Source organism: Carassius carassius, chromosome 40, assembly GCF_963082965.1.
Source record: "Carassius carassius chromosome 40, fCarCar2.1, whole genome shotgun sequence".
NCBI lineage: Eukaryota > Metazoa > Chordata > Actinopteri > Cypriniformes > Cyprinidae > Carassius > Carassius carassius.
The window spans coordinates 18,886,528-18,958,616 of record NC_081794.1 but is presented as its reverse complement, the minus strand read 5'-3'; the positions used below and the strand labels follow the sequence as shown (position 1 = coordinate 18,958,616).

The window sequence follows — 72,089 nt, the reverse complement described above, 5'->3', positions numbered from 1 at the left end:
CTAAAAATATTTTTCTTCCCATTCTACATTTTTCTAGCACCCCTTGTGGCCCTCTGGGGATCCCGGGAGTCTAGTCTAGAATACTGTTGGACTGTTCATTCTTTCCTATATCTCACCCAATACTTCACAGTGGTATCATTGAAATGACGTAATTGCTTTATATTATGGCCGTGGAAGCAGTCTGAGACATGAGCTCTAAATTGGTTGCCATGATGTTCTTTTCACAGCTAGACGTTTTCCACCAGAATCCTAGAACATGGCTTGAGAGATTGATAAAGAGAATAGTTGTGAAGAAAATATTAAGATCATACATAGACAGGTTTAAAAGCTGCAGTAAGGCAAATCATGCATTTTTTATTTACTACTAACTCCCTGTTGTTCAAATATTATTTATACTTACCATTTCTGGTTCATTACTCAGCAATGTTTAGCAATTCTTTACTTTATTTATTTATTTATTTTTACTGGAGGCTTCATGATTAACACAGATGTGCAGGTTTACCTTTAATTTAACTGATCTAAGTGGTCTCTAAAACAAGCCTTCAGATTGAACAAAAGTGGTGTTGTCTGAGAGGGTTCAGTTGTTTATGTGGTAATTAGTCCATCCATTTCCACCAGATTGACCCATTTAGGCTGGTTTGTAATGATGAGAGGTGAACATTATTACATTAAGAGGGTAATCAGCTAATTATAGTGATGATGCGAACATGATAGGTGGGCATTATCATATTGATCGTAACAAACCATTCATATACTACATTCACTTACTTACACTTATTGCTGACATACTTTGTTGCAGTACATCTGCTTTGATTTTGTATAGTGTCATCCTAATTTTTTTTTTTAAATAGACATTGACTTTTTGGCTTCTCATAGAAAATTTCCAGAATCACCACATAAATGTGTTTATTGTGTTTTTGGCCTGTTTACAAAAAATGATGCCTCATTAAATTTATTCATTTATTTCATTTCATTGATTTATTGTTTATCATATCTTTTCTATTTGCACAGCTTCCAGTACATGTCCTCCATAGGGTTGAGTGGTCTCTAGCTTCCCTAGAACTGATCCTTGGACTTTGAGGTTGCCCAAAACCTTAAACTGGAATGCTACAAGCACAATGATGGTTGTTGGGAGCAGCTGGTTAGCATGTGTGAGAAACACTTGGTTCCTATGAAAGTGTGTAGAGGTTGATAAAAGCCTTTTGAGAAAAATATCTAAAGTATCAATGTGAAACCTTGGTTCTGTGAGATTAAGGTAAATGTGTCCTCCTTAAAAATGAGCATTCTTCCACCTGCTGTCTGCTGAAGCATAGCAACATCTGGAACTGCCTGTGGAAGACCACGAATTCAATCGTAAATTAATGAAAAGGGGTTGGTTTGGAAAAAAAGGAGCCCATAAAAAAAGTGGAAAAGAATTGAAATTTGAGAAGCTTGAATTAAAGAGAAGCTTGAATTGAAATAAAAACATGACACCAAATGTGGAAAGAAGTTTTTTTACAGAGAGTGCAAACATATTTTGTTAGTTCACTAATGTACGAGAGTGAGAAAATGAAAGAGAACTTAATTTGCAAAAAAAAAAAATGCTTCTGTTGTTATTTTCCCTTCATTTTACAGCCCCGTTTTACAACCAGCAGCAACGAGAACCCTTAGAAATTGATTTGAGGACATTGTAGCTCAGCTCAGCACAGCTCACATTGGAGATCTCTTACAGAGAACACAAAAATTACTTAAAGGGATAGTCCACTCTGGCTTAGTCTGCGCAAGCGCGGAAAGCATCGGAAGTGATCTCTCGCACGTGTACTTCACTCATTGTTTACTGTTTACCACACGATACGCCACCAATCTGCACTGTCTGAAATATAATGCAGTAATTGTAATTAATTAATTTGTTTATAATTTACCCTATAATCATTGCGATTATAATAAACACAACACATTACTAACTCTATTGACAGCGTGCCTTTGGGTCCCTCTGGCAATGGATGTCGCCTCTAGTTTATACGTGGCAAACAAAACACAACGTGCAAAACGCTGTGACTCAACAGCGGAGAAAACTCAGGATCTTCAGTCAGGCAGGTGTGTGATGCGATACTGTCAATGTCCTCGTCGTCGTCTTGTAGTTGTGGCATTGCTGTGTTCCATTCGTGACAACATATGCTCTCCACTTCTGTTGGCATCTCACAACACTTGCTACTAAAACACCACCAATTTGGAAGAGGTCTCTCTGAGGCTTGAAGACATGCTGCTGCAGCAGATGCTTCCTCCATCGCTCCTGAGTACTTGATCTGTGTATTCTGGTTCAAATAAATATGGTTGTGAAAAAAATTCAACGTTGTCTGTTGATATATTGAAATAGTCTTAATCCATTGTGATTTCCGTACGTCTAAATATGTTTAGATCTTCACAGTGAAAGGTAACACTTCCGAGATCTCTGTATAAACCATAGACAGTAAGTGTAAACAATGAGTGATATACATGCACGAGAGCTAACTTCCGGGGCTTTCTGCGCTTGCGCAGACTAAGCCAGAGCACGCGCAAACGTCACATGACAACAGGAAGCGCACGCGCCCTCAGTTCAGTTGGACGTGGTTTGTACAAGAGGTAAAAACTATATAAATACTGTTCGTTTTCTTACAGAAACCCCTCGTTTCGTGTCTTAGGTCATCAATGTGTACTTACGATGGGGAATTGTTTAATTTAGACTCCTCTGTGCATGCTCTTTGAGGTGGTGACCATAGACCTCCATTATATGAGTCACAAACAAGAACAGTTTGACCTAAAAATATCAAAATGGAAACTACTGCAGAAACAAAGACACCTACATCTTGGATGCCCTTGAGGTAAGCTAAAACATATCAAAATTTATTTTGAAAGTGAGCCATCCCTTTAATATCTTAATTAAAATGTTGACAAACTATAAAAGGCCTTTTCAGAGCCTGTCAATCATCCTGCCATTATTGTTATGTACTAAAACACAGACAATTTTTATTTTATCACAGCTGTGTAATAGGGTGACTAGACTCAAGTTAGTGTTTACTATCTTGGGTCTGGTTTTTCAGAACAACTTAACAGATGGATTTGAAATGAGAGTGGAGAGGATAGGATTTCCCATTGTTAACCTGATTAAACATTATATCTCAGAGGCTTGAGGACTTGTTGCAGATATGGAGACATTTGGCCATCTGACATAATGATGTGCCAGTTAGTTCATTTCATCATGCATTTAAGTGTGTTTTTTTTTTCTGTTGAGCCACACATCTTAGCTCCAGAGGTACATTATGATTTTCCTACATAATAACATACTAACCATCACTGAATAAAAATATAAAAAGGACCTTTCATTTTAATGTGCCATAGGCTTGAATAAAACATGGCTTGTATTATACAGACTGTTTTCACAAGGAACAGACCAAAGCTTATATACTATATTTTTATTGACAGATAATCTTCACCTCCAACAGCATGACTTAAGTTTATACAAATGATATATACTACAGTACATGTCCACACTGCTTGGCCAATTAGAATAGAGGACCAGGAGTAACTGTTTTATAATGTTAATTTTTTTCACCATATTCGCATTCAGTTGCAATATGCCAGTATGACTACCACAGTTCAAAGGATGTTGCTAAAACTCTTTAACTTGCAATTGTTTATGTTCTTTCTAAGTTACACAGATCATGGATAGCCAGAACAGGTCACTTATTCAGTGGTGACAAATAACCTGTAAATGTCTAATAATTTTTTGAATGTCAGTTTTTTGGTGTGAATCAGGCTATTGACAGAATTGTTCAGTGTTTACTGGAGCAAAACTCAAAGCATCAATGAACCCATAAGCTTGACAGTCAGAAGCGAATTAACAGGGAAAGGCTGCAATAGTCTTAAAATGTGCCATTAGATAGGTTAGTGAGATTCTATTATCAACACATCGACAGTTATTTTCCACTGTCATTTAGATACTTTATATCAATCTTGTCAATTTTAACACTATTAATCCCGCTTTGCACAAGAGGTCATACTGTCACCATGGAAACTGAACTACTGTACATATTCAATGTTAGACTTTCTACTTACCTACTATTATATTGGGTTGAATCAAGGTAGCTTGAAACTATTTTTGTACTTTCAACATCAGCAGTTTGTTGTGGTCACACTTTAGGGGTTTCACATCACAATTTAACTCTAATTTAGAGTACGTACTCAAATACGTCTAATTTGTGTGTATGAAAATGGAAACTAAGGAATCCAAAAGGAACAGTTCATGTTTATATTATTGTGTAATTGTATGAGGGTGTGGGGTTTCCTTATCTGGGAATTTTTATTTTTAGATGTCAGGGCATGGTCTAAATGTCAACGGTCTGGTTCCAGCATCTGGGGATCTGGGTATATTATAGCTTTAAACTTACTGACATCTGAGTGAATTTCCCTACATACTACAAAGTAACAGGACAATATTACACACAAATTGGTTGGTGTTTTCTTAGATGTGGGAGGTCAGATGGCAGCTCATAAATTCAAAAAGTATTGCTCAAGTATGTCATATTTGTATTTCAAAATACTTTCTCTTATTGCAGCTTAATATGCAGTGACTGTATTAATTATAAATAAGTGTAAACACTTTCATATGTGTAAATGCTGTCATAACATTTCTTTGTTTATTTAAGAATTCCAACCAGTCTGGCACAGCAACAGTGGCTCAACCAATAGTGTGAATTGGAGGCGTAGTTTTCCGTTTTTGCAACCAGTAAAAGACTGGAGGTATTAGAAACTTGTCTGAAAACAGTAGGGGTGTAATGATTCACTCGTTTTCTCTATGCATCGATTAGAAACCCTGACGATTCATATGCATCGATCTTGAAACATGATTTTTTAATCATGAATCACCGATCTCGGACAGTAATCGATTTAAAATGCTAAGAATCGAATGAATCGCAATTTCTATACCGATTCAATGCTTTAAAAAATATATATACATTAAATTAATACAAACACAAATTAATGGAGTCCTTGCAGTTGAAAAGCTGCGTATTTATTGCATGGACGGAGCAGAAATGTAAGTGTTTAAATCATATGCACAGTTTCATTGAATGATAAATGTGTTTTAACAATGCTAATGAACCGAATGTACGAAGGAAACTGTTAAAATAGCCACAGCATTAACAACGACCTTGAAATAAGAGTGCAAGTTTTATCTGATAATCAGATGCATGAAAGTAGCGTGTGACATCTGGCGCGTTTTCTCTCAGAATCATCATTTGCTGATGGAGAGGAAAAGTTAAATAGCTACTATAGCATTTTATTCTGTGGAAATGAGATAAAGAAGTTTTCACACTGAAAGAGAAGTAATCACGCTCTCATAGACGTACCAGGCTATATCTGCAGCTGAACTTAATAAAAGCAGAATGAACTGATGAAACGTAAAAAAAAAACCCCACAATAAATACAATTTATTGTGCTAATTGACATATCATTTATTACAGTACAGAAACTATAAATTATTTTTTCTACCTTATTTTCTGCAGAAAATTGAAATAATTGCTAATTAAATGTAGCCTATAAAACTATCATAAAATTGCCATTAGGAAAAAATATTGATTACAAATAATTGATTATTGTCCAGCAGTGCATTTGATTTCTTACAACTAATTAAAAGTAATAAAAAAGAAGGGAATTCCTTGTAAAATAATAATAATAATTATGATAATATATACGCTACATAAAATTGTTATATTTTACATTTTTGTCACTCCTGAAATGATGGCTATGCCCTTGGTGTGAAAAATATTAACCTATACATAATACTCTTAAAGCTTTTTAATCTTGGCTTACATACATTTTTACATGTGCCATGTCATTCCATAGCATCATTAATCTAGCATATAACAATGGACAAAAGTTTTTTTTTTTCTTTAACCATAAAAGCTGGTGTAATTTGTCCCCTGAATTTAGGGGAATGATATTATATCATATATAATAGCATATTATATCGAATCGAATTTAATTGTGAATCGAATCGAATTTAATCGTTCTAAATTTGCAAAAATCATTCTTGAATCGAATCGAAAACCTATGAATCGTGAATCGAATCGAATCACTGCATAGTGCCTACCCAAAGATTCACAGCCCTACAAAACAGTCTTTTTTTTGAAGTTCCTTTGGTAATGCTAGTGGTGTGTCAACTACACACTTCATTATCAAATTATTTCCTTTTTCTTTACAAACTGATAAATATGAATTGCATTTTAGTATTTGTTTGGTGCGTAGCATGATAGAGTTGGGTAGTAATTGATTATATGTAGTATGTATTAATCAAATTAAGTACTTGTGATTACATTTTAAAATACTCTGAATCAGACTACAGTTACTTTTTTATTGATAACATGATTTCATACAATTTACACAATAGAAATAATATTCAGAATTTATTGATCTCCCTAATTCTTCTTTTTCATCTTTTAAACCTTCCATTCTAAAATAGCCTACCACTTATACAGCTACATCTCAATAAATTAGAATGTCGTGGAAAGTGCATTGATTTCAGTATGTATTAAAGGGGTTATATGATGCTATTTCAAACTTACCTTTCTTTTTGGAGTATTACAAGCTCTTGGTGAATAAAGAAGATCTTTGATGTTGCAAAGACTAAAGTTTCAAATCCAAAGAGATATTCTATATCAAAGTTAACACTCATCCACGCCCCCCAAAAAACTTCTCGTTCTAACATGCCCCCACATATCTATGTCAGTATGTGTGAAGATTTGCATAATACACACAGATGTTCACGCAAAGAAAGAAGGCGTACCTTTTATTCTCGTTGTAGTATTGTTGTTGCCGCTGCTGCCATGTCGTGTAGACACTGTGTGTTTCACTGTGAAAGCAAAACTACTTTGTTTGGCCTTTCAAAAGAGGACAATATCCACTTCATCATGCCTGGAGCTGATCCGTGCTGGTTGCTGAGGAAATACATCAACTTTGCACTGTGGATTGCCAAATTGGCTTTCACCGTGGATGAAGCAGTGTCCAGCCAGGGGTCGTCACATGTGGTTGCAGCAAGACCAAGGTACGATCCTTCGTAGAATCCGCCTGCCGCACCATTCTCAAGTCGCCCAGCTCTGCTCATTCAAGCCGGCTGCTGCTCAATCTAGGCCTCCGGCCTCTGCTCCTTTTCTGTTCCTTTGAGAAAGCAAAACTACTATGTTTTTGCTTTCCAAAAGAAAAAACGACTGGAAATCAGGTCGGTCGGGTCGTTTGAAATAAAGATGCCGATTAAACCTTTGTAATTTATATAGTACTAGATACAATTTTGAAATACATAGGCCTACACTTTATTGGCTGAATAACTGGCGCTATTATAGAGTGACCACCTGTCCCGCTTTACATTGTACTGTACAGCAATTTTACCCTTTGTCCCACCTCATGCAAATTGAGCATCTGTCCCGCTTTTTCATTCGACCCTGTCTAATAAATACACGGATACGTCCATAGGCGTACTGTTAACTTATGTCCAATAGTTCAGAGGAGTGCAATAAAAGCGTTAGTCGATAGGCTGAGTCGTACGTCAATCAAACTGTTGACTGGTGCATGAATGCCTCCTCAACATTGTTCACAATCTCAAATTGGAGAGCACGCACGCTGTTCAAGCAGCCATGGCCAGTATGGTTGCGGTCAGTGTTGATGTGTTTATTAGCATGGATACGGGTTTCATCATGTCGCTTTTTGCTTTTATCTCTTTCTTAGTTTGGATACATTGGTACCATTATTAGGCTTATTGCTGTATGGTGCATGAACTCTTGAGCTAGCCATCCCACTGCCAGTACAAAAGGAAATAGGAAATACCTGTCTTCTAAGATGTCACAATGAACACTCACAGGCCTTCAATTACTGTAAGAAAACCAACCACTAAGCTCCAAATTTCAAGCTCAGAGATCTATTTTTTTCCAGTCACTATATCTTTCACTTCAAGTTGTTTTATAGAGCTCTGCCAGAGTTCAGATGTGCTGGCCACTGATAGACTGTTTGTACCCAAGCAATACTTCAGGATGTCTGCGGTGGCACTCTATCATGAAACCCATACCAATTAAAAGTTCCACAGAGAATTTGGTCTAAGAGCAAAAGTGCAGGAAATTCGAATCTTCTTTCCAAGTCATGTCTCTTGGGATGCTTCCCCCTGAGACTCTGAGGTAAAAATACAAGTTTCTATTGACATTTGAAAGCTGACAGTAACATAATCTGAATTTTGAATGAAATCGGGCATCTGTACAGGAACATTTAGATTATGTTTTCTCATGAAGATGCACTCATTTGATATTTATTAATCTTTAAGATGAAAAATGTACACCGAGGAAACAATGACTATGACTCTTTTTTCACCTTACATTAATGTGTGTGATCATATTAGCAGTTGACCACATTAAATGTCAGCTGTACATACTGTACAACATCCACATGCATCCTGTTTGTGAGCAGATCCCTGAAATCACATTCAGAGGTGGTCATGGATTTAGACTGCATTTGAAGGTAATGGCAAATGCCAATGTATTAACTGCATATATCTACATAAGTAGGTCTATAATAAGACAGACCAAGTTGCAGATATTCTGTCATGCTCTACTTTTTTATCCCAGTAAAATGGTGTATTGCTTAACGTTGTAACTCTGATAATCACAAGAACTTGTGCAAAAGCTCTTTTAGTCTAATAAAAGTTGCACAGCATCCTTTAATGTGAGAATCCAAAGAAGGATGAACGCAATAGACCATATGCAGTGTTTTATTTTTAACTCAAATGTCAAAATGATGGAAAATATCTCAAATTTTCCTCCAGTGTTTTTCAAATTCACAATTATTATGGAAAATGTCTCTGATGTAACATGTAAGGGCCATTTTCAATAGTGAAGTGCAAGACCTGGAGACACATTTAATGCAATGTGTAAATGCAATTCATCTAAAGAATATACTGTTTGGATGTAAAACACATTTTAATGACAAGTGTAAAGGGTCTTCTCGTTAATAGTCACAAGTACTTAGCACATAAATGCCATATACAAGGGACTATTTAATTTTCTGTTTGCTTTCTCTCTCTCTCCCTCTCTCTCGAAAATGCTATTTCTTTTGGAGTTAATCCCATTTCTTTGTAGGCACAGAGGCCATATATGCGACCCTGCCTTTTCATACCATTCGGTGCAGCAGCCAAGGTTAACCCCACATTGTGAACCCTGTAAGTCCCAAAAGTGATCTATGTGCTTTCCCATGTAAGTACTTGAGGATCGATTACTGTGGGTTTATTCTGACTCATAGAGCACTGTTACACATTGCATCAAAGTGTATGGCCTCAACATGCAATAGAGCCATTTGTCAACACGAGAGAATGAGAGAATTTTCAGGAACGAAGGCTTTATTTTTTAAGTCTGGGCAAAACTATAGCATTAAGTTGTTCTTCTATGTTCCTGATTGCCTTGAAAGCACTGCCCTCCACTTTTAGCTTTTTAGCAAGAAGGTCATTTTGTTGGATTTAAGAATAATTTTTCAGTTTTTCCAGCATTATTTTGGCCTAAAAGCATCAGCTTTTGTTGTGAGGTGCATAAACACACATTAATTCACTATTTCTGTGTGCAATTATGTGGTGAGAGAAAGAAAATAAATACAGAAAAGTCTGTGCCTAGCTCTATTAAACTTTAAAATGCAGTTATGATCTACCATGGGTCTTGATTGTGAGCATAGCCTTATCCGTTTAAGGGTGTTCAAAAGAAAGCACAAAGTGGAAATATATCCAGTGGACTGAAGTGATCCGAGGTGAACTTCTTTGAATACAAAGTAAACTTCACACTTTCATGTGATTACTTCAGAGAAAACGTTTGATCCCATAAGATGAACTCTGTGCATTCCATGCCACGCTCACACATGTATCAGCATGAAGATGCATCAGCATTTACACCAAATTCATTAATACGGAATGTGTTAGGAGCTGTGTTACCTTCTGTGCTGCCCAGTTCTCATTTTAATCTTTAGGCCAGAGAAAATGTGTAAAATCCTTTCATATGAGATTGTTTGTTTCATATTACTGATTTGCTCTGCTGCCTGTCTCATTATTCATTATGCTAATAAAACAACATGAGACACATCCAGGCAGTCCACCAGTCATCTGAAAATAATACATCTCTTTGCTCTTTTAATATAAACTCCCTTAGGCTTTATATGGCTCTGTCATGTATTTTTAAAGAGTAAATTACCAGACAAGACTTTCGCTCTCTCTTTCTTTAAGCCTACTGAGCTGGCAAACAGGTAAAATACTCAAGTAAAGCAGGCAGCCATCAAAAATGGAAATAAAAATAAAAAATAAGCTGGCTGTGATTTTCTTTTCACTATCGCTTGCAGGTTCTTTCAAATGTTCTGAATTTTCCATGAATTATAAGGCGGCTCTAGCTGATCAGATACAGATGTGCCTATCATCAAGTAAATCTATTATACAATACCTGTTCTTCACTATTGCAGCTCTCAAAAATGACCACCCACCCACATGTGCTTTGGTCTCCCGTCATACATTTAGTCTCACTTTTAGGGCAAAGTGTGTGAGAAATATATTTTTTTTATAGTGAATTAATCTGAGTCCTGGCAGGAGTTTCTCACATAGAGAACCAGCATGAGCTGACTTGAATATGTCTGTCTTGTTCTTGGCTGTTTTTGTAGCCTGGCAGGGACCTACCTTTGTCCTCTTCACAGTCCAGCTTCAATGAAACAGAGAACATTATCTGTCACTGTCCTTTATTCATCGTTTGAGTTGCATATTAGGATAGTAATATAAGACAAATAGTGCTTGTGAATTTTACTGTAGATTTTTTTTGTTCTTATTTTTTAGGTCAAAAACTGAAAAATTTTATTCATAAAGTGACCACATACTGATGCTTTTCACATATTTAAATATAACAATAAAATTAGTTTTGAACAGAACTCATGAAAACCCTGCAGATGTCTGCAGCTTCTGAAACACTTTTATCAGTCTACAGAAAGTGCCTGGGAAAGCTTTTTTGAACAGGGAACATTAAATGCATTTTTCTAATAAAATTATGTTCATGCAAATATTTAACCAATTGTTACACCAACCATTCCTCATATTGAACCAAATGTATTTATGTATTTAATTTTGTTTTGCCTGTATTAATTATTTTATTTGTGAAATGTTGTAAATGGTTACAACATCCCCGGCTCATAAGGTGCACCGCACAGCTAAGTGATTTGAAGTGACATTCTTCTGGCAACATTTGAGACAAGTAATGCAATGAGCAGTAGTGATTTCATTAATTTATTCATTTAAAGTCAGCCGTCTGGTGAAGGACACTGACTCTAATGGGTTTTTCCAGAATGGTAAGAGCATTCCACACTAAGTGTATTTGTGAAATCTTCTTTAGGTACTATATCTACTCTCTCTTTTTATTATGTTAACAGTTGTTTTCAGTAAATGTCATCACCTGAGAGCATCTATGTTTCACGTAAATACAGCAGTTTAATTAGTAATTTCACATCTAATATGATCTATTAATTAATTGCAGTGTCAGTGCTGATGTTCATCAGTTGTACCTAATAATGTGACCCCATCAGCAGGATGTTTTAAATTCAGCTTCAAGGAAAGAGGAAAGGTGACACCCTTGGGGAAGACTGTGGTTACGATGCTCAGTATTCATTAACTAGATGAGGTCATCTGGTCACACTTCATTTCAGTGATTTTGTCGGCTCACAAGCGCATCAATCATTCAATCAGTCTCTTACAATTTCATTATTTATCCATAATGGTGATTGAAGCTGGCACTTTGTAATCCACCCCCACACATGCAGTTCCAAACATATACAGTTACTAACCATCCACTTTACCTACATAAAATAAATAATTTAAGATAATATATTTGACAGTGGTATATAAAATGCAAAAAGTAATAAACAACTTCTCATACTGGTAAATTGCTGGAACAAATTTACTGGTATTTTTAAAAACGCCCTTTTTGCACATGATCTTTTTACAGCAATTTACCGGTAATTTTCCTGTAAAGTCTGTATGTAAAAGGAGCTAATGGCAAGCCTCCGTTACTTGGTTTAAAATTACTTTTTGATTAGCATTGAAGATGTGGAATGAGATGCGTAAGAAATGACACACAGAGCATTTCAAGGACCAAAAAAAAAAAAATAATAATTGGTAAATTTCTTGAAACACAACACCTGAACAATGTAACACATCTGGTGTGTATTTTCCCAAAATTGAATAGCCTGTCATTAAATATATTTGTGTTTATACATACATGCATACATACAGAAATAGGTTTTATAATTTCAAATTAATATTTTTAATAAATCAAATATGGCCAACTATATCTGAAAAGAGATTTGTGTGCATGATCTTAAATTGTGTATTGGTATAGACCTTTGAAATAACACATTACATAAACTGAATACAAATGAACACATTACAGCTGGACCTTAAAGTTGACAATGGGTTGACCTATTTGTGTGTGTGTGTGTGTGTGTGTGTGTGTGTGTGTGTGTGTGAGTGTGTAGTATTTTACAGGATTTAGAGGATTAAAGGTGGAAGTGGCAAAATTGAAAGTGTCATAAAAGTAAAGAGTTTATATTCTATATTGAATTTACATCAATAAAGCTATTCTATAGGCACAGTTTAGTATAGTGATTAAGATCCTTGTAAACAGAAAATTAAATTTTGAGTGCTGATTTTTTTTCCATGAAAAGACCTTTCTTTTCTTTCAGCTTAATCTGCTACATTCTAAAACTTAATGTGAAGAGTTGTTATTCTCTTGCTATTTTTTCCCATAAATCTGGGGTATAATGCTACAGCCAGCTCTAAGTTGTGAGATAAAAATAATGTTGTTTTTCGGCTCATCTGAAATTGAAATGAGTAATCACTCTTCTAAGAGTAAAAGACGTTTAAGGTGGATGAAACCGAATAGCCTGTTTTTGTTAGCTTAGATTAATTAAAGAATCCAGTGCAATGGACACACACACGCTCACAAAAATCCTTAGAATTTAAAGATTAAGTGTACATTGCTATTCAATACCATTCAGATAAAGTGAGAATGATAATTCCAGTATAAAAAGTAATTGGATTGAGAAAGACAGACTATGTTAGCAAAATGCCATTTTTTATACAATAAAAAGCGTATTTGGACACATAGGACACACTTAAAATGTATGAATGTCATTGTGTTATATAACAAAACATTGAACTAGCAAATATTTTAAAGCAAAACATTCCACTGTACATGGCTGTAGATAGGAATTTTAGTAGATAGGACATTGCGCATTGCTCTGTTCCTTCATTTAAAAAAAAAAATATATATTAAATATCGACATGGTTTGGTGGGCATTGCACATGGTTTAATATTTGCATCATATTACACTGTGTGTATGCAAAAGATATTGTACTTTTTAGGGAAATTTTTTTTGCATATGTTTTACTTTGTGAAATAAGTTGTAAGTGGACCTCTTATGTAGTTTAGCTTCATTCAGATTTCTGAGATCTGCCACTGTGAAACTGAACACTAGTATGATAAATCTGAGTTAAGAGCCATGCTGTGTTATAGTGTGTTAGCCAGACAGTTTCATTTCTCTTACTTTATTCTTATTGAAGTCATACAATAACTTATAATAATGAGCTCATTTACCATACGTCCTTGGAGAGTGCTAAAGCATCTAGTCTCTGCTAAGTGATCTGACAACAGACAGAAAAGGAATGCGCACCTGGTAGAACACTTTGTTTTACTACAGCAGCATGTTGTGTTGTTAGCAAGCCCTGGACATGGGTAGAGCTATATCTCATATGCAGTAAGCATCATTCATGATGGGGATGCGTGAGTACATGGCAGAATCTTTTATTTTGAATGTTTTACTGCATTTTCCCATGATCATTTAGTTAAACCTGATGTACTAAAATAATAATATTAATAATAATTCCTTACATTTATTAGCGCTTTTCTAAGCACTCAAAGCGCTTTACATTGTCAGGGGGTATCACCTCATCCACCCCCAGTGTGCAGCATCCACCTAATTAACTAAAACTAACCTGAACTGAAAGAAATATGAACTGAAGAAGTTTAAATAAAAAATATACATATAAACATGACTTTAAAAGTATTGATAAGAATTATAATAGTACTGTATTGTCAGTTTTACTAAAATAACACTGATATGTAACTATATACAGTGTATGCACATGCATATGTGTGCACATTTGAATGTATATGTATATGACAAATATATGTCGGCAACAGTGTGTAGGTGTTAATGAGCATTTCAGGAAAGGAGGAAAGGAACAAAGAAGGGGTTTTATAGGAATCCCAAGCAAAACAATTGTGTCAATTACTGCATGCATAATTGGTTAATATACAGTACAGACCAAAAGTTTGGACACACCTTCTCATTCAAAGAGTTTTCTTTATTTTCATGACTATGAAAATTGTAGATTCACACTGAAGGCATCAAAACTATGAATTAACACATGTGGAATTATATATGGAATTATATACATAACAAAAAATATGTCATATTCTAGGTTCTTCAAAGTAGCCACCTTTTACTTTGATTACTGCTTTGCACACTCTTGGAATTCTCTTGATGAGCTACAAGAGGTAGTCACCTGAAATGGTCTTCCAACAGTCTTGATTTCACAGGTGACTTAACCTTATCATAATTGGAAAACGATAGCTTCAGATTTCAAATGTAAAGCTTCCACACAGGTTCCACAGAGTTTATACTACTTACCACAATGATTTTTTCTTCTAAGAAAATTATATGACTACATACTTACATCAGAATTAGAAAATCAAATGGGCATAGTCAATAATTTAACTGGAAACATCTAACAGCCCTGGAAACATAAGATTTCTAGAATTATACACGTATAATTGCTTTTATAATTGCTCTGTGTTATAAATCTGTGTTATTTATTTGTTATTCATCTTTTAAAGATGAAAAGAGTGATAGATTTCTTTGAAAAATCTATATGATATAAAAAAGTGTCAATAAATTATTAATTGTGTTGTTTTTAACATGGATTTTGGCCAAAAAGGTTTTCAGTTTGAATCATCTGTGCAAAACTGAGACTTTAATACGAAAACTGGCACTCAATGTTTCTTCTTACTAACATAATAATTAATGAAATGACTAATATTGCTAATATTACTGTAAATCACATTAGTGGATAAAACAGCAATATTTCCATTGTGCTGTCCATTGGCTGGCTTTTAAATTAAACCTCTCCATGATTCTGATGACAACATCTGCTGAAACATCTGGCTCATTAAGTCTCCTCTGAAATCTGAAGTTCACTGCAGCAATAACATTTCCAAAACAAAAGCTTTTAATTTGGCTCTGCCATTTAAAAGCATGGATATCTTTTGTACTTTAATGACAGCAAACTACCGTTCCAGCATGACTGAATTATATTTCAGTATGTTCAAAGACCTAACAGTCAATTACTGCCTTCCTTAAACAGCTTTTTTTACTACAAAAATTAAGAAAAATAATAATAATAAGTTAATGTAAAATGAGTAATAATAAGGTACTGCTGCTGTTTACGGAACATGTTTATTGAGTGCATGTAAGGTACATTGCTCAGCAAGCATCACTGGGTCTTATAAATAAACTACAGTGAGAAATTATGCAGTTGCACATAGACTAAATAGTGCGAAATGTAGAAAAACCGTATCACCACATCACAATAGCAAAACAAAGACACAAAGAAAAAACATATTGTTGAAATATCTGTATCATCCAAACCTCTTCAAAAATATATATTTTTTTACATTCATCCTTTGCATTCTCAATTGCCTCTGGTTGTTTGTTTTTGAACACTAAATAATCTTCCCGAAAGCATGTCCATTACAAATTTTATATTAGAAATAAATTAATTTCTTACACAGCAGTCAAAAATGTGCACTGTTTTAGTCATTTGGAACCAACTTATTCTCCCTTGATGTACAAAATGCAACCTTGGAGCTATGAATTCACTTGCTCTTTGGAAAGCATCTCCCTCTGATTTACTGATTTATTTGTGTGTGTGTGTGTCACTTTGCAATATGTGCAAAAATGTTTTTTTCTTTGTTTTTGTCTTTTATCTATATATTTCATATAATAGACGTTTTACTATTTCATCTGATCTTTGATTGCCGTTAGCTTTTGTATAAACACAGATTTAGGCAAAAATTTAAATAATATGTAGCTTTTATATTTACAACAAGCAATCTGCCCATAAAAAAAATAAAAAAAAATAATATAAAATACAACACGGACGTTAAGTACATGGTAACACTTTACAATGATCTGTCAGCATTAGATAATGCATTGGTATCATGAGCTAACAATGAACAGTATTTTTACAGCATTTATTAATATAGTGGGATGTTAAATTTTAACAAGTTGCAGTGAATTGACAACTATATGTCAATATTTTGTATAATTAAAATAGCATTCTTCTAGATTAATAAATACATTATGTTTATCATTAGTTTATGATAGTTAATGCATCCCTAATGCAAATTGACAAAAAATTGACCCTTATTATAATGTATCACCAAGTATATATATGAGCTCTCTGTACAAAAACAAAATAGGCATTCCTCAGATTCAACAAACCAAAGCAACATACATACTTTGGGCAGTACTTTCCTGTTTATCTTTTGTGTAAAATAAATACAGAGTCCAACAAAAATAAGAGCCATTTCACCATTGTGCATTAAGATAATTAATCTGTTCCTTTGGAGTCACGAAGTTGAAGTTTCTAAGTTGGTCAGTTCCACTCTGCAATGTGTGTATCCTGTATCTGTACGGACCTTCCATATGGATGGGTACTGACTTGTCAATATGGAAAGTACAGTATAAATGTCTAACTCGTTAAAAGTCAAAGCCAAGCATCTTCTTCACTGTTGTTTGAAGAAACAGCTCTCAGGTCAGTCTGAGGTCAACGTAAACCCTCTAGTCTTGTCTACCTCAAGGAAATAGGATGGAGGAGAAAGAATCCTCACTGATCAGAGACAATCCATTTGACAGGCCCAGGAAATGGAATACAGCATTCTGAAAAATAAAAGGGTACTCAGAAGTCCTTCCTCCAGTGCTCTGGGAGACTTCCAATGGCTACATTGCCACTTATTACCCTACAGTCGTGGCCAAAAATATTACCAGTGACACAAATGTTGTGTTTTGCTAAACTGACTACTTAAGCTGTTATGGTGTTCATTCATATTGTTTCTACAGGTAACTGGCATTGACATAATCTACAAGCAATGTGAATGAACACCACAACAGCTTAAGCAACACATTTTGCAAAACATAAAATTTGTGTCACTGCCAAAACTTTTGGCCATGACTGTAAAAAAAAGATAACCAAATTACCAAAGACAAATCAAATAGAATAGCTTCATGTGAAATGTGGCCCATGAGATCAAATAGATCAAGACTCTTTCATAAATTTGAGAGATACAGATTTGCAAGAGTTATGTTCGGGAATGATTCAGATAACTACTATTGCAGTTATTTGAAGGAAACGACTATCATCAAGGTGAGTTCCTTGGAAAAGAGGAGATGAACGTTTTGGTTTGGCTTGGTTATTGCCCTGTCTCGAAATTTGGTCCTTGGTGACGAAGTTTGACAGATGATCAAAAAAAAAAAAAATAATAATAATACAAAAATATCCCCTGTACACAGTCATAATAGCCAAGAGTTTGAGAAAACCGATGAACTGGGAATTGGTTTTTCCCTCTTAAAAAAAAAAAAAGAGTCATCGAAAAATGCATCAACAGGTGAGATGGAGATGACTCCTCATGCAGTGACTTGCTTTTCTTCTGTTCCCTGCTGTACTCCTCCTTTGCTCTCCCTCTTCTGTTTGGAGGAGGAAAATACCAGCCTTCTTGGCTTGCTTTGCTCCTGTCTTGCCCCAGACCGTCATCTATCCCTGTAATGGCAGCAAAACAACCAGTTAAAGTATGTGGAGCTGATTTGGCAGATAAACATACTCTTCGTCTGTCAGTTCGTGCTAACCCAGACCGCTCTCCCATATGGTCAGATTTTGAATAGAAGGGAAAGAGAACAGTATGTGACTGAGCAAACTCTTCCCTCTGTGTGGAACTGATTAAGAAGTGCATGGAGGCCAAGACTCAAGAAGCTTTATCTAGCTTTCATTTTCCTATTTTACCTATTACGGTATAGTGCTCGATTACTAGAATGTACCGCCTACAGGTTGGGATCCATAAAAATGGGTGGTTTATAGATTCTGGCCTCCACTACAATGAAAAAAGGTATTATTTGTTTCACTTTATACTTGTTTCTTGCTTTTAGAGACCTGGCACTATACTGGTGTTTCCTGCAAACTGTTTTAAACTGATTTACTTCTCAAGAGTGAAAATCTTCTGTTTTTTATCAATTATTCCTTCCAAAGCATTTATTTTGTTCTCCAGAGGCATTGAGATGACATTTGTAGTTTGTAGGTTTTCTCTTAAAAATATCATAGCTTATAATAAAATAAAACTAAATTTAAATAAAATCTCCAAGTAGTGCTAAAATATAAGTACTAAGATAATATTCCATTTCTTTGGTGTTCATATTGTCCCCTCACAATTCATAACCTACCACATTCAGTCCAGTGCCACGGCTTTGTTTGCATATGAATCTGAGAATAGTGTGGAATCAAACTCCTACGTGTCGCGACCGCAGGCTTGTCCCATTGCCCAGGGAGGTGCTGACACACACAGCAGCTGGTGCATTTTGTGTCTTGTCATGACAGGTCAAAATCTGCCACAACCCTTAAAGCTATCTGAAGGTGAGATATAGGCCTGTGCTTTAAATAACACAGTAATAATAGAATGGTCTATTCGGCTGCTTCAGAGGTTTGATGACCTAGTGAAATTTTTGGTTTGACTGTGTTCAGTCATGAAGGTCATTTGAGTAATATAATATAAAACATTCAACAACTTTATTACATTTTTGCCATGAACCTATACAGGAATATTGATTTTAGAACTGAAGCAAAGCAAGCAATTATGTAAATTTCAGATTATTTGCACATTGATACACATTATGCAACACTTAGTCCCAGTGTTCGAATTTGATTTTGCAGAGTAAAGTTCCAAAACTGCTGCTGTTACTGCTACAGAAAGACAGACAGTGAGTGACTTTCTGTAAGAAGCACTGATACACCAATAGGTGGCAACAAGTCTATTTTTTGAATGAGCCTGCCTCCAACCAAAAACGACCATTTAGGTAATTTGTGCAAGCACCTTATTACAACCTATATTTACATTTTAAAGTTAAGTGCCCTCTAGCAAGTGTAAAAATAATGCAATACTCTACCAACTGAGCTACACGAAACCCAAATTATATCGCAAATAAAAGAGTACAAAACATTAATATGAAAACGTCCTGTTGCCAATAGGGGCACAATTGTAGTATACACTCTGATGGGTCGTTGTAATGATAAAAACCTTCGTATTCATCCGGAAGAAGGAGGCGGGAACCGGCGGACACTCAAACAACATTTTAATAATACAAAATAAACACAAAACAGCGCACCAGCCCCTCACGGACGACTGGTGCGCTCAAATAAAAATCAAAACACAATTAAAAGCCCAGGCCTGGTCCTCTCTCGTCCTTCACTGTCGTCGCTCCAGTTTTATAACCTTCCATCTCCTACGTGGGACTCGAGACCGGCAGTGGGTCGCAGGTGTCACTGAATTCCCAATCATTGCCGGCCTCCCTCCTTGTTCCCACGTCCCTCGGCCCCGCCCCACTCGCCACAGTCGTATTTCAGGAATTTGGACAAACGACCTATACGAGTGTATAGGACAGGTTGTTTTTAAGTCATTCATCCAATCAATTCAGTCAAAAACATTGATTAATTTAGAAACAAAATGTGTAAATAGCTTTATTAATGAGTCAATGAATCTTTCATTGAAATGGTTCATTTAAAACAGATTAATTCAGGTAAGAAACAGGTGATTGGCTTAATGCGTGAGTGATTTAAACATTTAGTCAACCAATTTGTTCAAACACTGTAAACATTCAAAATCGCATACTCGCAGAGTAGGTAAGGCATACCTATTTCGAAGTAGTTACTTTTTAGTGACCTTGGATAGTACAGTGTCCATCAAATGCATACTTCATAATCTCACCAGAAATGACTGTTTTATGAATACTTAATTTGGGCATACTACTGTACTCTGTTTACATAATGTTTAACTCTTGTCTTCAATTCTGGATATAGCAACTAATTAATTGAGAAAAGAACCCCACTATTGTGTGTTGCTCATATTTATAACAGCTGATTTTCCATCGGCTTAGTTTGGAAGTGTTTTCATTCACGGAATCAGTCTAGAAAAAATAAGTGGAAATATTGTGTCTGAAATTTAATGCCCTCATTATTAACCAAATTTTTATGGAACTGTTGCAGTGCAAAAGCAGTAGGCCTATAATGCACAGAGATATTGGCATCTCTATGAACATCAGCACTCCAAAGTCTCGAAAGCATGTTCTATTGCTTAAATAAAAACAAAGAAAACGACAACACAGCAGATGGTTGCTACACATTAATTACAACAAGTTAGTGAAGTAAATGATACTATCCCTTAATCAGAGAGGTTTGTGGCTATACTGTATGTGCAGCTGTCAGTTGCTATTCAGGCTATTTCTCTGGGCAATGAGAGAGTCACCAAAGTCCTCATCCGAGGAATTATCACAGTGGGATTCCAGCAAGGTGACATCTGCTGGACAGACCAGCTGCGCGCAGCCCTACCGATCATAGATTAGCGCACAGATTGTTTACACTGCAATCGATTTCCAACTGTTTGAATTACATTAGCTGTGCAACGGGCTTCCCAAAAATCTCTGAGGTCCCACCAACTAAAATTACTGCTGGTCCAAAATTCTGAATGTTTTGCTCTTAAAACCTATAATAAATTGCACATCTGACACTAACCATTCTGTGGATATTTCTGAGCAAATTCATACAGCAGACTTGTTCTCCATTAGTTCTTGTTTAGATTTTCCAAAATAGACTTTTCTCTTGGTGTGCGCAATAAGCGACTGTTCTCCGGAATAGGCAAGAACAGGAAGACAACATCATTATATGCCAGCAGTCTTTAGAAATGAGCCCAAAATAAATGAAGCTTGTGCTCATTATGAACAGAATGACTTTGCATCAGGGCCAGAAGATCAGGGGCTGAGCAGCCAGGCAGAGCAGCCCACAATCTCCTTACTGTGATTACTAGGAAATAATGAAGAAATGTCATCACAGGGTGAAAGAAAAAACGGGAAATCCAATAAATTAGATTTAGTCAGGCACCAAGCATAATCTGGACTGTAAGCACATATACTAGCATTGTATGAGTGATGTCCTGAATTCTGAGTACATTCTGCTTGGACAAAATGGAACTCCTTGAGGTCAGTTGTCATTTTGTATGGTCCTTTCACACTATTCAAAGTCAATCCAATCACTAGTGAAAATACAATGCAGAAAGAAAATGTGGAAAAAGTTTTTGACATTCTCTTATTCTAGGAGCATAGCTCACACACCATTCTGCGTCTGTTCTTGGGCTTTGGTTAATGCAGTGATTATTTTTAGGAGCAGTGGCAATTGACATGAATTCTGCTAAACTCACTCCAAGCTTTAAAGAATTAAAGACCTGTGTAACTCCGTACTGTTTATACATCACAATACCCTAAGTTTTTTTTTACTTAGTATGCCTAATTATTTATAAGGCATGTTTGACCCAACTTAATATATATTTCCGTTCTGGCCCAGTGGCCTTATTTCAAGGATCTATGGAGATAAGAGATCCCTGTTATGATTTAGATCATAGATCCCACTCTTTAGGCGTTTGAAGAGCCTTTGAACTTTTTTTCATCATCCAAAAAAAGTTATAAAGAAATGAAAAGTACTTTTAAAATCTGTTTAAAATCATGTATTTCCACATTGGAATTGAATCATATCAGTAGCCCAATAAAAGCGGTTTCATTTTGCATGCAATGGGTTTAAAAACAGAAAAACTTTTGTTACCATTGTCTGACTCATCTTCTTTTCAAATGACCCAGAATGCTCTGTGGCTTTATTTCTTATCTGTCCTCCCTGTTCCTCTCTGTGCTTTGTACATATTTGTACATATTTATAGGTCACAAAGAGCTCTATTTCTTTTTCAACATCAGCCCCATATAAACCTGTTTATTGCCACATTGATTAATTTCTCAACAACAATGAAAAGCACTGGATGTTTATAATTATAATATATATATATATATATATAAGAAAATCTGTTTTAGGGAGATATTTTTCCAAACGGTGGTATTAGTCACCTAGGTTTTCTGTTTTCTCTCTTCTTGCCTGAAGGATAAGCCTGCTAGATTTATCTCTCATTTAACTGTTGAGAATTTGAGGCAATTCAAATTGGAATCTATGAAAAAAAACAGGGAAAAATGCATAAAAACAGGTATTGTTTTTGTGATCTGATTGATGGACTAATGTATTACACTAGTAAATCTTTTGTTTTTTTCTGATTAGATCAAGCTGTTGGGATACAGCGTTTGGCTGGCAGTGGAAAGCCATAATGCGGTACATTGTGATGTGGTCTGTGGAATGACCTGAAATGCTGCGTAAATCAGTGAGATGCAGACAGAAAGAGACAGGCTAGAAACTGAGGGAAGGGCAAACAGCCAGTGAGCACATAAGCAACAATCGAATGTCAACAGGTGCCATGATTCTCTCTCTCACTCTCATTCTCCTTATCAGCTGTGTTCCATCTATCGTGTGCCGGGCAAAGTAATCCTGGCTAGTACACCCCTACAGCACGCCAACTGAATCGTATTGCCAAGCTTCCTCATCAGAGTGCTTTCATTTGCAGGTTAGCAGAGAGGGACTGTGTATAATGCGAGGAGGATTTCTAAATCAAGTCCTTGTGTTATGTGCGAGAGGATTTATAAATAAAGTTACTGCAATTATTATGAGTATTATGATATGTGTTACACATCCTCCTGATATAGAGATGGCATGTGGGTGCAGTGTTCACTTATGTATGTCACGAAACCTGGTTTCCAGCATCACCTCCATCCCATTCTCATTTCAGTTAATCCCAGCAGATTTCAACCCCTGTGCTTATTGGTGTACCGCAGGACACTTCTCCTCTACATTTTCCTCTGTCTTTGGGTTTCAGAGTTGAAGAGCACTGTATGATTATGTGTTGAGACCGCTGTGGGATTATCTCGGTTAGTGACACTGTGTTTCAGTCACAATTTTTTTTCTAACTACCATGAAAGCATGACATATCACAAGAGGGCTTTTACCCTGACAGCTTGAGATATGTATATATTGAGGTATGAGTGAGCTCAAATTGGATGGGGTAGCTCCAGATGGGTTTTAGAGAAGGGGACCTAACTATTACTTTAAGTAAGCACTAGATGAAGGCAAACATGTCGTTTTAAATGTTTGGTGTCACTGAGGTGTTTTAATGTTTTTGAAATGTTTACAGTAAAAACAGTAATGTAGTGAAAAAAATTAAGTATTTCTGTTTGAATATATTATATGGAAAAAGTTTCAAATACCTATGTTCAGATGGAATATATTCTAATTTATATGGCAAAAAAATATATAAAAATAAAAGATTTTCTTTATTTTAGATCACATGACCCTTCAGAAATCATTCTAATATATTGATTTTGGTGTTCAATAAATATTTTGTATCATTATCAATGTTAAAAACTGCTGCATTGCTTTCATTGATGAATAGAAAGTTTATTTATGTTTTAAAGTTTTTAAGTTTATTTAAATGATAAATCTTTTGCAACTTTAGAAATTTTTCTGGTCACTTTTAATCAATTAAATGGGTCCTTGCTGAATATAAGTATTGATTTAGAAACAATATTAGCTAAAACTGATAAATAAAAAACACAACTGAGAACTATTGGGAGAGATTTGTAAGTAATTATAATCTCAATATGTTTAGTGACAGTAGCTATAGGATTTACAGGTATAATCTGTTATAACGTTTTAAGGTAACATTTTATATCCTGGTTTAAAATAGTTTTTAAATCGGCATTTTCTTTTGTTTAATTTGAAATGTAGCATCCACTTGTAACTTATTTCACCTTTATGTAAAAAAAAAAGAAAAGAAAAGAAAGAAAGAAAAACAATATGAAGTAAGTTAGCAACTTTGTTGGTTGCAATGCAATTTCCCATACAGCAAACAGGTTAGCAACTATGGTTTAGGGAAACACACCCCAGATGGGGAGGGATGCAACAATATTTCCTATAATGTTTTATCAATATATATTTTTTTTTAAACAAGGGGATTGCTTTTCAAGGGCACTCTAGAGAATTTATTTTTATTTTTGTTGTTGTTGCTGTTTTGTTTTTTGTTTTTTTCATGGAAAAACTTCCACAAAAGTTCATGAATAGGTAAAGTAAAGCTCTGGATTGGGGGTCTCAACAGAAGTACTGATGATGGCATGGTTTCATACGAGCAGCAGCTAAAGCAGCAGGTGAATGGGAATATGTGTACACCCGTACCACAGTGTTCTCTGTTTAAGTAAACCCTGCAGTGAAGTCTCTTTCGCTGAGATCAGAGGAAGTTTTTTTTCCCCCAGTTACCATTTCCTTAGTTGTTATGGTTGTGACGCACGAAAACAGTAGCTCTTTGTTGTTTAAAAAGGTGAGGGGGGGATGCATTTCATGAATCTTGAAAATAATTTGGTTGTAAGTGTTTTTGTTTTTCAGACTTCCCTATATGTCCTGTACCGATGATATGTGGAGGGTGAGGAAGTTCTTCTTTATATTTCAAATGGATGGTCAATATTGTGCATCATGCATCAAACAGGTGAACCTGGGGCACTAATGTCTGATGCTTGTTCCTTCCCCTTTGTGACTCATTCACTCAATTAGATCCATCTGTAGCGCTGTACATTGCAGATATATACTATACACTCAGAAAGATACTAGCATGCACCTATACACAAAAATGCTGTATACGCAATAAACACTCCATTGTGTGCTGGACCACCAGGATATTGCACACCTTTTTAATAACATGCAGATTTTTCAAAACCAGCCCGCCTCAATTCACGCTATATAAAACGACTTTTTATTTTGCAGAGGTAATTAGAATCAGCAGCTGATATTTATCTGCTGTGGTTTTAATATGATGGACATTATATTTTACAGACTTGTATTTAATGTATTAAAGATGTGTATGAAGAAACACTAATCATAGCATCCAGAGAGTCAGTCACAAAGCTCCACTGAGACTGCCGTGGCAATTAGGCTGCTGTAGGTTGCCGCAGCTGAAAGGCAGGTCGCAAGTAACTAAGCACATGGCATATTTGTCAATGACAATTTACTCTGAGTCCATGTCTGAGGAAAAATACCAGCTGACAGGGATACTCTTTAACATCCGAAATATTGACGCCACATGTGTTCTGGGTGCCTTTTTGGTTTTCATCTGTTTATTATTACTCTGAACATAGCCTAAACATCCTGTATACCTTTGCAAGGTTATTGATGAGAACTGAATTTCAAATGTTTGGAATAATAATAAAAAAGTAAAGTAAAGTAATAAAAAAGTAAGATAAGATAAGATAAGATAAGATAAATAAATTACTGTAATCCATTTGCATTACTATTCAATTATAGAACAACTACATTTCCAACCTCATTTAAACAGAACCTCATGACAGACTGCGTCTAGACTCACTAAGCCAGTTTTTGGCTTGGCTTAGCAAACAATTGAGCCAAAAGCAGTTACCTTCTCTGGTAATTGCTATTTATGTGATTTGTGCATATTATTTTGTTGAGGAAGAAGGAAGAAAAAAATCTGGTATAAATCTCAAAGTATATGGTGGGATCCAAAAGTCTTTAAGTAAAATCTGTAAAATCAATAAGAAATATCTGTTATTCTACACTTTTTTCCAGCCAGTAATCGAAAGTTTTATAATTATAAAGTTTTCCATAAAATTGTAACAACATAATTTAAATATAATTTTAATATAATATAAAACATCAAATATATATTTTTTATATAATATGATTTATTTTTTGTAAAATTAGAACCGTTTTTAATGAATACTTTTATTTAGCAAGAGTACATTAAACTGTAAATGTCCTTACATTCACTTTGGATCAATGATCAAAAAAGATTTATATTTTAAATAAATGCTGTTCTTTTAAACTTTCAGTGCAAATAAGAATCCTGAACAACAACAACAACAACAACAAAAACGCTTCATGGTTTCCACACAAATATTAAGCATTACAACTGTTTACAACACTGATAATAATGAGAAGGAATGTTTTTTGATTATGTTTTTTTTCATATTAGAGTGATTTCCGAAAGATCATGTGCATTTGACACTGGAGACTAGTGTAATGACTACTGAAAATTCAGCTGTTTTATCACATGAATAAATTGCGTTTTAAAAATTTTTTAAAATAGAAATCAGTTATTTTAAATGTTAATGTTATTTAACACCATGACTGTTTTTACTATAGTTTAAATCAAATAAATAATTGGAGAGTTTAAAAGACTTCTTTCATGAACATTAAAAAATCTTTCTGACCCCAAATTATACTGTCTTACATCATTATTAGATTACAAAAACACTTGTAATAATACCCCAGCATGAACCTTTCTTCACTAAAACTGTGTAACACTCTGGAGTATAGTACTTTCTATTGACTTGATAGTTAAATCACATAACATAATTGTCAAATGCAGTTCCCTTCACGTTCCCATCATAGTTTATTCCACAATCTTATGTCATTTTATATGCTATTATCTTTCTTAAAGGACTTTAAGGAGTCATAGTTAGGTGTGTGCTCGCATTGAGTATAAATTACCTGAATCTCATCAAAATTCAAGGTTTCAGCTGCTGAGCTCTCAAGCTCTGCTGAGCAACGGTCCCGTATTTTTTATTATTTCTGGTTCTGATTCTGCCTAACTGGAGCAGCAAAACTAGAAACACTGGGGCACACTTGCATTACTTACGTGCCATCCTTCAATAAGCAGGATAATGCCACATAGGGAACCATGCAAAACAAAGTCAGGGTTCAGTAAAGCAATTGGAAAATAAGTTCAGAAAAAAAAAACCCTGGAGAAAACTCAGAACACATGAAGAGACCAAATAGTATAATTAAATACTGTTTGTATTTTGTCCAGGATCTATGACTGAATCACAAGTGGAAATAATTAAATCTCCAAGCAGCTTTGCAGATGTTTTTCTAACTAATCTCAAGTTGTTTACTCCAATGTCACACACATGTAGCCATGAAGAACAACGTGTAATCACTGTTCACTTTTAGGAGAAACATTAATAATGTCATAACGTTGTCATGTTCTAGGTGTTCTTTTAAACTAATGCTTACCATAAATAGCCATTGCTCCAAAATACTTGTCCATGGCATAATGTCTCAGAAGTGCAGAGATAGGATGGGTACTAATTGGAACACGTGATCTTGAAGGCCATAGGTGATTTATTCAATGGTCAGGGCTTTTAATGCTTATAGGAGATAAGGGATAGAAGGGTACCTCTGTCATGAGTGGTTTCTGGCACACAGCTTGGCACAATTATGTGTTTGCTATCTGACCCATATAAAATAAAATCTTAATTAGTTCAAGAGGAAAAATAAACTTTCATCTGTGTCATTAAAATATTTCCAGCCCAGAATAATACTCACAAACATAACGATTTATTCACACCACGGGTGCTCTGAATAATACCCAGGGATGCAGGAAATAACAGGCAGTATCTCAGCATCTCAGAAAGAGCAACATCACAGAACCAGTGAAGAAAAAGACTAACTGAAGAGCAGCCAGTCCAACAGCCATTTCTTAGTAAGGTTTGATAAGATAAACCATCTGTGGACCTTTATGTTCTAGTATTCTTTTAAATTTGTTAATTATTTTTTCAGCTGGAACATCTAAAGTATCAATTCAGTCTGTGAATGATGTCTCTTTTGTGCAAGCCATTACCTTCTTAACAACTGAACTACACATTAAAAGTTAGTAAAATAAATGTGTACACTGTACAGATTTCATTACAATTTTAAAGTGGACAGCTTGATTATTTCTCAAAATGAGTGATCGCACTTAAGTAGTCATACAGTATAGTAATATATTCATTTTGTCCCTTCACATGGCAATTTATATAGCATCACCTCACAAACATCATGACAACTGCTACAATAATAATAATAATAACAATAAAAACATCACAACAAATACGACAACAAAACATGTAAATTAACAGTGCACCATGTTTCTTATATTAAAATTCATAGTACATATTTATATTTATGTTTCAAATAATTGTTTACGATCAGGACAGCATTTGAAGCAAAAGATCTAGAAAAAGCTCTAACAGTCCTTCACTTGAGCACTCAATATCGTCTGCCTGAGCAGAGAAGTTCAAATCTGAATACAAAATATGAAATGTATCATCTAAGATAGTCAAGGATATTTTTCTTACACAAAGCAGATACCCCCAACTGTACAGAGTCTGTAATCTTTGACCCCAAATTAACAATGCTCTGCATCTGGGATCTACTTTTAACATTTAGTCCGTAAAACCAACATATCACAGATAAGTCAAAACAGTTTCAATAAAAGATCTAAAAAAAAAAAATATCAAAATAGATTTATACACATCAAAGGTCTTAAGCTTCCTCAATAAATATAAAAAATTTTTTTTAGCTTATCATCAATAACTACCCAAATACTTGCATGAATTGACATTCTCGACTTATTTACCTGCAATAACTACGTACTTTAGATTGGATATCAACAGAGTTGAAATTCTGTCATCATGTCTTTAGTCTTGGAAACATTAATTTGTAATTGAGAGCTCTCACACCAATCTAAAAAATAGTTTGTAATGGGACCATGCTCTGTTTTAACAGGCTTAGCACCACTGTATCATCGGTAAAATGTAATAATGTGTCTGCCTGGATATTGACTTCTGCACCTGTCTGTATATAAAGTAAATACAAGAGGTGAAAGAATACAACCTTGGGAGCAACCCACTGAGGAATAAAGCTCCGGAGCGTATTCTCAATTTAAATATACTATTTCACTTAGGAACATCAAATTCAGACAACAGATGTTCAGCTAAAAGAAATGGTTGAATAGTGTTAAATACGGATGCAAAATCTATAAATAATAAACAAGCATGATTCTTACCAGTACCACGTTTATATATAAAATTTAGGAGTGTCAGAGTAGCATCCTCCACAATCCTATTTCTCTTATAAGCAAACCCTAGGGGATCAATCAACTGACTAGAATATGCTACAATCCAAGTTTTAATAATTCTCTCAAAGCACTTCAGTCTGAAATCCTTAATTTGTCTGTCTCACAAAAGTGAATATAAGATCAGCTAACTCATCATCTCCACAAGAAGATTTAAACATTTCCAATTCAGTGAGATCAAAGCAATCCTGTAGCTGTAAAATGTCTCATTATTCCATGTTTGAGATGACCTGATGAATGGTCTTGCTCTCTGCAACACACATTTATAACATGGTTGCAAAGAGACTGCATTATGGTCCACACAACCAATAGAGCAGGGATAGGCAACTCCGGTCCTGGAGGGCCACTATCCTGCAGAGTTTAGCTCCAACCCTAATAAAACACACCTGAACAAGGCAATCAGTGTTTTTGGGATTACTAGATAGATACGGGCAGGTGAGTGTTTATGAGGGCTGAAGCTAAACTCTGCAGGATAGTGGCCCTCCAGGACCGGAGTTGCCTATCCCTGCAATAGAGGTTCTAGGAAAAATCTATATGCATCCTGTATTGACCCATAACATAGATCAAGTGTTTTAGGATGGCGTGTATAGGACAGTCGATATATTGCTGGAAATTTAATATTCCCTCCAAAGAACACTTGTTAAAATCACCCATAATAAAATGATAAAAGCATCCTGTGAACGGAACTGAATGCAACTTGACTTCTGAACATCAGACTTCCGAAGGAGGTATACCACTGACTGTCACACACCTGGACTCATTTTGTGTGTTTTTGCCCCTGTGACCCAGTTTCTGTCTTCCGTGTCTGGTTTGATTAGTTTCCAGGTGTGTCTCTTCATTTCCCCATGTGCTCCATGTCCCTGTTAATTTAGTCATGCCATCCACCTGTGTTTCCCCAATTATCCCTTCTACTTAAGCCTTGTCCTTGCAGTTCTGTTTTGTCGGGTCTACTCGTCTAAATGTCAACTTGTCTACTTGTCACCTGTTACTTGCCACTTGCCTCTTGCCACCTGTTATTTACGACTTACCTTGTTTATGTTTTATTTAATAAATCCTTGTTTCGTTTATCCCTCGGCTCCGTGTTCCTTCCAGCAGCATAAGCCGTGACAGAAGACCCGACCTGAAAAAGTTAAAAACTGCGTGTTTTCCCTCCGTTTTTTTTCCATTTTTTTTCACAGTCTTTTTTCTTTCCGTAGTGTTTCATGGATCCCCTCTATCGCCCCGAATACCTCCTCCTCCTGCTGGAGCAGGAGGGACTGTCTCTCGAGGACCATACCAGACGGTTTCTCTGGCTAGCTAATGCCACCAGCTACCCGGACCACGCGCTCTGCACCTTTTATCACGCCAGCCTGAACCCTAGGTGCAGAGCGTTGTCGCCCGAAGATGGTCCTCGGGAGGATTTCGCCGCATTTATAGAGTGGAATCTGGTGAGAAATGGGTCCCCTCTCACGGTCGGCCCAATGGAGGATCTCGCCAGGTCCACTCTGGACCCAGAGCCCAGCCTACAATCTCCCCACGGTACGAGGCATAAGCCCGAGCCCACCGATGACGGAGAGCCAGAGAGCATCCCGTCAGACCAGGTGCGAGAGCCGGCGACACTGCCAACCACGAGGGAGCAAAATATGGAGCGCCAAATGGGTCAAAATGAGGGGGGTTCCAATTCACCTATGCCAGATCCTCTGTTAAGCCCAGGAAGGGCTCCTGATCTTCCGTTAAGCCCAGGACGGGCTCCTGAACCCCCGTTAAGCCCAGGACGGGCTCCTGAACCCCCGTTAAGCCCAGGACGGGCTCCTGAACCCCCGTTAAGCCCAGGAAGGGCTCCTGATCTTCCGTTAAGCCCAGGACGGGCTCCTGATCCTCTGTTAAGCCCAGGAAGGGCTCCTGATTCCCCGTTAAGCCCAGGACGGGCTCCTGTTCCCCCGTTAAGCCCAGGACGGGCTCCTGATCCTCCTTTAAGCCCAGGACGGGCTCCTGATCCTCCGTTAAGCCCAGGACAGGCTCCTGATCCTCCGTTAAGCCCAGGACGGGCTCCTGATCTTCCGTTAAGCCCAGGAAGGGCTCCTGATCTTCCGTTAAGCCCAGGACGGGCTCCTGATCTTCCGTTAAGCCCAGGACGGGCTCCTGAACCCCCGTTAAGCCCAGGACGGGCTCCTGAACCCCCGTTAAGCCCAGGACGGGCTCCTGAACCCCCGTTAAGCCCAGGACGGGCTCCTGAACCCCCGTTAAGCCCAGGAAGGGCTCCTGATCTTCCGTTAAGCCCAGGACGGGCTCCTGATCCTCCGTTAAGCCCAGGACGGGCTCCTGATCCTCCGTTAAGCCCAGGACGGGCTCCTGATCCTCCGTTAAGCCCAGGAAGGGCTCCAGCCCCAGAGCTTACTCCAATGCCTGCTCCTCCAAAATTCCCACCCTCCCACCCACTCCTGCCTCTTCCGCTGTCGTCTGGCTGCCCCTCTGCTCGCCCTCAGCCTACCATCATTGTGGTGCGAGCTCAGCGGGACCGCCATCCTCCAGTGACGCCTTGGTCGGCGTCTCCCTCACCTCCGCCTCCAGCCTCTGAGGCCTGGACTCCGCCTCGGCCCGTTGACCCGTCGGCTCCACCATGGCTCCTAGCTCCTTCCTCTCCGCCGTGGCCCGGCAGTCCGCAGGCTCTGCCTGGCTCCCTCGTCCCTCCGGCTCCGCCTTGGTCTGGCGTCGTCCATCCTATGCCTCGGGACTCCACTCCTCCGGCTTCGCCTCATCCCTCCGTCCCTCCGGCTCCGTCAGGCTCCTTCATCCCCTCGGCTACACCTCAGTCCTCGGTCACTCTGGCCTCACCGTGGCCTTCCGGATCCACATCGCCGCGTCAGTCACCAGAGCCATCTGTTCCGCCTAGGACCTCCGGCTCCTCCCCGTCACCCTGGCTCTCCGTCTCCGCCTCGGGCTCCTCCTCCACTTGCTCCGTTGCCGTGGGTCGAGTCCCTGGAGTCAGTGACCATTCCTCCTCCATGGCTCCTTCCACCGTCGGCCCCACCTTGGGCCGTTATGGCTGTGGCCTGGGTCCTGCTGGGTACCTCCTGCTTCACATCCTTCCTGTCTCCTCCCTGGCTCCTCCCTCCGTCATCTCCTCCCTGGCTCCTTCCTCTGTAGTCCCTGTCTGCTGGCCCCCTCCTGGGAGGCTGTCCTCCACCGGAACCTCCTCCCAAGTTCCCACCCACGCCTCCCTTTGTTGTTTCTACGGTGCGAGGACGCACCTACCGGGAGGGGGGAGTACTGTCACACACCTGGACTCATTTTGTGTGTTTTTGCCCCTGTGACCCAGTTTCTGTCTTCCGTGTCTGGTTTGATTAGTTTCCAGGTGTGTCTCTTCATTTCCCCATGTGTTCCATGTCCCTGTTAATTTAGTCATGCCATCCACCTGTGTTTCCCCAATTATCCCTTCTACTTAAGCCTTGTCCTTGCAGTTCTGTTTTGTCGGGGCTACTCGTCTAAATGTCAACTTGTCACATGTTACTTGCCACTTGCCTCTTGCCACCTGTTATTTACGACTTACCTTGTTTGTTTTATTTAATAAATCCTTGTTTCGTTTATCCCTCGGCTCTGTGTTCCTTCCAGCAGCATAAGCCGTGACACTGACATATAAACTTGCTGAAATTTTCTTTGCAAATAGAGAATAAAGGCCGGATAGATATAGTCAATAGTTCTGTGGTACACATTTTCTCATGCTCAATCACTGTCTTTGCCTATCGATTGTTCACATGCAGTCAGACACCTCCTACTTGAGACTTCCTTGTGACTGAAGAGTCATGGTCCAGTTGTAGAGGTGCTTCAAAACCATCCAAAGACAGCTCAGTGTCACAATCATTCCCGTTTAACTAGGTCTCTGTTAGTGTAATCATACAAGCATCTCTGTACTCCCGTAGACAGCACACTTTGCTTGCAAATCATTTATTTTTACTTCATTAGGATTTACATGGAAGCTCTTCACAGACATTCTTTTTGAATTACTTTTAAATCAACAGTGATTAGTCGAGTGTAAATAAATTTTCTGAGAGTCCTTTCTGATTGCAATAATAATAAAAAGTGCCTGTAGTTCATCTTATACTGATACGGAAGAAATCAAAACAGCATTGCATCTCTTGACTTTCATTTTACTTGACCCTGGACTGCAAAACCAGTCATAGTTGCCATTGAATAAATAAGCTTTACATTGATGTATGGTTTGTTAGGATAGGACAATATTTGACTGAGATACAACTATTTGAAAATCTGGAATCTGAGGGTGCAATAAATACATAAATATTGAGAAAATTGACTCTAAGGTTGCCCAAATGAATTTTACTAAATCAAAAAGTTTTGATACATTTATGGTACAAAATTTACAAAATATCTCCATGGAACATGATCTTTACTTAATATTCAAATGATTTTTGGGATAAAAGAAAAATTTATAATTTTGACCCCTACAATGTATTGTTGGCTATTGCTACAAATATACCCAAGCGACTAAAGAGGGGTTTTGGGATCCAGGGTCACATATGGACAAAAACCACTGAAACATTATTCATATTATGTTCTGCAGATAAAAGAAGGTCATACAGTTTTTAAACGAATAGCGGGTGAGTAAATGAACAGATAGAAAACTGTCAGATAGCAGCCCAATGTGCTGTCAACATCAGTGCATGCTTGACTGAGGTCTGTATAAAGAGCACATAGCAGTTACAAGGGCAGCAGCCATGAACACTCTTCTGAAATGTTAAATGACGAATAGGATACCATACAGTGCCTTGGTTTCCAAGGACAAACACACATGCCCATCTTAAGACATCAAGTGCATGTCAAGTGTGCCATTTGGGACAGGGCCACTGTCATGCCATTATTTTTCCAAGCAAGTCAGAAATGCATTTGTACATATTAGAATGTAAACTAAGACTAAAAGCATATGACTAGTGATGTTATTTAATGCCACTTAGTTCGTTTCACTCAGTGGAGGAATTTTCTGCCTGACGTCTTCCGTAGGAATCCAGGGAAGATACAATTCGGAAAATTCAGGCACCATTTCAACCTTCAACTCTTGTGAACAGATTTTAATAAGCTTTGCATCTGCCAGGCACCCACTGATACTCACACATGGTCTTTTTTTTTTCAGTCAGTGGCAGATAATATAGTGTTTTTGCCTGCCTTTGTATTTACATGTTTTCAGTTTAGAGTTAATCTTCAGTTATATTTTTCATGGGATTTAGGATGTCTGCCAAGTTTCTTGAGCAATCTAACATACTGCACTTCATAATATGACACATTCCTGCTTCTTGGACAGCTTACATGCTGTCTAGTGTATGACATTTAGTCTGAGCCATCAATTCATTTTAGGCTTTTACCCAAATCATTGGGAAAGACATGACCCAAGTTATTTTTTAAGCAGCTTAGTCAACCAGCTAAATCTAGATGTTTTCTAGATGTCCCCCATTACATACCAATCATTTCTGAATAATATACACATCCATTTCTAAATGAATCATTATGGAACTAATGATCATATTAAAAATAGTTTGTGATTTTTATTTTTTTTAAGGAACAGAATGTCAAATGCCCTATTTCTTAACAGCATCCAGTCACAATTAAGACCAGGCAGTGAAAAGGCGTTTTTACACATGGAACAGCAATCCCTCATATTCAATTTAAAAAAAAAGATAATTTAAATAGAGCAATATCACTTTTATGTATTCACATGTATTTGAGTTTCAGCATAATTAATTTAACACATTTTATCATTTGATATTTTTCCATTAGAGTTTTCCCTCACCTCCAAAATCCACATTTAACTCATGCAAGCATGTAATTGAATAAATTAGGCTTAAGCAAATGAATTAATAGGCCTAGTAACTGAGAGAACTCAGTGGAATATCGGAATATTAAACTAATAGAGTTCACATTGAATCTTCAGTAAAGCAAATTTAGTACAGATGTGATCATTATAGCAAGTGTTATGTGGCTTTGTGATGTATTTTGTTAAGGGGTAAGTGATTATTGGGATGCCTCAGGAGTCTGACCACAGAGGAGACAGCCAGCTGTGAATTGAAGAGCATATCTCCAGGGAACATAACATAAGCCTGCAATATGATCTGAGCCAGAGGGCACAAGAACCACATTCCTTTTATAAAGCTGCTTGACACCTCTCTCTAGGTCACTTTCCCCTGCAAGGACACACTGAAGACAATCACTGGCCATCTCTCACTAAATATTTCAAATCTTATTTGCAGTGTGAAAACCTGTGAATCAACGGCTGCTAAATCAGTGTCTTGAAACCATGATCTGCACTCACTGTCTTCTTTTATATTTTATTTTACTGTGATTACTGTAAAATAAAAAAGCTAAAAGAAGACTGCTTCTGTGTGCAGATCATGGTGTCATATACTAAATAAAATATAAAATCTGCAACATCATCTCAAATAATATTAATAATGATATAGAAATAATTGTAAAATAATTTACATCCAGTAGGTGAAGTGTAGCATGTCACACACTGCATGGGAGGACACGGTTACTGAAGGTGAAGGTGAAGGTGAAGTGACATTCGGCCAAGTATGGTGACCCATACTCAGAATTTGTGCTCTGCATTTAACCCATCCGAAGTGCACACACACAGAGCAGTGAACACACACACACACTGTGAGCACACACCCGGAGCAGTGGGCAGCCATTTATGCTGCGGCGCCCGGGGAGCAGTTGGGGGTTCAATGCCTTGCTCAAGGGCACCTAAGTCGTGGTATTGAAGGTGGAGAGAGAACTGTACATGCACTCCCCCCACCCACAATTCCTGCCGGCCCGGGACTCGAACCCACAACCCTTCGATTGGGAGTCCGATTCTCTAACCACCAGGCCACGACTTCCCCTGATCGGTGCCCTGAATATATTTAAATCTTTTTTGCATGACAAGTGCGGTGAAATATCAACTGATCAATGAAGATATGAGGAGGTATTAAAGATGTGATTATTCTAAGCCAGTCTGATATCTCATGGATCTTTGAAGGGATATCTAACAGGAAGTGAGTTCAAGTGTGTACTGAGTGTTCAGACTTCTCTATACACGGTTAGCCCTTTAGATTTATCATGCAAATCACAATTTCCAATATCACAGAAAACCACAATCCCTCTGCATAACAAATAATCTCTATTGCACTATGATTATCAGTTTAGAGACCATGTGGCTTGGAAAGAATACAGCTGTTATTTAGAGATGAAAGTGTGAAAGTGCATTCGTTTTTCTCATTACCATTTCAAGGCTGGCGCACAGGCACACACTCAAATGCACAGATACGTCAGTTCCATGATTTGCCCACAAGACAATTTACCATGAAGGCCTCCAATCTCTTACAATTTCCACATTTGGGGTCCAAAAAGATAGGAAGTCTTAATATAGGAATATAATTACATGAACCATTTAACCTGCAAAACCTTTTATTCTCAACCAGCTGAGATAGACTGCACTGATGTTCTTTTCGAACACAAATGAGCAGTCCTGGACAATTAAACCAGTGATTTGTTTTGTAACAACAGTCATTTTATAGAGGACAATGTGTTGATAAGAGAACACAATGGCTTTCCCCACTGACTCTCCAAGGGCAGAAGGCTCACAAGAGCTGCTTGTAGAGACTTTATTTGTCTTTCTTGGACCGTGCATCAAGACCATATATCAGCTGTGATTTCTTGCTATCATCCAAGTTCCATGAGCACCTGAATACCCTCTGCAGCAATGCCCTCCCTCTCAGAGCGCTTACAAAAACAAAACCATTCAACCTGCAGCACCTGAAATCATTGTGGAGCTATAACTCTCCTAAGAGACACCCTGCCCCATCCTGTGTTCCCTGCCCTGGGCTTGGACTGCGGCATTGTCCCAGCTCACAGTTTTCCTCTTTCCGCTCCTCCCGGACACTCCACATAACTCTAACTATTGGCCCACCCCGCTGATCCCCCTAAAGTTCAGCTGCAACACCTTCAAGGACTTCCTCTCCATTCAAAACAACCCCGAAACCTGCCGCTTTACCACTCTCTGATCTGTGGGAAAAGAGAAACTCACAGCATGGGCCTCAGAGATAGGATTATGGTAAAATTATGAGGAGTAAGTGTGTGTATAGATGTGTTAATGTGTGTTACTGGAGCCATCAGCCATATTTTCGGCTTCCAGAGAGCCCTAAGAGGTTGCCAAGGGGAAATAGTGCCTGTGAAGAAATAGCATGAAGCAACTATTTCCTCTTGAGACTGTTATACAGTATGTGCATTTATTTGTGCTGTAAGTGACTTTTTGGAATGCCACTCATAACATATTCCGACTTCCTTACAGGTACCACAGAAATTGGTGTCCTGAGGAATCAATGTGTCTCGCTGACAGCCTAACAAGAAACCAAGCGAAGAAGATGTGATAAAAGGTATGGAAACCTGTATGCTTTGTCAATTGCATGTTCATGTTTTTGAATGTCCCGGAGAAAGGGCATGTGGTTGAAGCGATGGGGTCTAAGTCTGAAGCTAAGTCTGACAGAATTCGGGAAACTAAAAATCGCATGCAGCACCTTTAAGGTCAAACCTATTTTCACATTCCATTTTTGGGAAACAGGAGTGTCACAAAGTTTGCTAAAGTTCTCAAGTGCAATATTGTAACTTTAAAAAAAGAAAGAAAGAAAGAAAGAAAGAAAGAAAGAAAGAAAGAAAGAAAGAAAGAAAGAAAGAAAGAAAGAAGAAGGAGAAATAATGAAATGCTTTTATATATGTTTTGCTGTGGTGCTGTCTCAGGTGTTTCTGTTAACTTTCTTTTGTCTTTGGAACAAGGAAAACAAGAACCAATCAAATGTGTACCACAAATGCATGCAAGTCATTTTACCAAATACATAAATCTAATAAATAACATATTTTGAAGAATATTAGTGACCAAATCATCTTGGTTACCACATAAAATGAAAAACAAAACAAACAAAAAACATAATAATAATAATAATAATAATAATAATAATAAAATCTCAAAATATCTTCTATGCTCCACAGAAGAAATAAAGTCATACAAGTCTGGAAAAGACACAACATGTGGGTTAATAAATTATGACAGAATTTTCATTTATTCATTTACTATTCCTTTAAGGGAGCAAAAGGACATTGCAACACAGAAAGGCCAGGGGCCATCAGCTGTATTGTAATCTGTTTCATAATGAATGTGTCCGTGCACTTGCAGAAAAGACAAGACAGACAAACACAGGGTCAGGACATGGTGTCCTTGTGCATCCTGGCTACCGTATTTGATTCACATTCTGTAAGAAATGCATCCCACTGCTCTACATCTTTATTTTACTTGAGTTACCTGTGGAAAGCACTATATAGAGGGATTGAGCTGCTTTGCTGTTTCATTACTGATGCTCTGTGGTGCAGTTGACCCTGTGATCCAGTCCCTCATTGAGTGTTTCACAAGGCATTGGGAAACTCGCACATCTTAGCTAACAAAATATTCTCTTCGGCTATTGCAGTAAGCAAATGGTATGCTAGGAAACAGCACAGACAGCTTTTGGAAACATAAAAAAACCCTTACATAAGATGTAAAAAAAAAAAAAGTAAATAAATTAAATATAAAGTAAAAAATAAAATGAAAAATAAGCAAATTATAATCAAGATCAGTATTCAGAATATATGTTACTGTGACATTGCTTTATAGAAAACCACTCATCAAAATCAGACAAAATTGGCCAGTTAATTATTTGCATATTTCACCTCCACCAGAAGCAGCAAAACATTAAGCTTTACATATCAACAAGCAATGCACTAAAAAGGCAGTCTGAAACAGCAGAGAGATTCCTCTTTCCTTTTCCAACCACTCTGGGATTGCATATTATTATTATTTTTTAATTAAATTAAAAACAAAAATGCAAATAAAAGCAATTTCACTAGTGCTCTCAGACCTTTGGACCCCACTGTATCCACTGTGTATTTTTTCTTCTTGTATAAACACCCTTGCAATGTGTGCAAGAACACTTTGCCCTGTCAATAACACTAGTTTAGTCTAATATAGGAAATCATTCTTAAAGAATGTAATAAAGCAACCTCACACATATATTTTTAAAAGAGTCTAACACTAAAACAGGTACATGGAGTGAGGTGTGCTAACAAGAGCATTTTCATTCTTAGCTACGAAGAATAACATACAGTTGAGCATTTGTTCACAAAGACTGTCCAGAATGAAATTAAAACTGAACAAATATTGAATACAAATGTAGCTACCCCTTTTTTAAAAGCACATAGTCATCATGTTATACTGTGTTTGTCTGGTCTTCAGAAGTAAATATTTTGAAACCAGTTCAATCTTTAACTCCAAGGAACTAACATATGGTATTTTCTCAACTAGCAGAAGATCATATAATTTTCTTTTGCCTTTGTGTTAAGTTTTCTAACCACCAGGCATAGATCTGGTGGGGACATTGTTGATTATCTTCTTCTGTAGGATCGCTGTCCAGCATCAAAACTAATGTTGTGAATACATGGAAACGGCACGATTCATGACAACACTGAGGAACTTTGAGGCTCAAATCTTGTGAATCACATCTGCTCATTATTTTTTAAACATCTGCTTGTAATTACTATCAGTCCTGACTTTTATAACCAATTGTAAGCTTTTGCAACCAAAAGATTGTCTTTTTTATTCAGATAGACAGAACAAGTATTATTTTAAGAAATTAGTACCGGTACGTTTGTTTATCATTCACAGGTCTGCACATTCTAATGGGATGTTATAATAAATTCAAAATAGCACTATATCTATTGTTGAATATTTATTTAAAGTCTTTAACGGTTAATAGTTATGCTGCATGTGTTTCCCATTCTTATTGCTCAATGTCAGCAAAGATAATGCTTAATTGTTAAGGCCTTTATTAATGGGTCTCTCTGACCTCTAATGCCTTATTTGTTTATCTTTGCAATCCCTGTCCTCTCATCGGTCTCCTGCCGTTGTAATGTTCCTCTCTCATAGGCTTAGTTATGCTCTGAAGAACATTCCAGAGTTATCCAAGCGGCCAAGTGCAAAACCTCAGTGTGACAAAATGCTTTTTTATATGATAACTACCATTATCAGCTCATGCAGTAAAAACTCCAGCACACATTTTTATGGGTAGCCATAATTTCAAAGGCATTGAAGGGCTAAATAAAATAAAATGTCAAATATTACGCTGGAATTTCACTAAGTATGAAATATGTGCTGTCCTTTTTTATTCTTTTTACTTACATGCACTGCCTTGTTATAGTACTTGATTTACTGTGCACGGTTCTGTTCTCTGATTCAATGTATGACTTAAAAAAATATTAAAATATAATAAAATTAAAAATATATAATATTATAAAAAAATTGTGTCAGGTAAATAGTGCTCAGTTTTGAGAAAAATGGTTGACGTTTTTGCTTAAGCGCTTTAGAAACCTTAATCATTTTCCCGTTTGTATATTTTTGTTTGATGAATGGAAAAACTATGATTCAGACAGAGTTGTACACAATGTAATCGCACACCCTGGAGTCTCACTTAACATTCATCATCTTAAAACATCAGGAAAAAAACAAGCGCAAGAAAGTACCATTCAAACATCAATCATTCAACAGTTGTGTTTTACATTGCCAAAGCACTAGAACTAAAGCTTCTCAGTGTAAGATTGCAAAGATCCAGTGGATTTCAGAATTATCAAGAGAATAATACAAACTCATAGTTTTGATTCATCTAAAATGGGGACACATTTATAGATGAAAAGATAAGACGTCTCAGATTTTTCTTAAGTTGCATAACAACGTTTTCCAGCATTTGCAAAAGGAAGGACTAAAGGGTTATGGGAAGAAGCGGGTCATTTTGGCACAGCATGTGGGTTTCCTGTACCGTTTGACAGGATAAAGACTGAAGGGATCCGAGCTGCACTGATTACTTCATAAAAGTCATTAGTGCAGATGTGTGCATTAAAACTAGCTAGGTGCTGCGTGAGTGATGGCGGAGTCAACTATCTGCAATGGCCTGACCTTGTAGAAGCACAGTCACCTCGGAAGACAGATACTGAAGTAGCCTGCCAGGTGACGTGGGGTGATGGAACTCTGCTGTTCTGTGACCCTTTAATATCAGAGAGAGCCACATTCACCAGTGTCCTCTTCAAGGGGAAACCCAGACACATTTACAGTACTCGGATCAATGGTGCGACAGAAGGAATCCGCGGCCCTGTAAATCGTGATCGATCTCTCAGTGTCCTACCCAGAGGCCCAGATCATAATTTACGAAGAACAATGGATTTTTCATAGTCAGGGAAATGGGGAGACGAATGGGGGGAAACACAATTTGAAAAATATTTTTTAATATTTCATTTTTAATGCAGTGTCATGCGCAAGATGCCAGATGCAAGCTTCCAAAAACAATTGAAAAGTAGCGCAGTGATATGGAATAATGCATTTTGTAGGAATAGTCACTAACTACCCAGTTGGCCGGTAACTTTTTTTTATTAATTCTAACAATGAGAGAAAAAAGAGAATGAAATATGGTTTAGCTTGATTATCAAATCGCAAAGCATGTGTTGAAATTACAAAAATACATCTGATCCACTGCGTGTTTCACTGTGATTTATGATCACTAGCTGGGATATAAATGAGCAGCTCGGTTTAGAATGTTGTCAACCAAAGCTGAATTTATCTAAACCAGCTGTTGGGTTAAATTTTATAATTCAATTTTTAAATCAAAAGTTGGGTTAGTCCATATTTGACCCTACGTTGAGTTGAAACAAACCAGCATTTTTATTAATTATACCAGCATTTATTTATTTTTTGGAATTTCCCTGCAATATAATCTATAAGCAAAGAAATCAGAGAAAGAACAAATTAATAAATATTAGCTTTGTATTTTTACTGTAGTTACATTTATTATTATTATTTCGCAGACACTTTTATCAAAAGATGAGTATTTATAATTATAGTACATTATTATTATTATTATTATTATTATTATTATCATCATCATCTAAATTTTAGTTACATTAAATGTAATTTATATTTTTATGAAGTATTTTTTAAGTATTATAGTGATATTTATTTATTGATTTATAATTAGATTAAATAGTCATAAATTATTATTTATAATAAATTATTATTATTATATGGAATTCTTCTACCTGTTTTCTGCCAGTTTTTTATGTAGTACATAGTTTCATGGCTGGTCACTTTTCTCAAGTGGCATACAGTGTACGCGAGATAAGATGCCTGACATGTGTAACCAGGATCACTGGAAAGGTATTTACGAGCATGCAAACAAGAGCAACGGGGTCTCATAAACTCAGCCAGCTGTCCTGAGTCTGTTAGTAAGCTGCAGCCATTAACAGGTCTTCGGTGAATCTGTTTCTTGATTCATTTACAGTACATTACCACCATCTATATACACCCACACCATATTGACTCGGAATACAAAATGATGAAACAGCCTCGCATATTGCAAACAAATGCAAATCTATCTGATTCCTGTCATACTATGCATAGTGCAATGTTTGCACTAGCAGTTTTTAATTAGATAATGTAGGCAGCTCAGCAGTGTGTGTATAATGCATAATGTATTTGTAGCTGAGGCAAAATTTGACTATGCACTGTCAAAACTTTAGAAGATGCCTTTAGTAGTCATGGCAGATTTTGATACACACCCTGCTGATTCTCATTTTCTTAACCTGTTTCCGTTGTTTTTTCTTCCCATTACAGGGCATGGCATAAGAATCTCACTCAAGTTTACCTGGCGAAATAAAAGTTAAACATTCAAACCTTTTTGCAACCACTGCATTTGTATTTCACTCACCCAGAACAGAACTCTTCATTTGTTATCACTAGCCCTGTAAGAAAAGCTCAGCATATTTACTGAAAATCCAAATGCACGTTTTGCACACCCTACTCCCATCCCTTGAATGTGAGCTACCAATTAAGCTCTCTTAGCCAGAATGCAACAAATTACGCAGATTTTCTCTCACTATTAGTGTATAGAAGTATTCTGTGTTCTTATCAATGTGAATTTTAAATCTATTTATCTACGATTGCTGCTTTTATAAGGCAGGCCCAACTTTGATTGCTGTACCAAGCCAGGGTTATTTTTTAGAGAGTTTGATGGAAAGAATCAGAGAGATTTTCTTATTTAGAGAGTTTTGATGGAAATGTGTGCCATTCTTACTTTTGGATTACAAAGATCATAACAGTTTATCATCGTGCAATTGTTCTGCCAGGAGTATCTCATGCTAGGCTCAAGATGGTCTGGAAGAGGTCCTGGAATATATGAGATGTATTGATTTGGATCCTCATTGGATCAGAACCAGATGAAACAGCCCACCGTCTAGACAAATAAGGTCTCTAACTCGGTGACAGATTGGCGCCCTGATTGAAACCGGTGCCATTATCAAGAGTGGGTGGATGGTCCTTTCAGTTAACTTTAACCCAACTATAATAACTATGTTAAGGTGAATTTAGTTTGTGAGTTAGGCTTTGTCAGGGACACTTTGTGGTGTCTTTGCGCTTCCTTTTGATTTGAATGCCAAATGTGACTTTTGTTCAGTTATTTCCTAGGCCTTAAGTAAGAGATCATATGGATGCAAATTCAGGTAAATGCATGCTGCCGTCCCTGTCTATTCATGTAGCTAAATTTAGTATGCAAAAAAGAAAAAGAAAAAAAGATCTGTAACAGCAAATGTAAATCTTGACCTTTACATTTTTGTAGTTTAACACAGTGCCGTGGAAGCATTGTGTATGAATTAAAAAATAATTAAATGAAAATATTTTTTTTAAATACATGTTTCCTTTTTATTCATACACTGTAAACTATTATTTTCCACAATTGTAAATAACATGATTATTGGAATATGTTTTCATTTTAAATTTAAGTTAAATTTTCATGTTTAATTCAATGTGTTATTTGTAGCTTCTTTGTAATTCATTGTTAAATTTACCAGAAATTTCCAAGTGAAAATTGTTTCTACATAATTTTTTTTCAATGTACTTTTTTTTTAAATTATTTATTAAAAATCTATCAAATTAAATATATTTAATCATGCATAAATAATTTTAACATACATTGGATTATTTTCTACATACACCTAATTATAGAAATCACACCCTCAATGGTGGTGAATCAATATTTACAGCTCAGGTGAAGAGAAATCATTACGTGTAATGTTGATTTAGTGTCTGAACCAAATAGAGACATTGCAGGACTGTGTACAGAGGCTGTTGTAGAGGACAGGCTATTTTTAGAGCTGCAGGGACATGCAGGTCTTCCTTCTGGCAATGTCCATCACTTCCTAAACATGCGTCATGTGGCCCGCCAAAGATCTCAGAAGAATTCTTTCATTGCTCTGCTGACTGGTTTCCTCTCTCAGTAGTGATCAGAAGTCAGACAGTAGAAGCATAGTGTGACATTGAGATGAAAAAAATAAAGGGAAACTCAATTAACTGTAAAAACTTGGGAATTTGGAACTGTAATCACAACAGTGATTGAGTAGACTGATACATTCTTGTTCAGCATTCAATTCAGTGTACTGGTTTCTTTCTTGGTTTCTTTCATGAAATGAAGACTGTCAAACTATCAATCCAAGTAATTTTAGTATTTATGTTTTTAGAAAGCTTTGTATTTTCATTGCTTGGAAAAATAACTAAATAATTGTTATCATAAGTCTCAGGCTGCAGTATATGTGCAATGGCATTTTAATCCTTTTAGAAAATGTTTCTCACTGTGGTTATTTAGTCTATGTTTATGTTTAACAGAAACTATGTTGTTTTTATAACAGTCTGGGTTAAGGTTAAGGTTTTCTGGTGCTCAGATATCTGTCTAAATAATTATAGAGTGCACTTTGAAATGAAATTAATCATAAACATGCTGTGATTTTTAGTTATTTATTTATTTTTCCATCAATTTGGAAACTCTTCAGTATAAATGGTTATAGATTTTGCACTTATTATACAAAAAGACTCTGATAACCTGATCTACAAGGTTAAAATTCCATTATCAGTTGTATTTTTAGTGGAGATCTTTTTAAAACACTCAGCTGATACTAAATGAAAAGCTGAATGAGTCACACACTCTGAAAAATCTTAATGAATTTAGTATGAGGAAGGAGCTTTGGTATGCTCTTTTTTCACTCTCCTTTCCACGTTATGTTTTTAATTTTGTCATTTGATGGGAAATTAAAATACATTTTAGGATTAGATCAAGTTCTAATCTGGGGAGAGTTTGTTGTCCTTTTTCCTGAGTGATTCCTGACAGAATTATTGCAGAAAGACCCCGTGAGTAATTTTTTGTTGATAATATTAACAATTTTTTTTTATTCCAGGCTCATTAGAGCTTTATTCTTTTAGTCCACTGTCATTCATACAATGCAGACATTTACTGTAGGTAGCAGTTCTGCTGATTGGAGAGTAATTTGGTCCTGCGATCCAATCAGAGGTACCTAATTATCATCTGGCCTATTTTACCCAGAAGAGCATTTGCACTATATGACAAATTATCTATGAACCTTTAGAAAACATAATGACATCAAAGTAATGTTTCAAAATGATTTATCTTTCAATGAAAATGTCTGATCTACTTTAATCTGTTGTCATTTGCAAACATAACTTCCTGGAATAAATGGAAGATTGTCACACAATGAAATATAATGGTGACTCGCCAAGTGTTAAAATTTCACCTTTAAAATGTTACTCATACAAAGCATAACATTCTGAATGTCTCTCCAGTTAAACTGTCTATTTGTATTGTATGTGTAGTGATAATTTAAACACTAGAGCTGTGCATTAGCAAGCGAAAAAGATTGGTCAAGCATTACAAGTTCTCATATATCAGATGTAGCACTTTGCAGTGTTCCTGAAAATCAGACCCAAGTCCACAAAACTAAAGCAGTCTGGTCTTGGCTGATTCAAAACAGACCTGCTGGACTGAGCGCAGATCAAGGTAAACTGGAGGAAATTTGGTTTTATGCAGTCACATCGCCGTCTGGAAAACAGCATGCAGTTACGATGCCAAAAAGACAAGGTCAACGACCTACCTCAAAAACTGCTGTTGTTGGTGCGAGATGTATGCGCAAGGACAAAGCTCTCCGTGCACTGCTGGCTGCTAGAGGACAAGGAACGTCGGGAAGAACGCTGAAAGCGGTTCCGCCGGTTGGGGTAGTTGCCAGCTGTCCATGTCCTCTGTCTCTTGCGGAGGTACTCCTTGTAGTTCTTGGTGAGCAGCGTGTAGAGGAAAGGATTAATGCAACTGTTGCTGTAGGTCAGACAGGTGGTCAGATAGTTAATGTTACGCTTGGCCTTGGTGGAGAGATCCAGTTCAGGCCGAAACTGACCTAGAAGCTGCCAGATCCAGAAAGGCAGGAAGCAGGCCCAGAACAGAAGCACGATAGTGAAGATTAGATATAGCACCTTCTGGTTTGGGAGCTTCTTGGTCTGCTTGAACGTCTCCGTTTGGGAAATCCAGTAGGTTCGTGCCAGGCATATGTACAGGTACCCGATTATCACCCCTGGAGCCACAATGCTGGTGCCAAAGAGACAGGAGATGTAAATTTTATATGAGAGAGGGCTCAGGGTGGGTTGACACATTGGCTTGGAGCTTTCCGTCATCAGCTGGACGCTGATGATCATGGGTAAGGTGAGAATCAACGAAGCTGTCCACACCAAGAGGGCGATTGCTTTTCTGTAGCTCTTAGATCGTTTGACTGTATCCAGAGGCTTGAGGACGGCAAAGTAACGTTCTGTGCTCATGACAGTCAGGGTAAAAATGCTGGCATGCATTGTAAGGAAGTCCATGCTGATGAGGATCCGACATCCAGCGTCTCCAAAGTACCAGCCCTTCAGGAAATGTGTGCACACCACAAATGGGATTGTGAGTAAGTAAAGCAGATCAGCTAGTGCCAAGTTGATGATGTAGATGTACATAGAGGCAGCCGAGCGCATGGAGTGGCACATGACCACGAGAGTGTAGATATTTCCAGACACTCCCACCAGACACATTAAGGACAGGATGGTGCCGATGGTGAAGGTGGCAGCCAGGTCTTCAGTAGAAGCTTCTACTGGAAGCTCAGTGACATTGGAAACCTTCTCCAGCATTGCCACTATGGGCTCCATTGGCACAGTGGTCATCTCTACAGAAGAATTAATGGTCAAAAGTGGTTAAAAAAGTTGTTGAACAGTAAGTTGTTTTGCTTATAGACTTATTTTGCAATTATGTTAAAATTATTTATAATCTAATTTTAATCTATTATACATAATTTTGAATTCTTCTCAACAAGTAATGACTATACTATTGAAATATAAATTTTTACTTTTGGTCTGTACTGTATATATATATACAGTACAGACCAAACGTTTGGACACACCTTCTCATTCAAAGAGTTTTCTTTATTTTTCATGACTATGAAAATTGTAGAGTCACACTGAAGGCATCAAGGGCTATTTGACCAAGAAGGAGAGTGATGGGGTGCTGCGCCAGATGGCCTGGCCTCCACAGTCACCGGACCTGAACCCAATCGAGATGGTTTAGGGGTGAGCTGGACCGCAGACTGAAGGCAAAAGGGCCAACAAATGCTAAGCATCTCTCGGGGAACTCCTTCAAGACTGTTGAAAGACCATTTCAGGAGACTACCTCTTGAAGCTCATCAAGAGAATGCCAAGAGTGTGCAAAGCAGTAATCACAGCAAAAGGTGGCTCCTTTGAAGAACCTAGAATATGACATATTTTCAGTTGTTTCACACTTTTTTTGTTATGTATATAATGTCATATATAATTCCACATGTGTTAATTCATAGTTTTGATGCCTTCAGTGGGAATCTACAATTTTCATAGTCATGAAAATAAAGAAAACTCTTTGAATGAGAAGGTGTGTCCAAACTTTTTGTCTGTACTAATATATATATATATATATATATATATATATATATATATATATATATACACCAAAATGTTAATAATAGGCATGCTAAACAATTAGTTAACAGTCAGAATTGGTCCCTGTACTAAATTGTTACCAAATAATGATATTAATATAAAATGGTATTTTAACCAATGGTTTAAAGTCAGACTTTTTTTTCCTTTTTTTTTGTGCCTTAAATTCAAAACTAAGAATTATATATATAAATATATATATATATATATATATATATATATAAATATATATATATATATATATATATATATATATATATATTATAACAATGTTTTAACCTCTGGTTCATAAATATTTTTTTAAAATTTAAATCAACACACCTATCAATGAAAAAAAATATTGAGAGATGGATTAACTTTCCCACTTCTTGATGTAATCACTTTAAAGTCAGCTGATTTCAATTGACTATCAAATGACTAATGCTTAAGCATCAGCGAAATATTTAATATTTAAAACTAGACCCTACACCCTCAAATTAATGAAATATGCTTATTTATCATAACAGTTAAGGCATTTAGATAAGTGTCCTCAAAAGTCAAACACAAGAAGAAACAATATTGCATTACCTTAATTGGATTCCTCAGATGGCGTAGCTCCAAGCAAACAGACGTTTAGTTTTTATAATGAGTCCAACTCATGGTTTCTCCTAAGAGTTTACTCCTGGATTCCTACCACGCTGTCAGCAAGATCCTTGTATGGCAAAATGAAACAATTCCAGTAGACAAAAAATAAATGGCTTAAGCTGTGCCATGTGTGCTAGGACACACAGATCACATCAATATAAAAAGCGAATATATAAGTCATAGGCAGGTGCTTCAGCCATGCAAGAAAAACTTCAGTTATTCTTCAGCGGAACACTCACTATATCAGAAACCTGATTAGCAGATAAGAAAAATCTTACAGATTCAGAACAAGGGAAAAAAGTGGTCCGAGCAGAAAAAGGACACAATCCTCTTAGATGGGCATGCACAAGGAGGTTTCGAAACCATCTCCTCCACTGACAGAGTGCGTGTGTGCAAGGGGTAGAAAGAGAGAGAGCTACAAACACACTAGCATAGAGTGGGAGGGGAGATGAGGGCGAGAGGAAAGGAAAGCGAGAGAAGAGAGAGATTGGTTGGGGGGAATGCATTGTGTGATGAGGCATTCTGGAAATGTGTGTGCTTGTGTTGTTTGTGAATGACTAATGAGCTACAACCTTAGCTCATTCATTCATCTAGCGGACAGAAGATTGCCACACATGGTATTTGTATTACACATTTGTGTTTCAATATAAAGTGAAATAATACTAAAACACAGAACACAATGTACCATAACAAGCTGCTCTTGTAAAACGGAATCAAACAAAACAGGTTAAGGTTTAGGTAAAAGGTTTTTTTTTTGTTTTTTTGATGGAGGCAATTTAGCTTTCGCTTCTGTCAAGTTCCTGTTAGCGATGCAATCACAATTTTCTCTACTTTGGTGTTCCAAGGTAAACATTTTGCAGTGTTGTTTTCACATAATAATAACAGACCGAGTCTTGATAGTCAGGAAAAATCAGGACTGGCCGAAGTGGGTGTAATGCCCTTTGACAAGTCCTTTACTTTAATGATGCCATGTTGTTTAACCCAAAGGTCATCCCTTGAAATAATGCCCTGGAAGACTATTCTCAGCAGGTACTTAATACATACCAGGGAGTTTTCTGCACTTTTATGAAAGAAAGCCAGCCTTGTTCAGTTTTTCACAAAGATATGTTACCCTTATAGAGAGGATTTCACATTCAGAGCTTGTTTATGACTCTAGTGCTGTTGAAAGTGGCAAGATAGCATGGATTTAGAATGACCTTTACACAGCATACTCCAACATTTTTATTGGATCTGCTATGGAGTAATAATTTTGTATCTTTTTTTTTTTAATGATTGAAACATTTTTCTATAAAAAAAAAAAAAAATTCTTATTGGGAAGGTGAGGAAAAACAATTATGTTAATGAATAATAATTTTTCACAACATTAAATAATCTAGGGTAATTTAGAAATATACTAGTGATTATTTTTTAATTCTTTCTTGTTTGAAATACACTAATATAAATGTACACAGCTTTAAATGTATATATATATATATATATATATATATATATATATATACTGTATACACACACACACACACACACACACACATATACAGAAAAGAATATTAACGTACAGCATATTAATAAATGTAAAAAGTAAAGTTAAAATGTAATGTAATTTAGGTTCATGACACATTAAAATCATGATGTAAAAGATATACATTCACATGAAATGTTTCATCAAATAGACAAATACATTTTTTTTGTGACTAAAAGAGATAAAAGCTATTCTCTGCAATTTGCATACGGTGTTAGTATTCATGTGGCAGTCGGTGGGATTTAATGTTATGTTAACACATGAGCAAAATTAATGCCGGGCTCCTTCATCGTGCAGTAAGTCCTTGCAAATCTGCCACAGCATCATCTCAATTAATGGGAGACAGTGAGGCAATGAGAGGTCAGAGCAATATGCCAGAACACTCATTCAGAACTACGTCAACGGCACCTCACTGCAATCAATGGCACTTGGCTTATCAAAGAACTTATTAGGATTTGACTCTATAAATTCAAGAATATAGGGGTAAAAAACAACCGAAAGAGTGGAATTATAATGTGCCATTTCAGCTGAAATATTCAAGTCTTTTTGAGTCAACAATATGAATCTGGATCTGGAATACTCAGGAAGTGGTATCTCAGACTTTAATATAGCCAGGTTCATTTGATGGCACACTGCCTCGTTTGGAAAATAAAGTTCAAAGGGCTGGAAATGAGGTTGGGAGTATTTTTGCCCTTTCAGATATAGATGAGCAATGCAAGTTGATAATATGCTCTGGTGCACATGGCAAACATCATCCACAGCTCTAGCATTTTATAATAGCTTGTCATTTGTTCCAAGGGAATATTATTTGTAGATCAACTATTTTGCTCTTGAGAAAATTAGCTGTTCTCGTCTCTACAGGCCAGAGTAAAGATCATTGTAACCTCATGTCAAAAGCAGTTAAAAATTTGGGTCTATGCTTGGATTCAAATACCACACTTTGATTAATAGATGTTGTGCCGGTCTCCTGTGGCTCCTGTGAAAGTTACATCTGGAGGACATCAGGAAGGGATATATGGGAAAGGTAGGATAATACAATATGAAATAGAAAATGACAGTTGAGTCAGCCATACAACATGAACAAAGCACAGAGTTCAGTGTGTTTGTCTGTTGTTTGATCAGTCTGTTGTTTGATTGTGTAAAGATTGATCAACATAAATGTGGGAGTGATTGCAGGAGAAGGACTGGTTCTTGTTTGGGTGTGAGTTTTTCCCGGAGCTGACGATACCCAACTGATGGGTCCAATTGCACTAAAGTGTTAGGTTTAAATATTGATGTGATATCAGCCAGTGAAGGCTATGTGGGTTCTGTCAAATCTGAGTCAGGCCATCCCTAGGTCAGTCCCACTATGGCCAAATCAAGCTGATTGGCATGCTGTGACGCTTAAATACTGTACTAAATCACTCTCAATCATATCAGTGGTGCTGATCCATGCCTTTGTTGTTGATTGCCCTTTTCTGTTTTCGATGCACTACACAGCCTCTTATTCTTGAACTTTTAAAATAACATTTATTTGGTATTTGTGGGGACTTTTTAGCAAATTAGTTATGCAAGTAGGAGGAGGCAAATATCTTTCTGATTGAATGAATTGTTACTTTAATCAGTTCAGTCTTTATGAATGAGTCACTGAATCAATTCATTCAAGATGAAAATTCCACCTCTTCCTTTAAATAAGTACTTTGTTTCCATGAAAAAAAGCACATTTTATGTAGTATTAATATGTATGAATATAATATAGACGAACATTTGTCATGTTGTTATTGTTATGTGATCTACCAGGTTCAGTTGCATTATGTCACTACCATTCACAAATCCTCTCTGTGGCCTCATGGGATAGTAAAGTGTCTATTAGATGAACACTTCAGAAGAAGTGGATCATGGGGTACAGTCATTTTGATTTATGTTTTATGAATACTGTGAATTTGCACATACTGTACTAATAATTTCAAATACTGTTTGTCACCTGCTGTAGTAGGGAAGTGTATGCATATTTTGTTGCTTGCAGCAGGCAATTTTGTTTTTATTTTGTTTGGAATTATTTTAATTGGTGTACCAAAAATAGAGAATGTGACTAATATCAATACTGTGTCTAAAATATAAGCTGATCCATTTTACATTGTCTATTGAACATTTGTATAAAAAGTAATATACTAGCAATCTTTTAGAATGAGCCGAATGTTCAAGCATTTTACAATGCTACAGTATGCTGCAAAACTTGATGGGTCAAAGCTGTACATCTCATCTCGGAACATTCACTTTATTATATACTGTATAGGCCTATATAGCAATCAAATAAGTGAATTTTCTGAGATGATGTTCAACTTTGACACTTCAAGTGTAGACGGATTCAGGGAAGATATGTGTTATTTCATACATCAGTCTCTTCACCCATTTTATTTGCCATATTCACCTGATGCTTCAAACTCAGGGATACTCTCAGAATCAAAGCTGATAGGATGTAAGAGCTGAGGAGCTTTTCATCTAGCGATGGGAAAAGCAGCAGGAATAGGAACACTTTGTGCATAGAAATCTGAACAATGTCTTTAAACTGTGCCAAAAATCCCACATCTAAAACATCAGGAAACCCTTCACTCACTACATAAATACATGATATCCATCTCTTGAGTGGGTATTTATTGTCCATGTGGATGTTTGTCTGGTGATGAAGTGCTTGGCCCACTGCCGCCTTTGCCAGGGTTGATTGACAGCAGGAAATCACCTTCTGAACACAGTGTTCTTACAAACATGGAATGTCAAGGGGAGTCACGTGTGGTTATGACATATGTCAGGACAACGCATCTGCTGACAGCAGTCTGTCCAATGCACCTCCACAGTGTCTGGAGTCGCCATTATCCCAGTGCTTCTGCAGTGACTGAATCAGCAAAGATGTGGTTAAAGCTACAATGTGGCCTGCAAGGTCTTAGTGTCTCTGTACCCTTACTAATTAGTTTGAGGCGTGGTGTCATATTCCTGCGTTGTCTGCTGCTCTGATACCACAGTCAACCAGAGGAAAACTTTATTGCTCAGACATTTCTCCATCATTGGTTACTGTGGAGATCTCATTCATGCAACTTGAAGGTGAAGCATGTAATTTCTGCACCACTGCCGAAAACCAAATGGAATTTTATTTTTAATAAGCAGAATAAAACGTACAAATAAGATAGTACAAATTTGCATTAGTTTGACACTAATTTGCCAAGATATTAAACAGTAGAACAGATACACTGCCAAAAAGTAAATAACTCTGAGATATTAGTGTTTTTCCTCTCTTAAAGGCACTTATGATTATCATTCACGTAACAACTTAATCTGTAGCAAAACCCCACTGGACTACTGGCTGTGGACACGTCTCTATGCCATTTTAAGCCTTTGCATGTGCCTCTGTTTGTTTGTTTACTGGAATCATTTTGAACAGTTTCTTCAAAGGTTCACAAAAACATAAAAGGAAAAGCTTGAAAGCACACTTCTTCCTGTGTTATAGGCGTAAAGGAAGGAGAGAAAATAAAGAGCGAGCCCAAGTGAAAGAGAGATAGAGATGCTTGATTCAGCAATAAATGGCTGCAGTGGTAAGTACAACCTAACACCATACTGCCCTCTAGCACCATTTGAAAATTTAATAGGGTTTATTTATCATGCATCCCTGAGAGCCAATCACTACCTTCAGTAGAGATCTAATATTGATTCTGACAACAAATTAGGTAAATAATAAATTTATAATTAAAAACAAAGTCAGAGCTGTTGCCCTGTTTGATCACCTTGAAAGGCCTATAATTTCTTCACATGCACAGCTTTGATGCCTATATTAATGTATGTCTCTCAAATAAAATAAAATAAAATGAAATAAAATAATATTTATTTACATTATATATATATATATATATATATATATATATATATATATATATATATATATATATATATATAATGTATTATACTGTTTATTTAACTGTTTATCTTGAATATAGTTATCAAGGACAACAATTTTAAGATGACTCTGCTTAGATGACTCTGTTAAGACTACATAATACATTAATAAATGAATATTACAACATATGAAATAAATGTTTAATTAATTTCAGAATAAAAATATAAGGATATAAATACATGTATATACACATAAATATTTAAAATATATTAATTGTATGTGTGTATATTGATATATCCATAATAAATATGCACAGTACAAACACATATATTCTGTAAACCAAAACTTTTATTTTGGATGTGATTAATTGCAATCAATCATTTGTCAGCACTAATATATATAGTTTATTTATTTATTTATGTAAAAAAAAAAAGAAAAGAAAAGAAAAGAGACAATGTACATTAATCAGAATTCATCAAATTAGCCAGAAGGCTAGTTTTCATTGGTAGTCCCTTTGTCAGATGTTATTATAAAACCTTTTCATGTGATGATTTACATAATCGTATTCACAACGTACTCTTTCAATTAATTTCAATGTGCTTGACTGTGGTGAACAACAACTTAAATATAAAGCTTCTGTTGCTCAGCTAATTTAGCAATTTGCTAAAAGAATGTGCTAACGCTCACCTGCCAGTGTCATTCAGAAAATCTGTTTTGCTGAATGTAATTAATATTCATAAGCCAACCACTCCCGGCACACTTTGCGCACTGAGCCTCTGTAGTTCCTGTGGAGAAAAGATGCACGCAAGTCATCCTTGACGAAAATGTGTTTTTATATTCATGACCAATGTTTAAACCGTATTATTATGCAAAAATACTATCATTAGGATTTCAAATAGCATCTCATATGAGCGAATCCATGACATCTAGGCATTTTAAATGGTGTTATTCTTGTGCACGCAGCTATGCTGGTGAAAAACATCATAAATGGATGCTTTATTTCCTTTGCAATTACTCTTTGAAGTACTTCAGAGACCGCTCAGACCTTGTTTTCTCCTAAATGTTCTGCAATAGTGCCTCCCCATCTATCTATGAAGCATTTTGATCTATCCATTTATTTTTACCATAACAGCAGTACAGAGGTCAAGGCAGGCTTGACCCCGGAAATACATTGACTGATGAGTCACAGCCACTTTTGCACACCATCTGGGTTCTGTATGTTTTTACTGTTGTTTTCCGGAATAGCATGTCCTCTGCCACCTCTCCTCCCCTGAAACTATAACCTAGAGAGGCATGAGATTAATAGAAGCAGTTTAATGTCAAAAGACCTGGCTTAATACTTTTATGCAGACCTTGGATGACCCCAAGTGGATTCACCAGGGATAGTAGCAGTGAAAAAGCATGCAGAGAATGGGAAATGGCCGGCACACACCACTAATCTAGCAGAAGTCATGCTAGCATCCCTGCTATTAAATTTGGTCCTCTGATTTCACCAATGAACCACTTTAACAACAGCCATTAATTGCCTGTAGTGACAATTCTTATCATCTCCTCTAACCTCTCAGTGTCATATCAGCATGTTTTTGCCTGTAGAACAGATATTTATTGTTGTTCTCTCATTACTCTCTCCGCTTGGTGAAATCTCCTGTGCACTCCGGCCCCATGCCAAATCAAATACCCAGAAAAGCCTCCAATCATTTAGCTGCAAGCCAAGCGAATGTGTGTTTATCAGCAGAGTGGACGTGCTGTAGTGTTTTGAATGTTGAAATTGCAGTTGAAAGAAACTGGCACAGAGCCTGGGATACAGAGCACAGGGTGTCTTTGAGTTGTGCTGCCAAATTTGTTCATTTGTTGTGTGTGTCTCGGTTTACATTTTGGGAAATTGAACAACCTTGTCTGCAGTCAAATGACTTTCCATGTATCCGCTGGACTTCCCTTTTACGCTTACATAAAGCAATATCGTCTCGGTTATGTATGGTAACCCTCGTTCCCTGAGGGAGGGAACGGAGACGCCACGCCTGTGACCGACGAATATGGAATATCGCTTCGATAGACCAATCTACTGTACTTCGAGTGTAAACTAAACGAGCCAATGCACATTGGCATGCAATTATTGCATCCAGCTGCCGCTGATCACTGCGTGAGTATAAGAAGGCAGCAGGTGCAATGCATTCCAGTTTTTCACTGAGGAGCCGAGCCGGGGACCCGGCAGCTCAGCGGCGGTACAGCAACCATGGCGATGGGACGTGGCGTCTCCGTTCCCTCCCTCAGGGAATGAGGGTTACCATACGTAACCGAGATATTCCCTTTCAGTCGGTCACTCTCGACGCCACGTCGGTGACCGACGAATATGGGATCCCTATCAAAACGCCTAGGGTGCTGCCACTTCCAGTGCCCTGTGCGAGCCGCCTGTGCCCCTGTTAGGTGTAGGCCGGGGCTCAGAACAAGTAGCTCCACTCACCGTTGTCAAAGCACTACCTCACTGGGTGAGATTGGATAACACTGGGAAAACGTACCCGGTCCGCTTGGAACCGGGACGCTGCGGAAGCCCCATCCTTCCGGAAGGAGGTCTCAGAGGCAAATACACATATAGCATTCGTTTAGGAGTATACAGAGAAATTTGAGGTGATTAAAAACCCTCTTGGGAAGGCAGAAGTCTGTTGGGGAAACACGGGCTCTAAGGCTATAAAGTGGACTATACACATACGAGTACCGCTTAGGTCTCAATAGGGAACCCACCCTTCCATGGTTCTCACGGATACATCATGAAGGCCTGGCGCCGGACGTTCCGCCGCGTCCAGCTGCTAAGGGTGATGGAGGATCTCAACAGGGTCTACAGTACGGATACTCTGGAGTAGTTTAAGCAAGCCGACACTAACCAGGGACTCTCAGTGCCACTACCCGTTTGAGGTGAGAACACAGGAGGATACAGGCTCTACACGAAGGTTATAGAACCTAGCGAACGTGTTAGGGGTCGCCCAGCCAGCAGCTCTACAAATATCTGTCAGCGAGGATCTGCTTGCAGGTTCACCACTTGGTCTTTGAAGGGTGTAGTGGGAACCTTGGGCACGTAGCCAGGCCTCAGGATTACCTGGGAGTCAGCCGGCCCGAACTCTAGGCACGAATCATCGACTGAAAATGCATGCAGGTCCCCTACCCTCTTGATGGAGGCCAGTTTAAGCAGGAGCAGAGTTTTCAATGAAAGAAACTTTAGCTCAACTGAATGCAAAGGCTCGAATGGGCCCTGCTGTAGTGATTTAAGCACTAGAGACAGGTCCCAAGAGGGTATACAGGGGGGCCGGGATGGATTTAACCTCCTGGCCCCTCTAAGGAACCTGATGATGAGGTCATGCTTACCCAAAGACTTCCCATTCACGGGGTCATGGTACGTAGCAATAGCAGCAACCTGGACTTTGAGGGTGGAGGGAGACAGCCTTCACTCCAGCCCTTGCGGCAGAAAGGACAGCACGACTGCAATTGGGCATCTTTGGGGGTCTTCTCGGCGAGAAGAACACCACTCGACGAACAGGTTCCACTTCAAAATGTGTAAGCGTGTCTCATAGACGGTGCTCTTGCCGAAGTGATGGTGTTCGCTACCTCTGCGTCCCGTCCAGGGACCAGACATGGAGTTTCCAAAGGTCTGGACGCGGGTGCCAAATGGTGCCCCATCTTTGAGTCAGTAGATCCTTCGTCAGAGGAATTGGCCTAGGAGTGGCTGTCGCAAGGAGCACTAGTTCGGGGAACCAGGTCCGCGTGGGCCAATACGGCACTACTAGCAGGACTTGCTCCTCGTCCTCCCAAGCTTTGCACAGTGTCTGTGCTAGAAGGCTCACTGGGGGAAACGCATACTTGCATAGGTCCTGCAGCCAGCTGTGTGCCAGTACGTCCGTGCCGAGAGTTCCTTCGGTCAGGGAGTAGAACAACTGGCAGTGAGAGGTCTCTGGAGCAGCAAACTGGTTTACCTGAGCGGCTCTGAACCGCCTCCAAATCAGCTGGACCGTCAGGGGATGGAGTCGCCATTCTCCCGGGAGCATTGCTCGTGACAGCTCGTCGGCTGTACGACTGAGCAGGCTTGTAATGTGAATGGCACGAAGTGACCTCAGAACCTTCTGACTCCAAAGGAGGAGGTGGTGGGCGAGTTGCGACATGCGACGAGAGCACAGACCACCTTGTCGGTTAATGTACGCTACAGTCGCAGTGTTGTCTGATCTCGAGTCTGTGATAGTATCAGCCAATCGTCTAAGTAGTTGAGAATGCGAACACCCTGCTCTCTGAGAGGAACGAGAGCTGCCTCCGTGACTTTCGTGAAGACACGGGGAGACCGGGACAGCCCGAAGGGCAGGACCTTGTAATGATATGCCAGTCATTCGAACGCAAACCACAGAAAAGTTCTGTGGCGTGGAAGGATGGACACATGAAAGTACACGTCCTTCAGGTTGATCGCTGCAAACCTTCTTGGGGATGGACGTACCTGAAAATGCGTTTCTGTGTCAGGCGATCTGAATCGCATAGCCGAGGCTGATCCTTATAAGGATGATCCGTCGTCTTTACAAAGACGCATCCGTGAAGCTCTTTTAGAGAAATTTGCTCTTTAGGAAATGCTCTTTTATTGCTGAAGCGCACAGGGGAATTGGCCGCTTGCAACACGACAGGGGTAGTGCAGCCTGAAGTGTGCAATCCACTCGACACAGGAACGACTGCGGCTGAAGCGCCGTCTTGCCAACACACGAAGCTTCCGAGAGCGTGCTGAACTCGTAGTTCCCAGCAAACACAGTTGAGCAGAGCGATACTAACGCTCGGCTCTGAAGCAAAAAACTGGAATGCATTGCACCTGCTGCCTTCTTATACTCACACAGTGATCAGCGGCAGCTGGATGTAATAATTGCATGCCAATGTGCATTGACTCGTTTGGTTTACACTCGAAGTAGATTGGTCTATCGAAGCGATATCCCATATTCGTTGGTCACCGACGTGGCGTCGAGAGTGACCGACTGAAAGGGAAATACAATTAAACAAGTGTCATTCAAACCAGCTGTGTACACATTCCAAACCAAAGAAGATATTTTGGGGGATCTCACTTGAGATTTTCTTTTTTCCCCATCTTAAAACTTTAGTGCTATAGTCTTAGCTATCTGTATCAGGGTTTTTTAATGCAATAATATTATGTATTTGCTGTTCTATGGATATGGAAGGATATAGAGGGATATGGAGACTGTACACACAACCCCTTTGGCAAAGAATGCAAAAATTATGAAAGTAGGTTAATGTTGGTCAAGCAAGCAAGTTTCAAGCTGGGTCAACTTTTTCCCATGGCTGTTGTGTCATTGACAATATAGTTATAAATTACAACTGATCTTATCATTCAAATTTTATTATATTATTTATTTTACTATAACAACATTTTATTTTTTCCTGTGGGTAATAGAAATGTCTCAGTGTTTTTGTTCATATAGTGACTAATCACAGTTCATATTACTAAAATGGTTTAGCAGCCAACATTTCTTCAAAATATAATTTGAAATGTTTTGCTAAAGAAAGTCACACAAGACCAGGATAAGGATGAATAAACAATGTCAATTTTCATTTTTGTGTGAACTATCTCTTCAACTTGCTATTGTTTTTGATTAATGATTTCCTGTGTTTACAAGGCTCTGTAAAATGTTTTATACTGATTGGTCAAGCACAGCATTAAGTGTTGAAATATTTTTATATAATTACCGGTACTGTTAAACTGTACATTCAACTTTCAACAAGTTTCTACTAACTGCTGCTTTCATGTCTGCTTTCTCGTTGTTCAATTGATGCAAGCAAGATAATGAAAACATCACTCTGAAAAGCAACAAAGCTTTAAGAGAAAGATGTACCACTTAATGTTCCACTAGCTAAATATGTTAGCTAAAACTACTCCATAGAGAAAGTAACCTAGATTGAATTTATTGATTGATACTGTAATTTTGTTGCAGTGTTTTCTATAGTGCTGCAGTGGCTTATTTTCTTAGCAAAAGCTTTTTGCTAATATACAAGTAACGAAAAAAAAAAAAACCCTCACATCAGTACATCATGTTTTATTTTTTTTCTAGAACATTCTGTAGTTGTGTAAGAGATACAGTAATGTACAGACAGTCAGTCAATATGGCATAATAACCCCCTTCAGGGTGATACAGGATCACTCTGTCAGGTTTATTTAAAAGTAATGACCAGCTGACATTCCTTCTTTATTTTCCTGCTAGGCTTCGTACAGCTAAAATTGACAGTAGTGATTAATTTAGATGGGAGACTTCTGAAAGATGATGTAATGAATAAAATGTAATTGCAGTTCAGGAGCCAGTCAGAATAGAGACTAATACATTCTTTTTTGCACTTGACAACCTGTGCTATTGTATCATACATCTTGTTCTGATCATCTAAAACTATTTATTAGCTTTTGTAGATTTTATCAAAAGGTGAATTCATCATTCGCTACAGAGAGAGCCTGATTTACATGCAAAGAATTGTGGTGATATGAGACTAAATTTGCAATGAAACCATTGGACTAAAACACAAAGGAAGTTCTGTATACGCAATTATGAATGAGGATTTAAGAGGAATACGGTGGCCTCTGCTCATCCCAGTTTCCTAAATGTAACCCTGAACCACAAAATCACTCTTAAAGGTACAGGTTGTAGGACCTGCCACTAGAGGGCACTACCAAAACAATAACAATCGCGTGGTTTGATGACGCTAAGAAGGAGAGTGGAATGATGGGATTTGTTGTCTTCTATCCAACCGCTGATGGTCATCAGTCAGACGGAAAGATAAATCATGGATTTAACGCGAGTTCAACGATTTGTGCGAGTAGATTACATACAAAGTCAATGCAATGACGCGATCAGACTATGGATCAGACGCGTTCTCGCGCGGGTCTAGAGACGCGATGCCCGGCGTTTGGCTTGTATGCACCATAATACTAATCTTGTTGATCATTATAATAGCATACGCTTTCTGTAAAGATACGCATCAAAACAGCTCATTTGTCGAGTAAAACACAAGCGAGATCGGCATCTCTTTCTAGTTGAAGTTTGTTGCGAAGCTATTTCTGCATTTGTCCACGACACTGTTGTCATGTGGTTTCTACGTCAGTAAAGGCGGTAACAAAGGGTAACTGACATCATTGACAGGTGACTGCACTGCCCCGTGTCACGGTCTAGAATGGGTAGAAGTAGTTGAAAACATTTGATATATTGTTAGTAATCAGCTGGACAAAATATATAACACTAGCTTAGTAGTTTTTGGATATTTTACTGCAAATATCTTACAAATCGTACCTTTAAGTCGCTGGGGTATATTTGTAGCAATAGCCAAAAATACATTGTATGGGTCCAAATTAACAATTTATATAAAATTATCAAATTTGTTTTTCTTTTATGCCAAAAATCATTAGGATATTAAGTAAAGATCATGCTCCATGAAGATATACTGCAAATATATTCAAACTTAATTTTTGATTAGTAATACGCATTGGGTTTTTTTTTTTTGTTCTTTTTTTCACCATCAGATTCCAAACTTTCTAATAATTGTATCTCGGCCAAATATTGGAAAGCTTATTTATTCAGCTTTCAGATTATGTATACATCTCAATTTCGAACAATTGACCCTTATGATTGGTTTTGTGGTCCAAGGTCTGTGTTCAGATATAAGTGGACTTACGTGAAGGGTGAGAGTTTCTTGACCTCCAAGTGGTAGAATATCGTCTTGTAAAAATATATTGTAATAAAGGTTTGTTCGATAACAGAAAAGAGAAATCACTCACCCTTTGATATTGAAATACACTCCACTGTTGCTCCACTTCAGCTGTTATTAATAATATTATTCTCTATCATTGGTGTACAGATGTTTCTTGATCAGTTTTGTTGGACACTTGATTAAAGCAACCAGAGAGGAAGCAACTGAAAGATTATGTCTACTTCAAGTCAGATGCATTTAAATTCTGACTATATCTCAGATGCAAAAAAACTCAGTTTACAAAAGTGTGACCCAAATGGCCCATATAATTAGCCCATCAGGTCAGCATTTGGTCAAAGCATCATGAGCTCTCCATGGGAGAGGTCTTATAAGGTCATCATGAGGTTACACTATCACTGGCTTTCCATGGGGTGTTATTGTATTGCTTTTTAGCACATTTGTTACCAGGTATAAAGGTCCTGTCTCACAGAGAGTACCTTGGGTTAAGATTGTTCAAAGGATGACATGCTAACATCGCTCCTGAAGAACTGCTACACTGCAGCCTTCAATAAATTCCTCTCCCCAAAAGAACTCTGGTCAAGCTTATTTAGTACATTGGCGAGCCACCCAAATTACTACTTAGCCAAATACAACAAAAACTAACTCAACTCCAAACTGTAGGATTAATTAAATATTAAGACTATCTGATGAAGTAAAGGTATGAATGACTCCAGAGGCCTACAACAATTACACAAGGATTCACACAAGGATTCATTAATGATACAGTATAATTAAAGTTATTTTTTCTTACCAAAGCTGAAATAGAAAATACAGTAAAATAAAAGGATAGAAAATTTATGAATTATTATTAATATGACCTAAAATGACTTTATTTTAATTATTTCCAAATATTTCAGTTTATTTGATTAGTAAAAAGTAGTTCAAAAGCTAGGCATTCATTTGGGGGGAGTCCTGAAAAAAATTCTGAACACAACTATTCATTATAATTGTTTTTGTTTAAAGGTCACGTTTTTTGTGTTTTTTTGAAGCTTTGATTGTGTTTACGGTGTGCAATATAACGTGCTCACCCTCATGTCGTTCCAAACCCGTGAGACCTCTTTTTATCTTCGGAACACAGTTTAAGATATTTTAGATTTAGTTCGAGAGCTCTCAGTCCCTCCATTGAAACTGTGTGTACGGTATACTGTCCATGTCCAGAAAGGTAAGAAAAACATCATCAAAGTAGTCCATGTGACATCAGAGGGTCAGTTAGAATTTTTTGAAGCATCGAAAATACATTTTGGTCCAAAAATAGCAAAAACTACAACTTTATTCAGCATTGTCTTCTCTTCCGTGTCTGTTGTGAGAGAGTTCAAAACAAAGCAGTTTGTGATATCCGGTTCGCGAAACGAATCATTAGATGTAACTGGATCTTTTTGAACCAGTTCACCAAATCGAACTGAATCGTTTTAAACGGTTCGTGTCTCCGATACACATTAATCCACAAATGACTTAAGCTGTTAACTTTTTTAATGTGGCTGACACTCCCCCTGAGTTCAAACAAACCAATATCCCAGAGTAATTCATTTACTCAAACAGTACACTGACTGAACTGCTGTGAAGAGAGAACTGAAGATGAACACCGAGCCGAGCAAGATTAGTCAAAAAGGTTAGAGGTTAGAGGTTAGTCAAAAAACGGTTCTAGTGATGTCATTACAGCAGGAAGTAGAGGGATGTAGTCCAAACTGGTCGTTCGATGTAGGCGAATTTTGTCAAATAAAATATCTCGCTTGATGTTGAACTTTGAGCTTCAGAATTTTACAGATATTATTTATCCTCTAACAACAACATTACACACTAACTAAAGTTTGAAACATGGGATCACGGAGAACGGGACTTTTAAAGATTTAACATTACGAAAAAATGCTAGATTTGCTTTAAACAAGAAAATAATCTTAATACAAAGTAGCTATATTCTCTGAAAACAAGTCTAAACATTTTATCAACTATCTTAACATAGCTTATGCAATTTTGCTTCTCCAATACATCTTGTTTTGAAGATGCTTAGATTTCCTTACTAGAAAACAATATAATAATCCTGATTAAGAAAATTACTGTTATTAGGGGTACACTGAATGGTTAGAGGGGCCTGGCCACTTGAGCTAGAAACTAAATTAAATGATCACAAACAAGATTAATCAACAGCAGACCAATGCAAAGAGAGAAACACATTACTCATCTCTGAGGGGGAACAGCAAATCCCTGACATATCTCTATATTTATACTCCCCAAAGTGATTAGTCAAAGCCACAAATGAGATACATACATCCTTTTTGAAAGCCAGACCTAAACTACATTGCATGCTCTGTGCATGCATGAATTGTAAAGCTCATCACGACTGCACTAAGCAGCATGAATGCTTAATGCATGGAATCAAAGCATGGCAGCTGGTTGTATGTGAATTATTGAAGCAAGGCAGTGATATGGAGTCACTCGAACGGACATCACTCAAACCCACTCTGACACAAACCTGATCCCCCAGGCTATTTAGTTTATAAAGATGTGCTACCTGCATTCATCGTCTTCCTACAGATGATTCACTGACACCATAACTTAAAGGAACAGTTCACCCAAAACTTACACAAATATACAAAAATCTTTCATATATAAAACACAGAGTGACTAAAATATCATGAGCATATGCGTCACTTATGCAGAGGAGTTGAGTCAGGTTTAATGCCATTGGTTCATGAGGGAAAGCTTTTCAGGGAGTTGAACATTTGTAATGTTATTGTTATTACTACCGTTGTTACAAACTGGTGAAGTGCTAACGAAGGACAAAAGTGCTAGAGGAGGATAGTGATCAAAATAAGGGGTTTACTGGATGACGAAGAAGATTAAGTTACATTTACATTCAGGATAGGTTACAATAGACATTCACAATACTATCTCTGGTTAACACTTACATACAGCTTAGACACATTTACAATCATGGACGAGGAGGAACTTAACAGAACGGGTATTTATACACACAGAAGGTAATGAGGGAACTGGAGACAGGTGGGGATCAATCAATTAAAACAAGAAGAGGAAGGTGACCAAATAAGGGAACAAACGTTCATTAACGTGACAGTTCCCCCCCTCCCGGAACGGTGCGTCCTCGCACCGCAAGAGGAATACCAGCGGAGGGAGGGTGGGGGTTCTGGAGGTGGGCGAGGAGCAGGTGACGAGGGAGCATGGAGGTAGGGACCAGGGCGGAGTGGATGGAGGAGCCAGGGAGGAGCCCGGAGCAGGAGGAGCCAGGAGCAGGAGGAGTCAGATGGTCCACCAGAGACCAGCCAGGACGGAGATCCATGGTGGAGTCGATGGCGGGAGGAACCATGGTGAAGGGGCCGACGACACCAAGGGGCCGGCAGGCGGAGACTGCACCGGTGGGTGAGGAGCCCAAGATGGAGCAGCACAGCCGCAGAGCCAGGGTGACGTCGAGAATCTGGAGGGCCTAGGTGGAGCAGAAGGCTTTGGCGACCAAGGCGGAGGCGGTGGAGCAGGTGGGATGCCAGGCCACGGTGGAGACGAGGGAGCTAAGAGCCAAGGCGGAGCCGCTGGGTCGAAGGACCGAGGAGGAGTCCAGGGCTCGGAGGCTGGAGGCGGAGACAGGGCCTTAACACGCCAAGGCGGAGCTGGAGACTGGCAGTCCAGCGGTGAACCATCGCGCCCAGATGGCGCGGACTGAGGGTGAGCTGCGGGACTGACTGGCAACAGCAGGGATGACGAGGAACTGGCTGGTCTAGGAGGAGGAGAGAGAGAGGAAGGATGGGAGGAAACACAGGAGGATCAGGTCTGGACGGAACCAGCGGAAGTGGAGCAGAGGGACCGGCAGGTCCAGGAGGAGGTGGGAGAGGGAGGCCGGGAGGGAACACAGGAGACACAGAAGATTCAGAGCTGGGCGGAACCAGCGGATACACAGAAGATTCAGAGCTGGGCGGAACCAGTGGAGACACAGAAGATTCAGAGCTGGGCGGAACCAGTGGAGACACAGAAGATTCAGAGCTGGGCGGAACCAGCGGAGACACAGAAGATTCAGAGCTGGGTGGAACCAGCGGAGAAACAGAAAATTCAGGGCTGGGCGGAACCAGCGGAGAAACAGAAAATTCAGGGCTGGGCGGAACCAGCGGAGAAACAGAAAATTCAGGGCTGGGCGGAACCAGCGGAGAAACAGAAAATTCATAGCTGGGCAGAACCAGCGAAGAAACAGAAAATTCAGGGCTGGGTGGAACCAGCGGAGAAACAGAAAATTCAGGGCTGGGCGGAACCAGCGGAGAAACAGAAAATGCATAGCTGGGCAGAACCAGCGGAGATACAGAAAATTCAAACAGGAAACAGGAAGATTAGGGATTACCTCCATAGACCAGTCCATTAGAACCATAAGTTGCTCCATATTTCCCGAGATCACATACAGCTCACCCTCAGTCGCAGGAGTGTGGGAAGGGCTTTCCTCCACGCCCTCGATCTCCACGAGGACTCCCACGATGCACGGTGTTGCCGGCTCGCACACCTGGTCAGTCGCGCTCTCGAGATCCTGCTTCCTGTCAGTGGATGGCTCGGGCTCTGCGGCTGCGGTGGGCTCTGGCTCCGTGTGTCGGGATGGTGGCTGGCTGGTCTCTGGGTCAGGAGTGGGGCTGGAGATGTCCTCTTCGGCGGTGCTGATGGTAAATGAAGAACCATTTTTCTCCAGCACCGACTCCACAAAAGCGGCGAAATCCTCTCGGGGACCGTTGGTAGGCGTGCCTTACTCCGCTCGCTCAGGCTGGTATAGAAAAAGTTAGAGAGCGAGCGGTCGGGGAAGTGGGTAAGGCACGCCAGATCTAAAAAGTCCCTGGTGTGATCCTCCAGCGAACGGTCCAGTTGCTCCAGAATAGGAGACGGACTGCTGGGATGGCCATTCCGGGAGAGGGAGGAAAACAAATAAAAAACCAAAAGGAAAGAAAAACACAGCTAAAATAAACTATACTGTTTGGTCCGTGATTCTGTTACAAACTGGTGAAGTGCTAACGAAGGACAAAAGTGCTAGAGGAGGATAGTGATCAAAATAAGGGGTTTACTGGATGATGAAGAAGATTAAGTTACATTTACATTCAGGATAGGTTACAATAGACATTCACAATACTATCTCTGGTTAACACTTACATACAGCTTAGACACATTTACAATCACGGACGAGGAGGAACTTAACAGAACGGGTATTTATACACACAGAAGGTAATGAGGGAACTGGAGACAGGTGGGGATCAATCAATTAACTAAAACAAGAAGAGGAAGGTGACCAAATAAGGGAACAAACGTTCATTAACGTGACAACCGTAGTATATTTGTTAATATTACTCGTGTAGCCTCATCTCAGTTTGCACATCGGTTACTGCTGCTATTGTTATCATGTAGTTGCACTCAATATGCACGTTACTGCACTATTGATTTTTGCACATAATTTAATTCTGTACATTCGGATATATAGATATACATAGTCTATATATTTCTTTTCACAGTCTATATTCCTACTCTATACTCACATATATAGATAAACATAGTCTATATGTTCCTATACCTGTAACATTATTATGTTTATCATGTTTGTATGTATGTTTGAGTGTATAGTCGTGTGTGTATGTGTGTTTGTTTGTGTATGTGAGTATAATTTTGCACTTCTTCTTGGCATTCATTGTGGACAGCAAATAAGAATTTTATTGCTCAGGTAAACTTGTTTTCCTCACTGGGCATATGACAATAAACGTTTTTAATCCTTGAATCCTTAAGTCAAAATCACTCTTTGAAGGTTTTGAAATATTCCCAGACCTACGCAAACATTCAGGTTCTATTAAAGTACAAACATTCTTCCAGTAACAATGTTTGTTCAAAGTTATCTGGTCTATAATGATGTTCTCAAAACATTAGCACAGAAACATTATTTATATATAAAGAAAAACTATTTAGTTGGAAGCTCCTCTGACATTTTTTAAATGTTATAAGTTAAGTATATATATATATATATATATATATATATATATATATATATATATATATATATATATATATATATACATTTGAACATTCAGGGAACATTCAGAAATAATGTTTATATAACAATGGGAATGTTCATAAAATATTTCACAACATATTTTTGTTAGCTGGGAATTTATATGAAGTACCTAACTGGAACTTGACAGCCAATCATGATTGTAGGCTCTCATATACTGGGGGGAAAAAGCAGCATTAAACTTCCTTTTCTATTTTTCAGAAAAAAAAATTATAAATGCACGAGTCATTAATGCTTCCTTTGCATTTTGCATCTAATTAAAAGTAACAATAATCATAATAAAACATGTTAAGCATAATAATGTATCTCATGGAAAAACCTTTATAAACAAGTATGACATGCTGGAGGTTTCAAACAAAATGGTGACACCAAAATTTCTGAAAATTGAAAGGTACGGTTGATTAGCCCCTTGTGCCAGTACATGAAGAATAAAATGGAAACTGGGTCAAATTACACTGCAGTGTGAGAGCAGCCTAAAGGATTATTGATCCTACAATAGTTTCATCCCACCCACAGTGAGCCAAGACTGTTTGGATCAGTGTTACATCAGGTTAGAGAACATCTCCAGAAATAGCAAAGCGTGATTTCACACCAACTGACATGTTTTACCTCAGTATACAAATCTTTTGAATTTGAATGCAAACCCATTGCTGGTTTGAACAGACATGTTTTTGACATGGATATGGACATGCTGTGGTGACTTTTTTGACATTACGACGCTAAGAAGGGCATTAATGTGATCAGCGTCAGAGTGTCTCAGCAATCTGAAAAACATTGGAATGAAAAGGCCTCCAGCAGGACTGGCAAATCAGTGAGCCGTTTAACATTATACTTTTTCACATTGCCTTATGGACCCTGTGAGAGAATAAAAAAAAATCTACCTTTGCTCAGTTTTAGATTTTGTTGAGCTGATTTCATTTTTTTTTTTTTTTTTTTTTACATTCATTGCTGTGCAGTCATGAAATTAAACATTGCAGGGAGCCCAAGATTTTTGTTAATTTTATGTTACCAATGTATAGTCAAATAAGCTATATTTGAAGAAAATGTAAGAGTTATTATGTATTTCAGGCTCTTTATTATTCAGGTACAATACACTGTCATGTCCTGCTTTCTCTAGATCTAAAATGTCAGAAAATGTCAAGTTTTTCCAATAGCACAGCACTGTTGTTTTGACCGCTTAAGATCTATAGTGGAATAGAAGGTTTATCCCCTCAAGTCAACTCCATGATGCTTTCACACTTGTCCTGTATCAGCCATTAATAATTCCTGAGGTGTCACACTGTCTTAGGACTTGAATGAATCATCAGAGGCTTCCACAATGTGGAGAAAGTCTTTGACCATATATGGGTTGCATTGTATACCAAGGGAGATGCAGAAGCTCAAGGGGAACTCAGTCTGAGAGCATCTATCTTTAGCACTTATCATATAATGTGAGACAGAAATGTGACATTCAGAGAAAAGCGCTAGGTATGCTCAACTTCATCAGTAATAAAGATTGGATGTGAAGTGTCATGTCGGATTGCAGTGATGAAGTTTTATTTTTATTCTGAAGAAACCTTTTTCTGGTTTTCCACTAAAAAGATCTGAACATCCCATACTGCACAGAAACATACATTTAAAGTATAATTTATAGAAATAAATACTCTTAATATAGTTGTATAAAAAAGCATCCAAAATACATGTACTTGTCTTATATTAAGGTAAGAAAAATAATCCCATAAATTAATTATATTTGGTAATTCTAATTTCTTTTAAATTATGTAAATGTAAAAAAAAGTAAGTGTATATATATATATATATATATATATATAGCTAAGGCGGCGAATCCGCTGAAGATTTCGGGGCTTATTTCTACATTTTACTTTGATAGTTTAGAGGTTGGGTAAACTAGCTATGGTATTTATGTTTTGATTGTTTCATTACTTTGGCGACACTCTTGTATTCTATTCTTTATTATTCTTTCACCCTTTATAGTGTTTGTCTTGGTCCTGGTAACTGCATCCACTAAAAATTAAACTTCTTTGTAATACTGAGTTTGGTCTTTCTGGTTGTTTTTACTGCTCGCTTTAAACACGTAACAATATATATATATATATATATATATATATATATATATATATAATGCAGCCTTTGTGACCACAAGAAACTTTTATAAGAGATTTTCAAAATCATCATCAAAAATATTGCCAGTGTTGGGGAGTAACTAGTTACATGTAACGGCGTTACGTAATTTAATTACAAAATTATTGTAACTGTAATTAGTTACAGTTACTAAGAAAAAATGAGTAATTAAATTACAGTTACTTATGAAATTTTTAACGATTACAAAGTGGATTACATTTGAATGTTTACACGCATCCACATACAGATTTAACTGATTTCTTTCCCAAATTGCACTGACTATTCTGAGACATACCGCCCTAATAATTTCCGGGATGCGGAAATACAGTCTGGTTCGTAGAATCCAGTCATAAAAACGGAATGCCTAACGCGGACGGAATATGCCAAATTTTGGATGACTAAATCAAAAGTAGGTCAGTACACTTGAATCAAAACATGACATCGACTAGTGTCTGTGAATATAAAGCCCCAAAAATGCAATATATGACTTGCACATTCTGCGTGTCTGTGGAAATCAGGCGCGGACTGGACACCGGGAGAACCGGGACAATTCCCGGTGGCCTGGGAGCCGATTTTGCCCCACTATTTAATATCATTATTGTATAATTGCCTGCCGAATGTACTAAAGCGATCATTTGCGAATCCGCCATTTGATAATTAAATCTCTAATAAGTCATGAAGTGTTAGTCATGACTCGCGCGCTCTCCGCGCCTCCGCCAAACGGTTTGGATCAGACTCCGAGTAATCAATGAGAGAGAGAGAGAGAGAGAGACTGGAGCAGTGGACAGCTGGAGCAGAGAAGCAGAACTCCTGTTCAGGGTTTCAGGTCAGTTTCATCTGGAAAAATGCTTTTTTGTCTTTGTTTTTTTATTTATTTAATCAAGCAGCAGCACGTTGCTCATCAGTCATCACTCAAAATACTATATAAAGGACATCATTATTATCTGTTGTAATGTTACAGAAGTAATTTAGCTGAAAAAAAAATCTGATTTTTTTATAGGTTTAGGGGGAGCCAGGGCTGGACTGGGACAAAAAATCGGCCCGGGCATTTTTGCCCAGACCGGTCCACTATATGATCATAAACACCATCCATCTTTGCACGCCCTTAATTATATGCATACCAACTCCTATTTATTAAAACCACTAATGCCATGTAATGAGTGAGTATAGGAACGAGTGAGAGTTAACAGATGAAATAAGTCAAAATGTTATATTTATTAATACAGTTGAACTATACTCCACAGCGTTGAATCCTAAAACAAGCTATAAGCGGCTCTGGCATAGCAATACCAGTGTTTCTTACAGGATTTTTGTTAAAACTATGGTGGTGGTTCCTCGGTCCTTCTAGGGGGGTTGGGGGGCATGCCCCCCCGTGAGAAAGTTTTGTGCATTTTAATGTTAAATTCATTAATCTGGTGCACTTTGAGAGTTCAAAATTAAAAGCTCCAACCCATATTCAGTGTGCAAATTAAACAAAGAAAAATTCAAACCTCTTTTAGTTACAGTGTCTATTTACATTACACCTATACATAATAATAGTTATAATATTAATCCGATGACAGTAATAGCCATATTTTGTAAAACAAATGCACAAAAAAATAAAGATATATTTTGACACAGTTTACAGTGTCTCCTTTAAGGGCCTGGTTCTATTTTTTCACGCTATTTATCTGCACATTCCTTGCGTTTCTTCTCCATCTTTTTTTACAGATACACACTGACACTGCTGCCGCTCGCTCACTCGTTTAAAGTTGTGATTGGGCCAGCCCAGTGTCAATCAAGAAAAGAGCCAATGGGCCGCTGATCTACGTGTTTCATGGGCTGGTCTGTCAGAAAAAAAAACTAACACTGACTTTGACCAATGCATTACACCGGCACAAACCCAGCGCCGCCAATTAAGCAAAACAAAACAAAACGAATGGGCGGCCGATGTACAAATTTTATGGGCCGTTTAAAAAAAAAAAAAAAAAAAGTATGAGTAT

The 72,089-nt window shown here is 37.8% G+C and overlaps 1 protein-coding gene across 1 annotated transcript; it reads right to left on the bottom strand.

Moving 5' to 3' along the window:
- Window positions 1–17,682: 17,682 nt before the first annotated feature.
- LOC132121781 (urotensin-2 receptor-like) lies at window positions 17,683–49,020 on the bottom strand. Its single transcript, XM_059531532.1, has 3 exons — window positions 48,754–49,020; window positions 46,296–47,387; window positions 17,683–17,944 (listed from the first exon to the last, which is right to left on the bottom strand). The coding sequence occupies exon 2, from the start codon at window positions 47,383–47,385 to the stop codon at window positions 46,297–46,299; it is 1,089 nt and encodes a 362-aa protein (XP_059387515.1). The 5' UTR covers window positions 47,386–47,387; window positions 48,754–49,020; the 3' UTR covers window positions 17,683–17,944; window position 46,296.
- Window positions 49,021–72,089: the final 23,069 nt, after the last annotated feature.

Bases quoted from the DNA above. Each gene is read 5' to 3' on its own strand.
- LOC132121781 (XM_059531532.1), bottom strand. From the start codon at position 47,385: ATGACCACTGTGCCAATGGAGCCCATAGTGGCAATGCTGGAGAAGGTT.